We start from the raw sequence: 72089 nt of genomic DNA on the forward strand, positions 1-72089 counted from the left end.
GAAAAGGGACTAGAGGCATGATTCAGTGGTATAGTGACTGCCTGGAATGTACGAAGTCCTGCTCAAACAAAACAAACCAACAACCATGTCAGTAGAAATATGTATCCTTCTAAATTACAGTCAGAATCTTGATCTATTGGGAAAACAGATGCCATATACATCATCATGCATTAATAATGATCAGATAATAAAACTGAAAATGAGGAATAACAAGTATTTTCTGTTTTCCATATGTTCAGTGATCACCATGTATTAAATGACTCATTGGAGGAAAGAAAATGCATCATTGAAAAAAGAAGACGACCACCAGCCACCAGCAGCTTGTGTTTATACTCAGCACTAAAATGTCAGAGATGAGAGACTGAAGTTTGAGGCCTTTCCAGGCACAAAGTTCACAAAACCCCCTCTTTTTTAAAAAAACAAGTTTTTTTTATTGTGAAAATATCGTACAGAGGGGTTATAATTACATGAGCAAGGTAATGAGTACATTTCTTATCAAGCATTGTTGCCTCCTCCTTTGCTTTTCCCTTACCATCCCTGCCCTCCCATCTCCACAACTACACTCCCCCGCTTCCCCACAAAAGTTGTAAAGTTCATTTTTCAACATAGCATCTTGTACAGCTCATTGTTGCAATGGGTCAACCTGTATCCCTATTTAAACAATTTGTTTTGTCCTGTCCCCTCCCCAAATTATACCAAACAGGGGTTATACTATAGGGGAGGGATATAAAAAGCAACAAAAAAAATCACCTTATAAATATGTTAGAAACAATAGCAAGAAAAAAAAACCACTTGTGTCTAAGTGAAGTAAGCCAGGCCCAAAGAAACATAGGTCCTATGGTTTCCCTTATTTGCAATAACTAGTATATGTCTGAGACAAGCAGAAAAGGTCAGATAAGATGATGTTAGGTGAAAGGAACCCCAAGACAAAACTCCCTGTTGACCATGAACCAGGCATGGTGGTGCACGCCTGTCATCCTGGTTGAAACGGGAAGCCCTAGATTGGAAGGATCACAAACCTAGGCCAGCCAGTGAACAAATTTCATGAGAGTCCATCTCTACAAAGATGACTGGGCATGAGAGTGTGCTTTTTCATCTCAGCTACAGAAAGAAGCAAGAAGCAAGGTCCAAGGGTGAACAAGGGTCCAAGGGTGTCTAGTGGTCCTCAATAGACACTTATATGGAAAGCGAACTGTATGTCTTTTTGGTGAAGGCTGGTGGGAAAAACTGGAGAGAGTAAAGGAAGCGAAGACATGGTTCAAAAATATTTATATCATTACCTGACTCAGGTAACTGTAACCCCTCCGTGTATCACCTCTACAGTAATAATTTATTTTTAAAAAAAAAGAATCGAGGTCCAGGCTGACTTGGCAAAAATCAAGACCTTAATTCAGAAATAACTGGAAGATATGACTCAAGTATAGCACCTGCCTAACAAGCATGAAATTCTTAGTTCAAATCCAAGTACCACTAAAAATAAAATAAACAAATATAAATTGAAACATGAATACCTAGAAATAAATAATTGCTGATACTGAAAATATTAGCTCTGCAGAGCTATGGAGTTTGATGGTATCCCAGAATAAGAAAGTTGGATGAGTCTCAGTCATTATCCTTAAGGCTGCCCATTAGCTGGGTTGATATTCTAATCATCTCAATCACCAATTCCAAGTTTGTGCAAAGCCTTTTCTGTCCTATTTTACAGAGTATAGAGGAGAATAGGGTAGTCCAAGAAGCTAGGATTTCAGGGTATATTTACAGGGTCAGCAAACCTAGAAATCTTCCAAAAACAGATGAAATGAGAATTACCTACTTTCATATTATAGAACTGAAGAGAAGGTATATTAGATCTAAGAAGTTGGATAGGGAGACGCAGAGGTCTTCCAATTACTGTTGTTCCTTCTAACTGATCTGAGCCAACATCTCAAAAGGAAACAAGCTGGGAATCCTTCCAGAAGCAGAGATAAGTAGAATGCCTTAGTCTGTATTAGTCTGTATGTTTTCCTGCAAACAAACGCAACCCATGATCCCTCTGAGGCATTGGTTTGAGAGAAGATTCTTTCATAGAATCGCTATGTGACTCTGAACAAGTCATTTCACCTTCTAGACATTTTAAAATGAAGCCATTATCCAGATCTATCCATCTACATGACCCCTGCCAAACATATGCTAAGGGCCAGTTCTTTGATCACCCAAAGTTTCTCCCACATTAAGAAAAGTATTTGGCCGGGCGCTGGTGGCTCACGCCTGTAATCCTAGCTACTCAGGAGGCTGAGATCTGAGGATCGTGGTTCAAAGCCAGCCCGGGCAGGAGAGACCGTGAGACTCCTATCTCCAATAAACCACCAGAAAACCGGAAGTGGCGCTGTAGCTCAAGTGGTAGAGCGCTCGCCTTGAGCTGAAGAGCTGAGGGACAGCGCCCAGGCCCAGAGTTCAAGCCCCACGACCGACAAAAAAACAAAACAAAACAAAACAAAAAAAAAAAAAAAAAAGAAAGTATTTGCTCTACCTGATAAATGCTCTGTGTAACCTCTCTTATCCCAGCTGTGCAAATCCTTTCTGGCTTTACTTTAAGGATGTAAGCACCATCCCCTTAAACTACAGATGTCTGAGCATCTACATACTTTCATGATACTGAATGTGTGTGTGTGTGTGTGTGTGTGTGTGTGTGTGTGTGTGTGTGTGTGTGTGTGTGTGTGTGTGTGTGTGTGTGTGTGTGTAGGTATGTATGTATGTATCCTTCCTGAACATCATCCACAACTCCAGGTTGTACTAAAGATCCGGGGACAGAGGCAGAATACTTTAGGCAGAAGGTGGCTGGTTTCTGCGAGGCAAAAGAGAGTATCTGAGAATCTGGTGGGTGGAAGGACCAAATGCTCCTGGGACAAAGGTTTACAGCTTTTCTCAGAGGCTGGCAGGGTGAAAGGAAACCTCTAGCATTTCATAGGCTAAGAGGGGATCATAATTATGGTGACTAAAATAGCACAGGGGCTGAGCTGATGATTTGGAAGATGGTGCCCAATGGAGTGAAAGCAAAGTAAAAGACACTAACTGGAAAGGGTTTGAAGGCAGTTCCCTTGAAAGACCTGAAAATGAGCAGCAGGGAAGATAAAAGGATAGGGGCTGTACACAATAGCATATTCTTCTCTAAACCACCTAATTCTCCTGCTCAGTATTCATCACTGTCAGGCTCTGTAGAGCCCTCAATGAGGGCTTTATGTTGAGCCTCATTATCCCCTCTAAGATAGGGGGCACGCCATGCAAATGAAGCCAGGACTACAGATAGGCTGTTAAAATACTGCAATTTGTCAGCATTTAGATAAACAAATGAAGGGCATACTGTGTGTGGGAGGTGGACCCCTGGGAGCTCTCAGGGTATTTTGACACTTGTTGTGAGAAATATCTTAAAGGTCCCCACGCTGGCTCCCTCCTTATCATTTAAAGAGAGGATAAACAGTTGCTAATTTACGTATGACTGAGATAGCTAGAAGACTGGAAGAATCTGCTTTCATCCATTGGTACTTGATCTGTTGATGAATGTCCATCTCGTGAGGCTCAGACTTCCTCATCCTGAACTGATTTCACAGTCTCCAGAGGTAGGAACTTTTAGATCATTGAAAGTGGTTTCTATGAAAAAGTACATACACACACACACACACACACACACACACACACACACACACACACACACACACACACACACACACACACACACTCACAAAACAGCTAATAACCTTAGTAAAGCAAATCTCAAGGCGAATCAGAAGAATGTGAATTCGTTCTCCTCAGGCGGAGGGTTGTGAAATAAAGATTTTAAAAAGCCCCTGTCTTCAAAAGAGCACGGCTTTGATTCTTGCAGAACCTTGTGTTGTTGATTAAAGAAAAATGAAAGTATCCATGTGAATTGTCCCCCGCTTACAGGCTTCGCCCCTTCTGTCGCTAGAAGGAAAATCATGTTAAGCAAAGGCCAAAAAGAGGCCCACAAAGCCGCCTTTGGTGATCTAGTCTATTCTCAGTTTCTTAAAGGACTTTTAATGATACTCTGGTGACAGCACCTTAGAAATCAGATCGAATCAATTGTTGCACAATTTCAAAAGCAAGATTATGTGACAATGGAGTCCCCCTGTCCTTTTCCCTGAGCGCGCCTGGCTTGGCCACAAGGCTGCCTGCCTAAGCCTATCCACAGCTGTTGCCCAGCCTAAAGCTGTCAGGGTGCAGCTCCACCCCACCCCACCCGGCAGGCAACCCCTGGTGGCATGAGCTCCCCATCAATCTCCACTTCTCTCACAGAACAAGAGTCCCTAAAATCTCATTTGTGCCTCTTTGCCACTCCGGCCTCCACACAAACTTTTTCTGTTCTTTGGAGGAAAATGATGTGGACTTAATTAAGTGTGGTAACTTATATGTAAGGCTGTATTGATGGAGGAAATGTGGTGCAGATGTGGTGTGAAATGGGGGGCGAATTACCCTTGTGAAGAACACAAATAAGGGTGAGTGCCCATTATCTGGGGCCAAAAGAAGTTCCTGGGCACTCAATTATCGCCTTCTTTGTTACCACAGCACACCAGATGGTTACAACACTGAAGAGTTTTCTATTGTCATAACATTTTCTTAGAGTGTCTTTTCTTCTTCTCCAATTCACCATAAGATGATTACCTTTTTATGGGGAGTTGATTGTTGGGAAGGGTGCTGGGGGAAAAGGGGGTCATACACACATTTAGTGGGGAATGACCAGAAAAAGGGTACAACAGACTGCATCTTGAACAGTTGATGGACTCTGTTGTGATCCAGGCCACCCTCTTAATAGTATCTATGAAATGGTTGCTTGGTCTCCTCCTCCCTCTGGAACTGCCACTCTCTTCTGCCCTCAAATCCAGAAGACACAGTGTTCAAAAGTGACCGGCTGCTCTACCTTCTGTCAAAGCATTTCTAGCCAAGTGAGCAGTTCTGTGTTTTTTCTTTTAAAGGGACTGAAAGGTCCTCAATAAAAATCAGTTCCCACTCACTAGCAGAATTGAGGCATCAGGTGAGGACAGAAGCAAACGAGCTTGTGAATATAGAAGTAGTCATTAACTCAGGGCATCCAACTCTATCATCTACCCATCCCTCCTTGGCTCCAGAGAAGGGGGATAAAACAATAACTTCAGGGTAAATAAATAAATAGAACTCCTCACCGTGGAAATCTGTGGAGCAGCAAGCTCACATTCCAGGCTTAAGAAACTTAAGGTGACTGGAATGATCAAGGGTCCCCGCCCCAAAAGTAACCTCCTGATAAAAGAAATACAACAGACAACATGATATTATATGGGAACCACATGTTCCTTTGTTCATTCCTCGATCCCTTTTTGAGTTTCCAAGGAAAACATGGATTCCAGATTGGCTAGGATGAGAGAATATTTTCCTCCACTTTAGCATTTGCTCTGGGCTCTCATGTCTCTCCTAACCCTTTAAAAATACCCCTTCTCTGGGTATAGTTACACTATAGAGTGATATCAGACTACACATAGACTGCCAAAGACCCTTCGACCTCTCTCTGCAGTGCGATGTTGTTATGGTTGCCTCTGTTTGCTAAACATAATGATGGTGCTATGAGGAATAATGTCTTTATGACTTTCCTGCCTAAGACAAAGCCTGGCCCACGTGGTGTCTGCTGGAAACTTGATCATGTGGTTTCCAAGGCTGGCACCCACATCCTACTTTGGGGTTAGCCAAATAAAAATATATTTTGGTTTAGAACTACTAGCACTGAGGAAATGATGGGTATGATCTCTGGTTCCCAGTTTATGTTTACTTAAACTGCGGCCACCACGAGACACACGTCCATTTTCCGTGACTGAACAAAAGCTTCCCCTTCCTTACCACTCTCTGATGGCTTCCAAAGGGAATGTTCACCCCTCTTATTCTTGTGTTTCCTTATTTAAAGCTGCAGACTCCATCATGTCATTGGTTTGTCTGAAGAAAAACCTCTCTGATGCCAGTTTATAACCTAGAAAGTCAATACTGAATACTAAAGACTGTTTATCATCCACAAGCCTATAAAGCCACGAGCATGGTTTGGAGAGATCCAATTTCAACCTTGACTTTCCTTTAATAAGTGAAACAAGCTGTACTAGCAAATGAATAATCAAATGGTGGTAATGCCTGTTTCTTGAACCATGTAGCCAAAAGATCCATTTATTTCTAATAACAACCATGAAAAAAGCTCACCAGAAATCCCCCAAACCTGATTTTGGCTTCAACTAAGAAGTCTCCATGTCTAGAACCTTAGGCATGGTTACCATATTTCCACAATCGAATGCTGCTTTCACTTAATTCCAAAGACAAGTCTACATACATTTTGATTATCTTTTGCATGACCATCATAAAATCTATATAATCTATCAAAGAATGAGGGAAGCTAGCCTGATAGGACAAACTAAAGAGTAACTAAGGATTTTATTGTTTATTGTTGCAAGATAAATTTTTGAATTTGCATTGAAGCCTGGGACCATAACATTAGCTTACGTTATTTACCTACCATTTTTAAATGCATTAAGACAAAAAATTCTCAAAATGCTCAGAGATGCTCTGTGATCTCTTCCACTTGACAAGTCTAATATTTCCCCTAGCCAACAACTTCTTATTATCTTGAAGATTGTCCCTCATCTTTACTTTTTAAATTCACTAATGTTTGGGATAGGAGAAAAATTTGCTACTCATACTCATTAAGAACAGAATCCCAGGGTTGGAGACAGTAATATAGACCTGTGGGAGTAAGAAATAATGGAGAACATCAACCAGTGTTACGTGCAAAAACAGTCACCCAACTGTGGGGAAGACAACAAGGATTTTGTAAATATTGTCTTAATACTCTAAATTTTTAGGATGTTTATCATTTGAGGGGAAAATGTCATAAATATTCCCATATGTTCTGCTATCAGTTTGTCAACATCAATGGATCAATGAAGGAAATGTGGCATGGTAGGCATAGATGAAGTCTGAGTACACATACCTAGTAGGAGGCACAACCCAAGCCTAGACAGTTCATCTTATCAGGACAATTGTTAAAAGGATGCTGGGGTAGAGCCCTGGTGTCTCGTGTCCATAATCCTAGCTACTCAGGAAGTTGGGATCTCAGGATCATGATTCAAAGCCAATCTGGTTAGTCAGTCCCTGAGACTCTTATCTCCAATGAACCATCAACCCCTCCCCCCCTACCTGCCACACACAAAACAACCAGATAAACAGCAAAACTAGCCTGAAATGGAGTTTTAGCTCAAGTGGTAGAGTGCTAGCTTTGAGCACAAAAGCTCAGGGACAGCACCCAGGCTGTGCACACACACACACACACACACACACACACACACACAGCTGAGAACCTGGACTTTATATAAAACTTTGCAGGGGGGAAGAAGGGAGGAGTTGGGGAGGTGAGGGAGGAAAGGGATGGTAGGAGAAAAATAGAGGGGGTAACAGTGCTTGATAGGAAATGGACTCATTACCTTACTCATGTAATTGTAACCCCTCTGTATTTTACAATAAAAATTTTTACATTAAAAAATATTTAAAAATTTTTAAATGCCTTAATTTAAAAATATAAGAACCTAATTATTTTTAGTAATGTTAAATGAGTTTAAATGATTTTGGAGTAAATTAGAGCTAACAGCTAATAATTTAGGATCTTAGGATTACATGATTACAATTGTTTCATTCATTGCCTCTGATTCCAAGACCTATTAGGTAAAGGCAAAAGGGCTATGTGAAGCAATATACACAGACATCAGTGCTAGTATTTCGATGAGTCTGTGTCCTGCAAGACCTCTGTGAAAAGCTTTCATGTGTGGCCCCTATGCAGAGAAAGCTTGTATCTTGAGTTCAGCTTTTTAGCACAGGGCTTCTTCACTGTATCTCAGGCCTTAAAAACAGATGTTATGTGCTGTCATTCTCCTACTTAATACATTTGGTTGCTTTCAACTTATTCTGAATAGCAACATTGAGGCTCTTATTGATCTGAAACCTTAAGAAAATACAGTTTCTAGACAATGACCTTGTATTTTGAGGTAAAAGTTAGTATACACTTCAACCAGAATTTCTTGTGTCGCTTTTGAATGTAACTCTGGGAGAACACATCTGGATACCAACCATGTGGGGATTCTGAGCCAGTTTTACAGCAACAGCAGAGAGAACATTTGGCATTCAGGATCATGGGGACCATATGTGTACGCACATTAGATAATGGTAAAATTAGATTGTCTTTGTGAAACTTAAAGTCTATATGGACATCATGTAGTAATATAAGATTCACATATCATAAAATACATAAAGATAATCATACAAGACATAAAAATGATGCTAACAGGCTTCGTATGAAAGGCAAGGACATTTAATTGGAGAATCAACCATTAATCTGAGATCTGATAGACAAGTAAGAAGACTTAGCTAAGTAAAGAGAAGAAAACTTTGAGAAGGAGAAAACCATATCATTGGAAAAACTGTGATGAGAAGTAACATTAGGAAACATATAAAAGGATCTGTATGGTACACAAAGAAAGAGAAGATTCCCAATTCACCAAAGTGTGACTAGAAACCAAACAAGGAAGAATTCAGTGGATCATAAATTTGTACTGCTTACCCAGAATGCAAGGGGAGGCCACATGTGTATTTGAAGCTAATGGTAAAGGGCATACTCTGAATTACCCAAAAGATGTAGATTGGGCAGACTACTCAGATAAGGTTGTGGTTAGTCCCATTTGTAGGAATGTGAAATTTTCCATAGAAAATAAGTTGGTAGCTTATTTTAGGTTGATAGTTATGGATTTGGAGACAAATGAACAACAGTAAGATTTATTAGAAAGTAACATCAAGGTTGATTTGGGTAGAGGATATGAGACAGAAAGGGATCAATGTTAATTTGCATAGTAGGATAAATATCTATGCTATGCTTTGGGATTTAAATACCAAAGGAAGATGATATTGTAAGCTTAGATTTATAGCTGTTGGATTTAAAGAATCTTTGAAATATTTAGTGGATGTTAGCACAATAGATAGATTCTAAAAGCTTAAGAATATGCTCTGGAGATTTGACTCTAGCTCAGAAAAATAGAGAATTACAGAAAAATATGCTGCCAAGACACCCTAAAAAGATTATAGTGTAAAAGAGGTAGGCCTGGGCCTTGGGCTGTCACCTAGACAGTGGGTTAAATAGCTGCCAATACCAATGACAGAAAAAGGGTGTTACAAAGTCTGGAAGGAAAAGAGAACATTGAGTCATGGATGCCACAAGGAAACAGGGTGCTAAAAAGGGAAGATGGGAAACCAACAGAAAATGTTGTTGAGACAAAAAGAAAGATGATGATTGGGAAATGTTCTTGAATTTAGTAAGAAGGTTTTAGGTCACAATTAATAAGAGGTATTTTAGTAGAATACTAGGGCCAAACACTTACTGTAATAAATGGATATTTATCTCTGTATGTTTTCTAGTATTGCCTTCTCATAGAAACACAAGAGAGATAATCATTTGAAGAAAATGTACCTAGCGTGGCTGTTTAGTAATTGGAAATTGGAACCAAAGATGAATATCATTTCACAGTAGGTAGCCACAAGTCAGTATTCAAATGTTGCTTCAATTCTACTCTTCGATTGATTTCTCTCTTTCTACCATTATTTCTCTTCAGTATAGTATTTTTTTCTGTGAAAAATAAAAGATTGCCTTCTTCACCTACAAGAACTTTTGTACTTGGAACTCTAGCTTTAAACAATGCCTATAGAAATGTATTTCTTCTTTATTTATTAGCATGTACTAAAGGCGTACCAATTATTAAAGAGAAATATAAGTAACTAATTTGTGTTAAGACTGTTCAGTGAATAGATACAATGAACAATATAAAATTTTTGTTGGGTGCTGGTGGCTTATGCCTATGATATTAGCTATTCAGGAGGTGAAGATCTGAGGACCAAGGCTTGACAGTATCCTGGGTAGAAAAATCCAAGAGATTCTTACCTCCAATTAACTCACAAAGAGCCAGAGCTGGAGGTATGATTCAGGTGGTAGAGTGCCAGCCATGTCTGGGAAGCATGTGACCCTGAGTTTAAGTCCTTGTTAGCAGCACACAAACACCAAAAAGAAGGAAACTGGTCACTCATACAAATAAATAGATAATCCAAAGTCCAAAGCAATTATTTTTCAAGTAATAACTAAGGCTACAAATTTCTCCCTTGTGTCTTAAAGATCCTCTTATCTCTGAAAGAAATATTATCCAATCCATACCCACTTAAGCTACCAAAATAAAGACTTTTTCATGACCCAACTATATTGTAATTTAGATAAAAATACTTTAAGTTTTTATTTCATATACTAGAAGCATCATTTAGCCAAAGAAGCTGAACCAAAATAACAAAATTTAAGATATATAAAAAGATATGTATATGTATATATATATACAGATATATACATATATATATATAAATATATGAATACAGATTTGGGAGAAATTACATGTTTACCCTGATGTTTAATATGGTACCCAGACAAAGATACTTGAGGAGTCTCAGCCAAAATCTGTTTAGATCAACATATATTAGTTCATGTATAGATAGATAGATAGATAGATAGATAGATAGATAGATAGATAGATAGATAGATAGATTTACATACATATAGAGAGAGAGATAGAAAGATTCTGAAATCTCTATCTATCTATCTAAGCAATTCGTTCAATGGGCAATTACTCTGAGTATCTACATCATTCCCCTTATTGTCCTAGGAAATAAACAATGTAGTGAATCTATAAAAAAATCCTGAGTTTACTTTCTATGGAGAAGATATACACTGAAAAGTCTAAGATCAACAGAAGGTAGTGAAAAGTTTTATGATGAGAACTCAAGCTAGGAAGGAGAAAAAAAGAGTGAGAATGGGTTCTATCACAGGTGTTAGTATCCTTCATCAATAGGAAACTCTATGAGGAAACTGAGCCAGAATCTGACAGTATTTCTAACTGTGACAATAAAAAGAACACATTAGGCATAATGCCTCATGGCAAATGCAACGTACAAGGGCTCTGGAGCATGCATTGTGTGTGCCTGCCAAAGCAAAGTCCTGCCAGCTCCACAGTCCTCAAACCTTGAGGACACAGAAAATGGGTCCCTAAAGATGCTCTCATCCATGACATCCAAAGAAGAAAAATCTGCTTTCTATTAGCATCTCATCTTCGTGAGTTTAGCTGGTAAATTTTCTGTGGTTTTATTAAATTGAACCAGAAGGAGTCTCTGAATAGAGCTCTTGCTTTGGGAAACTGAGTTAGAAGCCAACTTGAATTTAGGTTCCTCCGGTATACCAACTTCCCCACTTCACCTCTGGTGAGCTGTATTCTTTCTGTTCCATTCCTATTAGGACCTAGGCACTTACCATTTCCAGAGGCAATGCATTTCAGTGGTTCAACCCAAGGTAGACAAGAAGCCCATCTAAGTAGAGCAAGGTACATAAATTAATTCATCAAATCCAAAGGTTTCATGAAAACCATAACATGAAGACCCAGGGCAAGAAAGAATGTTCACATTGTGACATCCGCGTGTCCAGGTTTCGCTTCTTCCTGAAAACATTCACGTGGGCTGGTAGCACTACAGCGGGCTTGTTCCAGGTTTTAAACTTTGGAGAAGGGACCTTCTGGTTTGCATTTTCCTAAAGTAGCCTGCATTCCCATGACAAGAAAAGACATGGGGGCATTCTTTCAGTTCCACAATATGTCCCTTGTTCTAGAGACCCACTGGCTGTCCAAAGCCACATCCTATTCAATGGCATGTTTTATGTGGTCCAAACTGTTGAAAAGAAAGAAAGAAAAAAGAAGTCCTGAAGATTAAAACCTTGAGGGAGTTTACATCAAATATGGATTTCTATGTGTCCTTGAAAAATCTGAAAACTGTGGCAGTAATAGGACCACAACCCCTGTGGCAATAATTGACTAGATTCCCTTAAGTGGAAGTGTCTTCTATCACACCCTATGACTACCATTACCTATATATTTCATCTTAAATCACTTAGTTTCATTTCCTGCTTGGCTTTGTCAGCACTAATTGTAATGTCTCCTCCTTTAAACCATTACCATATTCTCATTACCCAACTGCTTTTCCCCCAATTGTTGAGAAGAGCAAAAAGGAATAATATCACTGTGGTGGATACATCCAGTGGCTACTACAATCTAATACTTTAAATGAACAGAGAGGCCAAGGATTCCCTATGTCTTCATTCCAACATCATGGAAATTTGATAGAATAATGATAGACATAAAAGTAAATAACTAAGCATGGGAGGAAATGTAAGATTACGTATGTCGTAAGAGGAGAGACAAATTAGTTGAGAGAACAGATGGTACTAGTTCAATATTTGAAAGTCTGACCAAAAGGACCTAGCTTTCATGTCTACTCCGTGATGATGAAGTTTTAATCTATTTTGGAAAAGAAAAGTTTTAGGCAAAGGATTCAACCACCTGTTTTTATTTTTCTCCTGCTAGACTATAAGCTCTTTATGACAACAGCCAAATGAAGTTTTTACTCACCAGTATTTGCCTAGTGTAAGTCTATGTGCCATCAGAAACTTTCAGAAGCCAAATTTCTGGAAGCCAGAAAGTCAAATTGCAACTGTACTTTTCTTCTGCCATATGTTTCCAGGCTGGTCTGCCTACCAGACTCCCAGACAACTGAGTTAGTACCACACATTATGTTTTCTTGAGTGTCTACAAAATTTTTAGATTAAAGATACCCAAAGTGGTTGTGGTACCTAGAGAGAAATAAAGCTGTTATGGTGGAAGTCAACTGTTTGTGAAGCAAAACGCCCTCCTTCTCTTGTTCAGCCTTGAACCATCTTCATTTAATTAGTTATTCCTGCATTTGTTTTCTGAGGATGATGAACAGCTGGCTTATACTTGAAGCTAGACAAAGAGCTGGGTTTGGGACTACATTTTAGTATCTGCTAAATACATCTAATAGCTTTGGGGCATGTTTCCAACATCTTGTTCTGAGCCTGTGTATATTATTACCATCTGTGACCTCTTTAGTAGCTGCCCATTCTGATTGGCACTCATCTGCTTCATTCTCAGCAGCAATATGGGACAAGTAAGCACAATCTAGATCTAATAGACACTTGAAGAATACCAGAAGCTTCTTTTAAAAGGTACACAATGGTGGGGAGGGGGGAATAATTTGGAATAAAACTTCTGGTAATTTTTCCCTCTAGTTTCTCCTTTCCATATTATATAAAGGTATCTTAGCCATATAGTAAGTAGCATGCCTCTGAAATTTTTGGTAGGCGTCAAGTAGAATCTATAGAGAAGTAATAATTCTTCCTGCCTTTGAGTTTAGACTCTTGGAATGAGAACAAGTGATTCAAGTCTTTGAAGGGAAGAAAAGAAATGGCATTTATTTTTCCTTCAAAAGGAGAGTATCACTGGAACACACTTAAGATAGTCAACTTAATAAGAGAAAACGTTTATTGTTGTACATCAATTCAGAGGTGTCAGACTCAATCACATGGCCTGTCTTGTTTGAGTCTATGGTGAACAGTACAGCATATCATGTGTCAAGAGGGCATAGGTCAGGGAGGCCTATTTGTCTTCAAGGAATCTGGGAAAGGAGAGAGAGAGAGAGAGAGAGAGAGAGAGAGAGAGAGAGAGAGAGAGAGAGAGAGAGAGAGAGAGAGAGAGAGAGAGAGAGAGAGAGAGAGAGAGAGAGAGAGAGAGAGAGAGAGAGAGAGAGAGAGAGAGAGAAACTGGAGTTCCAATATTTCTGTTGGGATATAACCCAAGGACCAAACATCTTCCCATTATTCTCTGCTCTAATGTTCCACTACTTCTTAGGAGTGGCAATCTGAGGACCAAGCTTTTAATGTGGCACGTTCCAAACTATAGTAGAGGAGCAGGTGACTACAGTTGCATAAGAAATAAAGACATTTGCCTTGTGCTTCCTAGCAATATCCTGATGAAGGCTCAAACCTCTGAAAGACAGAGCTGCTGGTGCCTGAGAAAGGCAGAATATAGCTAAGCAATTTGCTTCCCTTTTCTGGTTCCAAAGCAAAGCAGAAGTCTATGTAGGAACACAGAGCCCAGGAACCTTCCCTCTACTTCCTAGAGATAATTGAATTCCCAAAGGTGGGTAATCAAACTCCAAAAACAACTCTAGATGAATTTCAACAGCTCAGCAGAATAGGAACACAGGCCTTGAGATTATTTTTAATTAAATTATAAAGAAATTTATTGCTAAGGGTTTTTTCTCTTTTTTTCCTTTTTGTTTTGTTTTGTTGTTGGTCATGGGGCTTGAACACAGGGCCTGGGAGCTATCACCAAGCTCTTTTGCTCAAGGTTAGTGCTCTACCACTTTGGGCCACAGCATCACTTCTTGTTTTCTGGTGGTTAATTAAAGGTAAGGGTCTCCTGGACTTTCCTGCCCGGGCTGGCTTCAAACAACAATTCTCAGATCTCAGCTTCCTGAGTAGCTAGGATTAGAGACATGAGCCACTGGTGCCTAGCTATTGCTGAGTTTTAAATGTAATTTTTCTATAAGTTCATAGTTCCTTATGCTCAAGAATAAATTGTTTAAATAGGGATACAGGTGGACCCATTGCAACAATGTGATGTACAAGACGTTATGTCAAAAAACGAACTTTATAACTTTGGGGCAGAGGTGGGGGAGTAGGTGGCAGGGGGAGGGATGGGAAGGGAAAACAAAGGAGGAGGCAACAATGCTTGATAAGAAATGTACTCATTACCTTGTTCATGTAATTGTAACCCCTCTGTACGGTATTTTCACAATTTAAAAAAAAGAATAGAGGTTGGGAACATAAGGAACGTGCTGGTAGTAAATACCATAAAAACAGTATTTCTGGAAACAAAAGTATTCAGATTTGTAGTTGTCAATTTTCCATTGGCTCACAAACAAAAAAAATGTTATCAGGAAAATGATGCAGATGATGTAAAATCCTATACAAATGCAGGATTAAAGAATGTTCTAGTCTTCTGGGTATTTATGATTAATTTGGAGGTAGAGTTCTTTTTGTAGTAACGTTTAGAGGAAATCACAAAAGCAAACAGCATTTGTGGTGAATCTGATGCAAGATTTGTGGCCTCTTAAAAATTTTCAGAGATTAAGTATAACAGACTGGATGCAAATATAGCCCCAGTCAGGTAAACTGTCACTCCATTTGCAATGTGACTTTGTAACTGCTGGTATCAAGAGGAAGGGTCCGGAAGATTGCTTGCTGAATCAGTTGGTCTTATGACTCATTACCTTAAATCAAATGTTGTGGGAATGATGGTGTGCCTGATCTGAAGCTAGCATAAAGACCTTGTACTCCCAAAATGACATATTCAATGATAACCCCTTTGAACAACTTCTTAAAGATAATAAAAACATAATTTAAAATGAGTCATGCGTTTTCTTCTGCTCATTTTGGAGCAATACCTTGAGAATGAGCCCTGGCTAGATTACCAAGGTCTGAGAAACAATGTAAAAAATAACCGAATCCTATACAGGCTGTGCTGGGCCAGCAGCACCGGGCCACCCACTTGCTGGCCTTACTCATGTTGTGAGTCCTACTGCCAGTCTCAAATAAGCAGAACTTCCAAGGCCACTCAGAGACTTAGGAAAATCATACATGGTATTTGTTTTAAATGACTACATTTTGTTGTCTGTTTGATTTTGTTTGTTTGTGTTCTTTAGAGATGGACACTTTATCCACAGATAATGGATAAACTGACATAGTGAGAAGTGGTTTCAGAAGACTGGGGAAGGCAGGATTTGATTTTCCTAATCTGGTTTCAGCTATTTCAGAGTCCAGGTTGCTTTGGCTTTAGTTCTCTTTGAGTGTCCCTGTTTTGCTTTGTTCAACCTTCCTGTGTTCGGAGGAAATCAGAGAAGCTGTAAGTGTGAAGCATCTCATTTTCTCTCTGCTCCAGGTATGGTAGGTCAACTTTGGAAGCTTTTGTTTCCTTTATCTAAACTTAGGGGATCCCTTTGGAAGATTGATATCAGGCTTACTGGGCCCAAGAATTGCCTTCAGTACCCAATTTTTTTTAAAGGCATTTTTGTTGTGATGGTACTCCCAGAATGCAGTGTTTCATTACAGAATAAACTTCAGAAATAAAGATTCCATCACTCTGGGTTTCCAACCCCGCTTTGCCTCTGAGCTACCCAGGCCTCTGGGTTCTCAGGCTCCTGGGCTCTAATTCCTCAGGATTTCCAACTTCCTGCCTCTTTCCAAAGCTGATGCCACTTTCCCAGGGACAGAGAGTCAAGTTTGAAAGGGTCAGTCCCTGGAATTCCTTGTGGTAACAGTGGAGAGACACCCACCCCTGTCTGTTAATTGGCACAGGAAATGAGCAAAGTTGAATGTGTGGTTCTCCTGTGATTAGAAACCTTTTTAAAACAACAAGCTTGGCTGAATCTTTCCTTTTAAAAAAAAATGGGGGCAGGGGAATGGGTGTAGAAATTTGAGCGCTATCTAGGTCATTTAATGAAAATCTTAGATGGGAGTGTTTTTATTTTGTAGAATAAAAACGTAAAAACAACTGGTAGAAAATCATTCCTAAACTTTATTATTCTCGAGTTTCCTTCAGGATTTTTTAAAATATATAAATACTCCAGTATTGCTAAAATAAATCTTATAAAATCTACATGGAAAAGTACTTTATTTCCCATCTTTTTTTGTTCTTTCCCTTTATGCTTCCCTAACCATCTTTTGAAGGGTCTGGTCCGAGAATCTTTTAAAGTTGTATATCCTCTCTTTTGTCCTTTGACATATGTTGATTTTTAATCCAGCATGGGTTTCAAAAATTATTAGGGTGTTCATTCTTAAAACTAAAATGAAGTGAAACTAACTTGTGTTTAAAGAGGACATAGGGAGACTTTGAAAAAGTCTTCAATATGAATAAGAAAACAAAAGGTAACCCCTGACTTTTCACTCCTCTCAGTCCAATCTACTATAACTTTTTGCTTTACATTTCCTTTTTCATCTCTCAAAGTGCTCAACTCAGTCCTGGGCACAAAGTAAGCTCTTAAAATGTATTTGCTGATACGATTTGAAGGCCTGGGGTATTTCCTACAGATTAAACAATTTGACACCATAATCCCTAAATAATTCCCAGGAAGTGCTTTGAACAATGGTTTCTATTGCAATCACATTGGGCTTTGGGTTCCTGTCTTTTGTTGTTGTTGTTTTTTCTGGTTCATATAACAAGCCACTTGGTTTGGCCCTTTCCAGACAGAGAGAGGAATATGGGTGATAACTGCAATATTTCTCCAGGTCTAAGAAACACAACTCTAAAGCAGAGAAACCATGTTTGTAATTTTCCTGAAAAATGAGACAAGTATGACTTGTAAATATTCGGAGAGGGCAAGAGAATGGGGTGAAGAGAGATGAAGGTGTTTTCAATAGAAATGAAGCAATTCCAATTCTGAGGCCTGCTCTGAGCATGGGGAAATGTGAGTGAAATATTATAGCAACAACAGGACTGGTTATTGAACTGTGAAAAGCATTTGCTACATAAAGAGGGCCTTAATTCCTTTGATGTTATCAGGGAGGCATGTATTAGGTTCTGCAAAGCAAGTGGCAATGATCAGCAAATGCATTTAAAAAATGTTCTTCCCTTTTAATATCAGATGACTATAACTTAATCTCCAGTGTGTTGGTCATTCCTCTTATTACCCCAACAGAGGGTGTGGTTGGGGCAGCTAAAAAGACCTGTGAAGAGAATCATTTAAATTCTGGAATTAGTCACTTCCATACTTCTACTTTTCTGTTACTTTTGGGTCTGCCAAAGCCATATATTAGTACATGAGTTTTCTGAGGTAATGAAAATGTGTAAGTTGCAGCTCTTCGTAACTGGAATAGAGGACTAAGATAAGCTCATAAACACTAGTAATCACATTGATATTTGCATTAATTTGCATTACTTTCTGAAGTAATAGTTCTATAACACTTCTGAGCTGGCAAACATTTTTAAGCAAATAAGATAAAACATATTCAGCTGTTGCACTTTAACTGGGGCTTATGGATTAGTAAAAAAAAAATGACCATCATATTTCTCCAAATGATTTCAGTTGATAAAATGCAAAATGGTTTGCAACAAAGCAGGCAAAATAGAAATTGAGTTAACGGATTAAAAATATGACTTGTATTGAGACTTTGCCACAAGGGCAATCTAGAAAGATCCTCAGCAACATTAAAGTGGCTGTATATTTGTTTCTGACTGTAGATTTATTCTGGAGAAGAGAAGGATTTACACCTGGCGTTAGAGGGATGCCAGGAATGTGCTTTTGCTGGAATGCTAAGATACGTGCCTTAACCAGGGGATTTAAAGAAGAAAGCCATTTCTATTTCTGTTCCTTTCTTTTGAAACTGTTTACAAATAACATGGAGCTGTGATGTCTGTGTGCTTACTGACATGGCTACAGAACAGAGAATCCATTCAGGAATTCCCTTCCCAGGAACCATAATATTGATACCAGGCCTGATTGTTGTCTACTCCTTTATTGCTGATCACTGGAATTTACATCAAGAATATCCCAAACCTAGACATTTGTCCAGAGTCTCTTTAATAACCTAAATTATATCTGCTTCCAGCTTCACGTCCCCAGTCAAGCTCCCCTGGACGTGACAGCACTCTCTGATTCTAGCTTCCCTTCATAATATACATCTGTCTTCTCCAAAGCCTGGGAGAAGGAGGAAAGGAACTGATAAAATCCCATTACCATTCAGAAGAAAGGAAAAAAGGAAAAGAAAAGAGCTGGAGTCACCTCATACCACGTTGAGTAGTTGTTGGGTCTAAAATTTCACGTTGGCCTCTTTCTTATTAGACAGCCTAAGCTGGCATCAAGGGGCTATCGACTGTCAAAACAGCAGCCAGACAATTGACAAAGCCATCCCTTGGGAATGTGGAGCAAATCGGTGAAAGAGCCATCCAAAGAGTTAATGTGTCAAAGGAATTAATGTGAGAGCTGGCACCCAACGCCAAGCCCAGCGTGAGAACCACTTACATGGTAACTGTCCCTGTTGGGCTCTGTCAAATACTGCCCCCGGCTTGCCTTTCAGCACAGGAACTGATCTCTTTTTGACAAACTGAAATGCACACCCATCCTAAAACCTCACCATCAGAGGGTGGGGAATTCTGTGTGGGGAATTCAGGTGGGAAAGCAGGCAATTCTCTAGCAACTGCCTGGCAGGCTCAGTTTTCCCAGTCTCCATACCAGAGGGTCGGACCGCCAGGATGACTTGAGAACACAGAGTAGTGTTTATGTTCAGCCCCAACTCCAGAGCAGATAAAGCCAGACAAGGTTTTAGTATCACAAACCCTTTATGCCTAATCCGGGAAGGACTCCTGGGTCCCAGAGTCTCCCACCCTCCTTTGTGGCATTTACAGTGCAAGGCCACAAAATAAGATAGAGGGGCTGTAGGATCATTATCACAGTAGTTAGCACCTGCAGCACCAGTCAGACTCTAATGAGCTGGTGGCCAGGCTGGCTGAGACCTGATGAGAATCACATTCACAGAGTCAAGGTAGTGTCTCAGAATGGAACCGGCAGGAAACCTGCAATTTGAAATAATAGGCCTGAACAGGGGGGGAAAAATCGAAGAGAGATGTTTTTATTTATCCGTAAACACAGGGAAATCCTTAGAACATTTAAATTGAGGTCTAGACAGCAGAATTTCTTAATACTTTGGAAATCATCCTAGTTCCCCATTCTTCTAGGTCTGCCACCTGCAAGTAATTTTATCAAATAACATTATGAAAGAACATTTAAATTTTTTTTCAATGTTTAAAACATAAATAAATATTGATAATAGATAAATCGTATAAATATATATGCTATATATGCATATTGTATGTAGGCTATGTAGCAAGTGTGTTATATAAATTTTATATTAGTTATATATTATGTAGAGAATAGACTGTATGGAAAAGCATATAGGAAAGTAACAAAACAAGCTCTAATTTTAAAAAGCTGAAAATACAAGGAACAAAGCAGAATTTTTAAACAATGATAATATTACATACAATTCAAAAATTATAGTACTGTGGAAGATATAAACTTATATTGCCACAAACTCATCTGGAAAGCAGATATCCAAAATCAAAAATACTTAAAATATTTATATATTTGGACACAGCAGTTCTACTAAAAAGATGAGCTTCCTCTTAGGTCTCCTAGACCCATCCTGTTGGCCAGTGTGCAATAAAATCCATAGGGATGACCCATTCACCACCTTGGCCCTTCATTTTCTAGTTCTAGCACTATGGTATAAAACAATGTAGTCTTTTGCATGCCTTTAGAGAAATCTAGACTGTGTGGGCCTGTGTGAAGAAAAACACATACTCATGTCTATTTCCTTCTTAGATTTTGCTTAAATATTAGACTGTTGTTCTATTTTTTCTATCTGTATACTCATTTCAAGCTATAAAAAATTCTTGACCTTGTTGGCAATGGAGATTCTAGATGTGTGTGTGTGTGTGTGTGTGTGTGTGTGTGTGTGTGTGTGTGTGTGTGTGTATCTGTGTCTGTGTCTGTGTAGTGACTCTGTATCAGTTAAATGTTAAATGTATTTATTCTGTCAAAAATATTTTCACAATTTTGTTCTTTGTTTGGATTTTCAAAACTTTTAACACACAACATCACTTTTGCAATTCATTTTTGCAATTTCAAAAGTGCAATTGAAACTACTTTGATTCAGGGGAAAAGTTAATTGTAGTATACAGTAATAGTAATATTTGTATATAGTTTAAAAGCCCCAAAGAACATTTGAAAAGATGCCAATTTAAGCATGGTAATATTTGTCAATTCCCCAGATAAAGTTATTTCAAATATTTAATAAAAACATGTTGTTAGAGTTTAAGTTTGAAATACCTTTGGGGTTCACATTACTGTCTTTTTATTTGTGTGAGGATTTTAAGGAAAGTCTTTATCCATTTTTTAAATTACCTCATAGATCAGAAAAATGTTGACCTGATTTTCAACAGATTGCCTTTTATAAAGCATAATACCATGCATTGATCCATACACAAATATTTTCACCTTCAGTAAAGATATGGGTATGAAATCTCCTCACAGCCTTTGGGTACTTTTGCTAGAAATAAAACTATAACAGAATGGTTTTAGTTTGCTTTTTTTTTTAAATCTTTTTTGTTTTTTGGTCAGTTGTGGGGGCTGAACTTTGGGTTTGGGCGCTGTCCCACAGCTCTTCAGCTCAAGGCTAGTGCCCTACCACTTGAGCCACAGCACCACTTCCAGCTTTTTTTTCTGCTTATGTGGTGCTGAGGAATTGAACCCAGGGCCTCATACATGTAAAGAAAGCACTCTACCACTGAGCCACCTTCCCATCACCTTAGTTTGCTTTAGTACACTACCAAAACAATAATTTCTGACATGTGTTAAGGGGATACCAACTCCTCCTCTTTTACCTGGGACTTTCCAAGTTTAAGCATTGGAAGTCCTACACTCTGGGAATCCCCTCCATTGCTCAGTTACCCTGTGTCCCAAGGGCCTGCCTGTATGAAATTATTATCCTTATCTATGGCTTTAGCAACAACTCCCCCAAACCTGAGTGATTCTAAACAATAGTCATCTTACTGTATCTGATGACTCTCTAGTCAGGAATTCAAGTAAAATTTTTCTGATAGATTTGTCCATTTGATTTGATAATTCTCCGGGGTCACTGTACTAAAAGGCAGTTAAAATGGTGAGGAAGGTCTAAGATGGTTCCAACCCCATGCCTGGTACATGAGTGGAAAGGTACATGAGTATGAAAGGCACATCTCATCTTGTGTCCTCTCCTCTGCGTAGATTTTGGAGCTCTCCTGGTATTCTCTTCAGTAGTGTAATTGGACTCAGGTAGCTGCAGGCACCAACAAATAGGGAATCAGAGCAAGCAGACAGGAAGTAGAAGCCAACACACAGGAAGTAGAAGACATTGATCTCTTTACCTCTTACCTCTGGGCCTAAAAACTAGGATAGCCTCATTTCTACCTTATTCCTCTGGTGAAATTAGTCATAAAAGCAAAGTGAAATCAAGGGAACAGGACAAATACTACATTTGTCATTAGGAAGAGGGGCAAAATAGTTGAGACTGACTTTAAATTGCCACACAGATATAATGCTTTGATATTGTGCTTTAGCAATCCCACACTGCATGTTAATTTGTTTAAGTGATGATGATGATGATGATGATGATGATGATGATTGCTTTTGGAAAAACTGACATTCTAAGTTTAAACAAACTTATCAAGCTCATACAGTTAACAATGCAGGTAAAAGATTGGTATAACTGACAACTTTGCTGTTTTGGAGAGTCACATTAGCTATAAAGAAATACTTCATGGCATGTTTACAAGGAAAGCAAGATGTACTGAATGTGTGGACAGATTATACATAGACAAAGAGAATAATGAGTTGAAACTCTCCTATACTAGTAACAAAATGGTGGCAGAATTTCCTGGCAAAGTTTTAATTATCTATCTTCCAAGGCAAGTCCTAGAGAAAGTAGTATTAACCACTGGGCTATCAATATCTTGTGGCTTTCCATCTATGTTATTTATCACTCTTAGCTAACTAGTTCTTGGAGTCCTAGCTGCCTGGGTTTTCTTCACTTACGGAACTGAGTTGAAATGCTGTATCAGTGGAAACCAGTTTGTCTAAATAGGCTCACTCGTATGGCTCCTAATTTGTAGGCCATTTGCCATTGGCTGGCCTATCGTTGGCTGCTAAGCCTTGCTTCTCCATACTCCACATGATGTTTTATCTTCCAGCAAGAAAAATCAGATTTATTCACATAGAAGCTGCATCATTCCAAGAGAAACAGTATACAAGGCTTTCTGGTGAGTTCAAGGCTCAAAACTCACACAAAAATGTTTTCATTTCATTCCATTGGCCAGAGTAAGTTACAGGCCAGCCAAGATTCAGGAGATGGAAAATGGACTTTGCTTTTCTTGATGGGATGTATTACAGAAACACACTGAAAGAATCTGGGTACAAAGAGGGATAATTATAGCCATTTTTGCATTCTAACATAATACCAATTGCCTGTTATTTTCAATACCATTTAGAACACAGCTAGATGTAGTTTCTCATAATTCCGACAAACAGACATAAATGAAAATGTGAACTTCATGAGTGCAACAAGAAATCCTACTGAGATGGTTAATCCATATTGAAACCAACTAAATCCAAAGGACATTGTGAAATACTTCCCAACACCATCCAAAAACAGCCTGTTAAGTGATTGTAGTCTATTATAATGCCTGTCTATGTCAAAGTTTTCCTTTACAGGCTATTTAAACTGACCCCTCTCAGAAATTAAGTAAACCATTTAAACAACTTTGCTTCCACCAATAATTAAGTTCCTTCAATTTTTACAATATTCTGCAATGAATCCAATAAAAGCGAAACCTCCGAAATCAGACTTAAATAGCAAGAATGCAATGACAATTTCAACAACTTAGGTTATCCAAGTCAGAAAATGTTCCCTGCATTTTAACTGTTACTGCATTCATATCAGCACTTAAGCAAAAGTCAATGGATTGTATTTTAGGCGTCGAGAACTTTTCTTAGTATTTGATACTTCGCATGCCATTTAAATCTATGATTTAGAAAAAAATCAGCATCTCTGTTCATGTTTACATAGTGAAACTTTCAACATCTGGTGGATTGAAAAATTCCCTGTCTGCCTCAAATGATAGGGTCTATTTCATCTGCCCTTAATTCCTGAATCACCTGTGTAATTCACTCTAATCCATGTGATTCAGAAAAAGGACTGGAACCTGTTTGTGCATTGGGGCTTGGTCTCTTACATATTTGAGATCTTATTACAACCACCTGAATTTGCCCAAGCTATCTTGCTGGGGAAAAAATAGCAGAGATCAAAGGTTGGCCAGCTGAGAATCAGTCATCTCTTGGCAGGTGACCTGTTAACTGGTGATTGAGATCATCCTATATCCTATATCCTGCATCCTACCCTCCAGTTGTCCCAATCTGGTAGAAACAGAGCTATGAGTCAAGCCTAGACTGTTATATTCCAAAGCCTGTTTCCTCAAAAGGAATACTATATTAATTTCTTTAATATGTGTACAATTCCTCAGCCTATTCATGAAGCTAACAGCTATTAAAGTATTTACAATGATATTCTGGCACAAAGGGAAATTGAAGCAGAAAATTTCCTTCTTATGAACTCCAAGTCCTTTCATATACCAACGACCTATGAGGTAAACCTCAGGGCAGCAGTGATGCATGAAAATCTTTAGAAAGTATGTTGTGATCACCTTAGTAAGAATACTGTAAGCTGCAAGGACATAGATTGAGCAAAGGGAAGCAATAGAGCCAGGTAAACTTGAAGAAGCCATCTATGAGATCTTTGGTCAGGACAGTAACTGTGTTATTGATCCCATTGAGGAGCTGCTTGGGAGACGTAGAAGATCTATAGGACATGTTTGTGGAATTCCATGCTAACACTTTAAGTACTCCTCATTTCAACTTCCATAGACATCCTAAGTTGTACAGATGTTGAGATAGAACTGATTGGAAAGTGGGAAGAAAAAGAGACATCAATAGAAAAGAGAGAGAGACAGACATGTAGAAACAATGTCATGTGACAATTTTTGGCCTAGAAGTCAGAAAACTTAGGGTTTTAATCTCTCCCTTACATTATTTAGTTTGGAGCGTGAAGAGTCACTTTGCTATAACTCCCTGGCCTCAATTTCCATTTCTGCCCTGAAGGAATCCTCTAAACGATAGTTAAAAGTGTGATTAAGTGCATTGTATTATTGATCTATAAAATGTTTTTTCCTATTTGTGCTTCCCATGCCATGGCATTTGAAGGATGGAGGACATGAAATGGAATTTACCAGAATCCTTTTCATTAGTTTTCCATGTAGTGCTGACCCTTAGATTAATTGGAGACCTAGATTTCTTCTAGTGTCTTTTGGGAATTTAATCTGAAGTTTTAACAACCCTTCCTTAGGGGAACTGACATTCAAGAGAAATTTCTCTGTCCTGAAAATATATTTACTAAGACTGCTAGACATGAATGATCTCCATATTATCTTGTATCACTGAATAAAGCCACAAATTCCTGGTTTGAGATGACAAGCCTATCTCTTAGTAGCTGAATGTTCTTAGTCAACTTATTTAATCAGTCTGTGATTTAGTTTCTCTATTTATACAATAGGGATATAATATACATTTTATAGGATTGTTGTGAGAATTCAGTTAGGTCCCACATTACATGGTTGGAGGAAATATAAAATAGTGCAACCACTTAGAAGGCAGTTTTGAGATTCCTCAAGAAACAAATCCTAGAATTTTCCTATAATCCAGTGATACCACTCCTAGGTATCTATCCAGAATATTACAAGTCAAGATACAGTAAAGACACGTGTACATTCATATTCATTATTGCACTATTCACCATAGCCAAGTTATAGAAACAACTCACATGTCCTGTAGTGCATGAACAGATCAAGAAACTATGATACACACATAGTAATTTTACTCATCTGATGAAAAGAATAATATCATAGAATGATATTATATCATTTACTGAGAAATGGATGGTCCTAGATAATATTATGCTAAAGGAAGTAAGTCAGGCACAGACAGACTGTTTTCTCTCATGTAGAAGCTATAAGCTGTAAATATATACACTATATAACATAAGATATAACATATATAAACTATAAACATATAAACTAAACTATAAGCATGAAAACAAAAAATAGTCCCTATGTGTAACATGCTTAGAATATTGATTGATGCACCAGAAATGCTGTGTAAAAAGGATACCTGTTAACTGTTATTGATTGGTAAGGTGACCTAGAACCTCTTATTTCCTCCACAAACTTACAAATTCAAGGCCAACCTTTTTTTTATTAATTTACTTTATTGTTATTAAAGACATCATGACAGAAGGATTGCAATTATGTGAGTCAGGTAATGAGTGCATTTACTTTTGTACAGTGTCTCCTGTTCCCTCACTCTCAGTCCCTCCTTCTTATTTCTACCCTCAAGTTCTACATCAATGTCTAGTAAGCTCCACTGCTGCTGTTCTTTTTCACCCTTTCCCCACAAGTTTTTTTTGTTTTTTATTGTAAAAATACTGTACAGAGGGGTTACAGTTACATGAGCAAGGTAATGAGTACATTTCCTATCAAGCATTGTTGCCTCTCCCACAAGTTCTGTACCCTTCCCCCAACACTTCCGAAGACTTATGTATACATACATACATAGGATAAAGAAAACAGAATCATCAAAAACTAAAAATTTGGGGAAAAAAAGAAAGCCAAAAGGAGAAGCCTCTTGTTTCCATATCTTGGAGTTCGTTTCAATATGTGTATTATTTTTATATAAATATGAAGAGAAATTGCACCTTTGTATTTCTCTTCTAAAAGCATCTTCTTTTGGTCTCACTGTGTGTGGGTATATAAAATTCTGTATGAATTATCATATCCCAGTGTATTTGATATGTAATTTCCATATATCAGAGAGAACACGCATCATTTGTCTCCCTGAGGTTAAGGTGAATTCTTCCTAGTTCTTTCCATTTCTCTGTAAATAACACTGTTTTATTCTTTCTAATGGCTGTATAAAATTCCGTTGTGTATAGGTACCATATTTTTTGGATGCACTCATCTATTGGGATAACTGGACTGTTTCCACATCTTGGTTACAGTATTGTGAATAATGTGGCAATGAACATGCATGAGCAGGTGTCTTTATCAAATCCTGGCTCATGATGTTCAGGGTAGATGCCCAGGAGTGGTATGGATGGGACATAGGGAAAGTCTATTTTTAGTTTTTTGAGGAACCTTCGGACTGTTTTCCAGAGTGGTTGTACTAGTTTACATTCCCACCAACAGTGCAGTAGCATTCCTCCCCCCTGCCAACAACATTCATTGTTCAAATTTACAATCTTAACAGTCTTACTGGGGTGAGATGGAATCTCAGAGTTGTTTTGATTTGCCATTCCTTTATGGCCAGGGATGATGAGCATTTCCTCATGTGTTTCTTTGCCATTCCTTTTTGAAATTTAAATTTTATTGTAAAGGTGAGGCTTAGAAGGGTTCGTTAGGTAATGAACACATTTCTTTTTGAACAGTGTCACCGCCCCTCCCCCGCCCCACTCCCCACCAGTTTTCCCCTCCCAACTTTTCTCCCCTCAATCTTTGCCATTCTCACCTCTTCTTCTGAGAAGTCTTCCCTTAGATTCCTTGCCGATTTAATGATTGGTTTATTAGGTTTGGGAGGGGTTGGTTTCTTGAGCTCCTTGTATATATTGGATATTAGTCCTTTCTCAATAAATTGCTGGTGAAGATCTTTTCCCAGTTTGTTGGCTTTCTAGTTTAGTAACTATGTCCTTAACCTTGCAAAAACTTCTTTATGTTGATGTACTCCCAATTGTCAAGTCTTGCTCCTATCTGTTGTACTCCTGGGCCTCTTTTGAAGAAGTTTCTACCTAAAGCTGGACATTATAATGTTTCTCCTACTCTCTCTTGCAATAGTTTCAAAGTTTCAGTTCTGATGTTGAGGTCTTTGATCCACTTTGAATTAGTAGTAGAGCATGATGACAAACAGGAATCCACTTTTAGTTTTCTGCATATGGATGTCCAGTTTTCCCAGTACCAACTTTTAAAGAAGGCTGAGCTTTTGTTATTGATCTGTTCTTTGTCTTTCTGTCTTTTTTGTCCTGCATTGCTAAGGCATTATCACAGCAATAACCTATCAAGGCATGTAGTTAAATCAAGATTATTATCACAATGAGCTCTCCAATGGAACAGAAACCATCTTGACCAAGGACAACTTCTGTCGAAACAGTAAAACTACTTGGACTACTTAAGGATTCATCAAAGTTGATTCAGAATTTTGGTTTTCAAGTGACTTGTCATTTTATTTCTTTTAAACAGCAAAATTTTTTGTCCAACACAACCTATGTTCTACACTAAAAAACTTCTAAACTTAATTGGTTACATCAGTGCACCTTTATTTATAGATTAGGCAAAGTACATATAGATTAAGTCACTCTGATGGTCACACAGTTGCTTTGTCGCAAAACCATAAAGGCACTCAGGTACTAAGTAGTCAAAAGCCATATTTGAAGGTGCAGAATTCCAAAGGAAATGTTTACTCCACAATAGTACTCATCTGGAAGATGGACTGAGATGCATTCAAGAGGGAAAAGCAGAGACTGTTAAAGATAATCTGTTAAGAGTTTTTAAGCAATAAATCCTCAGCTCATCCCTCATTGAGTACCAACCTATCTGACTGCTCTACCCTTTCCCTGTAGTTGTTTCATCCTCAGCCTAACTCTTGACCTGGGCTCTCCATTGTTTGCTCAGATTCACTCATTTGTGGTTTCTACTACAGTGGTGACCAAACAAGTATGAAGTGTGCCTCAATTCTGCTTCCTCTCTCTCTCTTGGTCATGAATGTACTCTCTCCACAATGTCTGATGTTTTCTCCTGAAGTTACTAACTTCCTTTATTTTACCCAGTTTACTGAGTATGATACCTTTGCTTGTAGACCTAACACAGTAAATTTCTACCCTAAATTTCCCTCTGGTCACTATTTATCACTTAGTACTTCCTATATGCACATAAACCCCTTTCACATAAACCCTTCTTATCTGTTTTGAATGTCCTATTACTTCAAAGTATTGCTCCTTACAAAAATACAAATTTCTGAAAGATTAAGCTATAGGTACTTTTCATAGAATGAGTTGTACAAGTTCTTTCCAAGCAATTGGTGAATGCAGATTTTATTTGGAATACTATAAGTGTATCTGAATTGTGGAAGCAATGGCTATAGGAAGAAGAACTAATAAGTCTGTAATTGGAAGCTGGCCTTACATCATTGCCCAGAAGAAGAAAGCTCTGAACTCAGTACAAAAATAAATCCACTCAATTTTCAAAGCAGTATGGGAGGAGAATAGAGGACTATTAGCAAACATGGGCTCCCTAAACTAAGTCCTTGAATGAAAACTCCCATCTGAATCAGATCTATGCTTGGGTTCAAAGTCTGTCCTTGCAATGCTGAAGTTAGCCCTGTCTCCCCTACCTATTACTGACTTTGTATAACTGCCCAGGTCCTTTCCTTACCACAGAAAAAAATAAGTCATTATTACTAGACAATAATATAGATGTGAATAAAACTAGCCAATAATATACAAGTGAATATATATATGTATATGTATATATATATATTCATACACACACACACACACACACACACACACACACACACAAACACACACACACAGACACACACACGTAGGGAAGAAAGCCAGGGTAAGTTTCCTCAAAGGTTAAATAAATTCTCTCTCCCAGTAGTAAAGAAGCTATTACAAATTGAGGGTCTAGGATTTGACCACATTTTAGACTAACTTGATTCTAAGAAAGATGGAGGCTTTGGATCCAGCTATCTCCAAATGCAGGTACTCTCAAGAGGTACAGCCTCTTTAGATGTTACCATCTATTTCTGAGAACACTGTGTTGTACAGATATAAATTAAGATCAATGTGCATCAATATTTAATCTGACTCAGAGAGATGGAAATCTAGGGCACTGAATTGATTATTCATTTGGTTTTAAAAGACAGCATCTTTCACAAAGCTGAGATTTGATGAGAGCCTATGTAAAATGTTACCTGATACAGCAGGCTGAGGTGAATTATAAACAGCAAAATCAACAATAGCTAGGAAATGTGGCCTGCTAAAAAGCCTTCTCCATTTTCCTAGGCTGAAGTCTGTTTGTACATTCTGTACCCAGAAATGGCCTTTATGACCAGTGTTTCACAGAACACAGAATGCTGGGTTAAGGCATAAGACACTTAATGATACCAAGTGGCATGGAAATATTCATATTATAGAAACGAATGATCATCCATGTTCAGGTGTTTGAATTCCAGTTCTTCCTCCTATGAATTTCTATTCAAGTCTAAATTTGATGTGGCTTGCCTTGATTTCCCCCAGCCAGTTTCAAATACTCTGGGTTAACTATTCACTCTACTTTGTCAAAGCTTTTCTTCCTGTGGTCTAACTAGTTTCCTTAAACTCTATAGAGTAATGATCCAGAGATAGTGACCACAGAATCCAATGTTCACCTATCTCAAAGTGTTTGACATTCTTATTACTTATCTGTGTGTCCTATCTCTTACTCATTTGATGATGAACTCTTTTAAGAGAAGTTCTTACCATAGAGGGTTTGGTATGTAGCAATTATATTATAAATCTTTTTCAGAAAATATTAGAGATGGGTAACAGTTCAGAAGGTCCTTCTGAGCTGGCTCACTGACTCATGTCTATAAATACTGGCTACTTGGGGGTTGATATAAGGAGAATATGGCAGTTTGAGAGAGTTCAGAAGCCTCTAGATCAACCAATAGGAATGGCAACACATGTTTATTCTTCAAGTTCTATCTGGGAAATGTAAAAAGGAGACTTACAGTTCAGGATAGCCTGGGCAAAAAGAGGGATTCTGGGCAAAAAAGGGAGTGGGGTATGACTCAAATGGTAGAACACCTATCTAGAAAGTATAAGGTCCTGAACTGAAACTCCAGTTCTGGAAAGGAAGGAGGAAGGAGAGGAAAGAAAGGAAGAAGAGGAGGAAAAGGATCAAAGAGGGAGAAAGAGGAAAAGATAAGGTTTTTCTGAATTCACTTTTTAAAATTAGCAGTTCGTTTATAACTTGGGGGGAGGGAGGAGTTGGGGAGGTTGGGAGGGAAGGGATGGTAAGGGAAAAACAAAGGAGGAAGTAAGAATGCTCGGTAGGAAATGTACTCATTACTTTACTCATGTAACTATAACCCCTCTGTACAGTATCTTTACAATAATATATATATATATACTAAAAAATGAACAGAAAAATATCAGATAGTCCCATAATAAGATCCAACTTGAACCAAAACCATTCAGAATATTTTCTTTGTAAGGAATATTTGATGGTTATAAGTTAATGGTCATTTAATATTTTTAATTCAAGAATACATATTACATTTCCTTTATTTTAATGAAACAAAAATTTCTTTTCCATCAGTGTGGCTTGCACTATCTACTCCAGCCAGTTTCTCAACATTAACTGTATTTCCAAGTCTGTGATTATCTGTATCTCATCTGCAAAGAACAATTTTTAACTGGGATTCTCCACTTAAATATTCACCTTTCATCATCCCAACATACAATCCAGTTCAGTTTGGTTCTGAGGAAAAGTAAGAGAGATTTCTCTATGTCAAGAAGAAAATGATCTTGTGTACTGTTGTTTTTTAAAACCCACAGGAGTAGGGTAAGAGCAAAAGGAGAAATGATAAGCAGGTCACAGTGAGAGAATCCTCAGCCTTATTCCATTCTGCAGGCTGGAAAGCTGAAGTCAAAATGGAATAAATAATGAACCCTAAGATGTATTCAAATGTTTTTTTTCTTTCGTGTGATTGTTTCTAACACATTTATAAGATGATTTCTTTGTTGCTATGTATGTCCCTCCTCCACAGTATAACCCCTGCTTTCACTGTATTTGATGTCGGTATAATTTGTGGAGGGGAAGGGGAAAAACAAATTGTTTAAATAAGGATACAGGTGGACCCAGTGCAACAATGAGATGTACAAGTCTTTATGTCGAAAACAAACTTTACAACTTTGGTAGGGGGGTGGGGGGAGGCTGGGAAGTGATGGGAAGGGGAAACAAAGGAGGAGGCTACAGTGCTTGATAAGAAATGTACTCATTATCTTGCCCATGTAATTGTAACCCCTCTGTACAGTATTTTCACAATAAAAAAATAAAGGGGAAAAAATGGAATAAATAATTTACCAAAGTTTTACAGATAGTATGGAGGTGGGAATCTAAATCCTGGAAGATCTAACGAAAGCCAAGAATGAGAGGAGTGAGCCTTGGACAGCCTACTCCTCCGCTTCCTCTCCTCCTTCTTCTTTATTGTCTTCCTTCTTTTCTCTTTCCCTTCTTGTCTCCCTCCCTCTTCACCACCACCCCCCTTTCTCTCTGGAAAGATTTTACTTTGTAGCTCAGGCAGCCTCAAACTTGGTTTTTTGTTTTTTTTTCTTGTCCTCCCAAGTACCAGATTTGCAGGCATACAGCACTGGCTATGCATCCACTTCAAAGGGCTATTTTTTATTCTCCCTGCTGCCATACCACCTTCATTTTCAGAAGCCACCCACTTCTATTGCTTTATGCAATATCACTCTATCTGGACCAATCAATCCAGAAAAAAAACACACCTCAGAAGGTAAACAAAACTACCTTTTAAGAGAAGACATAACAATGTTGGCAGGAACCCTGCTCAGTAGTTAGAAGTCCTCAAAGGATGACCCATTGCAACAATGATACTCACAAGGTACTATGTTGGAAATTAACTTTACAACTTTGGGGTGAGGGGGAGGAGTAGGGGTGGTGGAGAAGGGAAGGGATAGTAGGAGAAAAACAAAGGAGGGGGTAACAATGTTGGACAAGAAATGTACTCATTACCTTACCTTTGTCATGTATCTGTAACACCTCTGGACAGCATCTTTATAATAAAATTAAATTTTAAAAAAGAAGTCACAAATCCTAATGCTTGTTCCCATGGTCACTAAGTTTTCTGTTAAAATCTTCAATTAGAATTTGAATAAAATTTATTTTACTACTAGGATGTTATTTTTCTAATAATAATAAAAGTAAAAATATTAACACCTGAGATTAGCCCCATACTTTCCAATGTATGGAAGAGATGTGATATTAAAGAAACTAAAGACCCTTAGTGAAGTCTACTCTCTATCTCATTCTTGGCCAGTCTCCCTGATGATGTCATAGGGAAAGCCTAAGTGTGATATTAGAGTATCTCCAACAGCTATGTAACACTTGCTAATCTTCATTTTTAAGAACAAGAGAGCAGGCTCAAATTTGAGAGCCTTTGACCATCATATTTGTTAGAATTTTTTGGTGACTGTTAGAAGAGACTCTGACAAACCTGAATTGAAGAGACCCTGATAATCTTAAAGTCTGAACATACCAAGTGAATTGTCTATTTGGGAAAGGACCTTCTTCTTGGTTTCAGAAATCAAACATTCTTAGCTATGTGAATATTTTGGGCAGGCAGGTGACAATAAAAGACTCTAGAACAAGTAGACAAAGCTAGAAGGGAATAAAGGATTTGTTTTGGCAAATGAGGACCTCTGACAAACCTAATAGGATCCTCATGCTGACCAAATAGCTTCAATAGGGCCGAGGAAAGTGTACCCTTCCTTGAAGGAGATTCTCTGTGTCTTCTCTCTACAAATCTGTGTTTGTACTGCATACTGTTTACATTACCATCATTAGAGAAACCTTTATTCCTTTCCTGTATCTTTCTGTATGTTGTCCCTGTTGTTGTAACCACAGGGTATTTTCTTTTGTTGGCGAACCAGTACCTAGGGGCAGAAACAGACAGTGTTGATTCTCATCCAATAAAAATAGAAGAGGCTCTTGTGTGGCAGATAAGATAACCCCTAGTGACTGACTATCTGATTCCCCTGTGAAGCATTAGCCATATTTTTTAATCTATGCAAGACATCCTAGTCTAACAGCTTTATCAAATGTCCATAACCCTCTGATTCTCTCTTTCTATTTGGAACTGATAACCAGTGTTCTATGGTCCAGATTCTCCAGTTTTAGAGTTGAAGAAATCTTTGATACTTTGCTCATTGTATACATGTGAGGAAAACCTTGTTGTATAATTTTGAAAGTGTCTTTTTGCAACACTCAAGTGAAATCCAACAAGTTTGGCCATGTCTAATATTCCAAGTATACAAAAAAAAACAGCTTAAAATTGTGATTAGGCTGGGAGCTGATGACCCATGACTGTAATCCTAGCTATTCAGGAGGCTGAGATCTGAGAATTGTGGTTCAAAGCTAGCCCAGGCAGAAAAGTCCATGAGACTCTTATATATTTCCAATTAATCACCAGAAAACCAGAAGTGGTGTTGTAGTTCAAAGTAGTAGAGAAATAGCCTCAAGCAGAAAAGTTTAGGGACAGTGCCAAGGCCCTGAGTTCAAGCCCCTGGATCCACAAAAACAAAAACAAACAAAAATACACTTGTGATTAGTGCTTTGAAGGAAAATGTGGGATGAGCTCACTTTTTTATTTCTGTGTGAAGAAAATAAAATAGTTACAAGTGTGTCAGTGATTATACATGTGGTTAATAGCTACAGTAAAATTGTGAAGGCAAGTGGAGATTGTTTGTGATTCTAGGGCTTACACACATGTCTCATTACAGATGGATTCCTACAGACTGAGCACCTCCCTACCCTTAAGCATAAAGCCTAGATCTTGGACACTCTTAATCTGATCTACCCATTACACACAGAATTCCTCTTCTCTGAAACAAAACTGGGGTTTCTATCATGTCCCTGGGACTCTCTGCCTTTCCCTCAGCCATATGGCAGTATGTGCTTGGAAAGAGCAAGGGATGAGTAGACTAGAAAGAAGGAGAAGTTGTCCATGAAGAAGCAGACTGTATCACTAAACACAACTACTATGAGGATCTGCTGTTCACTCTCAGAGTTCCTGAGATGGGGAGTACTTAGCTAGCCCCTAAAAGCAACCATTGGTACAGATCTCAATGAATAAACTTGCAAGTGGTTCTCAATCACGTTCCTGATTGCATGCTCAGAAAATTCCATCCAGAATAGCTGTCTAATAACAGAGAAATTCTGGTGTGAAGAAGTCAAGTAATTGGGAACAGCTACCAAACCTGATTTCTTGTTGCTCAGCCTCAGCCCCCTCTGGAAATCTCAGGCAGATATTTAGCTGTCTGAGTGTCTAAAGGATATTCCTGCTCAACATCTTGGGAGTATGTTGACCTCTGTCTTTCACACCTTTCTACCTTCACTGTTGGGAGCCTGAGGGGTGTCTTCGCAACACTATCTTGACACCCTTCCCTTTTGGAAATCAGTGTCTTCACAAGAAAAACACATCTCAGTTGGTTATCACACTTGATTAAATACCTCACCCTGAAGTGTAAATATCCCATGCTCCTCCATTTACAGAGATATTTTCACCCCTTAGCTCTATGAGAGCCCTTGCAAGGGGTGGAATTTCAGCTATCAGGGAAAGTCTGATAAGGTAGATATTTTGGGAAGTAGGACTTCCCCAAAATCTGTTTCTCAAACCACATTGCTTTGCCATTTGTACTAGAGATTTGTTGAAGTTAAAAAAAAAAGACAACAAAAACAACAGCAACACCAAAAAGAAAAAGAACAAGACTCTGTTACTTTGCTGTTGCCATATAAAATATCTATGATGGCTTAGCTTTGCTAATTTCCAGATGTATCTGAATTGCATTGACAGAACTCCATGGAAGAATGTTTATCTTTTTCCACCTTCTCTTGCTATATTGCTTATACAAAATGTCTGTGCTTTGGGAAGAAATTTTAAAAAATACTTCATAGCTGCTTTGGTAACAGCTATATAAATGTGAAAAATTAATAGAAAAATAAAAGCATGCACGAAGGCAAACTAAGACTAAAATTACTAAGCCATTGACTAACAGTAGACAAAATAAAATATACATAAATATTTGAATTCAAATACATGTGACTTAATCAAAAATCTAACCTGTGTTTGAAAAAATAGCTAAGCAAAACAATGTGTGACACTTGAAACATAAATCATTCACATACATGCATGTGCATAACATATACATTCACGATTTTCTGAACTCATAAGTAATGTTCTCTAAATGTAAAAAGGAAGAAAGGACTCCAGTGTACAAGGTTGATGATTTGCCAGCCTTATACATATCACATATCATTTATTCATAGCAACACCAATTAGTCATCTTGTCCCAATCTGTGCAACATGATTATCTACTTTATCGCCATGAGTCATGTGTAGATAGCACACCAGAATTTCCCCAATGGCTGGCTGAATCCATTTATTTTCTATTCATTCCTGCGACAGGAGAGTTATAAGTCTGTGTATAGGAAATGCAGCATTTGTCCTGCACACACGTCTTTATCTTTATTTGTCCTGTTGTTGGCTATACTTTTAGCTTACTGGCAGCTAAGGGTCACATTTCCATGAAGATAAATTTCATATTGGATCCACTGTGAGCTGATGTCAGCGCAATTGGTGCCAGGACAGATTCAAAATGATGGTAAAGAGGAAGTTTCCATATTTTATTTCTGTATTATATTGTCCTGTCTTCCTGCTAATAGAGCCAGGGATGACTTGGAACTGGAACCTATTTTGCTGCTTTGCTCATCTCCTGACAATGGATGAACAACCTCAGCCATCCCTGTAGGCCAGACTTTAGTCAGATTGTCTGTGAGATGTCCTCAGATGTTCAGACTCTAGGGTCCAGCATCCCAACCTCAAGGCCCAGTTTTGTTCATGCCGAGGTGACATGGGGTTAGAGCAATTATATTACAGACAGGGTTGTGAGGCTGGTAAAGGTCAAGCTCACTGTCTACAGTGGTGCTTCCTGTCCATTGTCAGCCCGTTAGACATTGGATGTGTGTCCACTTGCGTGTGTCCACTGGGAGTCAAGTGACAATACTCAGAGATAACATTTTGTCCTCCTTCCTCCCATTTCAAAATGAATTCAACTTTTCCGTATGGGTCTGCTGTGTTTGGAGTCTGTGGGGAATTCCAAAGCCAAGAATGTTCTGTTTAGGAAGCAATCCTAGTAATGTGTGGAATTTTCATCATGATTATTTTTCCCCCTTGCAAAGCTTAAAAATGTTAAAGGAAAATGCAGGAAACTGGTAATTAGAGTTAATCTCCTTCCTAACAGCAGGGAGAAAATATGGCCTTCAACCGATGTAATAATTGTCAACAATGAAAAAAAAAGATCTAGGAAGACTCATGAAAACTCAGCTTGACCTAGTGGACACTCAATGCATAGTTCTGTCGCAGAAAGAGGTCATGTTTAAGGGACTGGTTCACATGATGTCTAGAATTCAAAAGCTGAGTGCTAATTAAATGTCTGTTTCAAACAAAGCATCTGGGTTGAGTTCTACCATTCCTAACATTAAAAAAAAATCTTCTAAATGAAGAAGTTATGAGATTATCATATGATGGAATAGGATGAACAGCTGTAGTAGAAAGCTATACTCAGGCAGCCTGATTAGTCGTCTGGAGTGACAGAGCCCACCGCAACAAAGTTGTTAGCAAAGAAGCAACTTTATTGAGAAGGTTCCTACACTGACTGGTCAGGGCCGCAGCAGGGAGCTGATACTGCAACCCTGAATGTCCCACAAGCTAGGATTTGGTTTTTTTTTGTTTTTTGTGTCCTGTCGTGGGGCCTGAACTCTGGGCCTGGGCTCTGTCCCTCAGCTCTTCAGCTCAAGGTTAGCGCTCTACCACTTGAGCCACAGTGCCACTTCTGTTTTTTTTTTCCTTTTTGTTTATGTAGTGCTGGGGAATCAAACCCAGGGCCTCATGCATGCAAGGCAAGCACTCTACCACTGAGCCACCTTCCCAGCCCCACAAACTAGGGTTTTTAAAGGCCAAATCCATTCGGTCAAGTCTGGTCACATGCAGGTGGCCAATGAGGTTACAGTTTGTCTCATAATGGCTGTTTAAACCAACCTATCACTTTGGTTTAAAATGGCAAATTTTAGCAGGCAAAAGGTGGGGTTTACATTTTGGCAGGCAAAAGGCTGGGGTTTCTCCTGTAAGCAGGTGGTGGAGCAAGTTGAGCAAGATTATTTGCTTTACTGGTAAGCCTTTAACAGAAACAATAAGGGTGTTGGTTAGGTTGTTAGGGGGATGGGGATCAAGTGTTTCCTGCATTTTGGGAATCTGGCTCACCCCGACTGGGGGTTGTGGGGTATTCAGCATTGTCCAAGGGTTACCATCACCCAGTGATTCAAGATGGAATTCAGAAGCCCACAGGCTGAATCAAAAGTTACACTGAGGTTATGCTAGTTTAAGTCTCAATTTTCTTGAGCTCTGTTTCCCTTTGCAATAGCCATTTATAAACAGTGTTAGTTACATGGTCACCTGCCTTCTGAATATGACAATTGATTCTTACCTCTCTCCGTTCAACTATGCAATGAAGCCAGCCAGTGTTTCATGAGTACTTGCTATGTCCACACTATGCTAAATACTAAACACTATTGCAGGTGTAGTGAGCAAAATGTTTACAAACAAGACCACACTAAAGCTACCAGCACAACTATGTTTATTGCAGCATTATTTACCATAGCTAAGATATGGAACCAACCCAGATGCCCCTCAGTAGATGAATGGATTAAGAAAATGTGGTATATATACACAATGGAATTCTATGCCTCCATCAGAAAGAATGACATTGCCCCATTTGTTAGGAAATGGAAAAACTTGGAAAAAATTATATTAAGTGAAGTAAGCCAGGCCCAAAGAAACATAGGTCCCATGGTTTCCCTTATTTGCAATATCTAGTATATGCATGAGTCAAGCGGAAAAGGTCAGATAATGTGATGTCAGGAAAATGAACCCTTAGATATGTATTTTAATGTTTTTTTTCTTTCATGCATGTGTTTCTAACGCAGTTATAAGATTATCTCTTTGTTGCTTTGTATGTCCCTCCCCCACAGTATAACCCCTGCTTTCACTATATTTGATGTCAGTATAACTTGAGGAGGAGATGGGGAAAAAGCAGTTGCTTAAGGATACAGGTGGACCTGTTGCAACAATGAGAAGTACAAGTTGTCATGTCCAAAACGAGCTTTACAACGTCAGTGTGGGGGGGGGGATGGGGGGGAAGGAGAAGGATTGGGATTGGGGGGGAGGGGGGAGGCTGGGAAGGGACGTGAAGGGTAAACAAAAGGAGGAGGCTGCAATGCTTGGTAAGAAATGTACGCATTATCCTGCCCATGTAATTGTAACCCCTCTGTACAGTATGTTCACAAATAAAAAAAAAAAACCAAAAGGCATGAAACAGAAAAAAAAACTGACATGTTTACTGTAGCATGAAGATAGAGACAGAGAAAGAGAAAATAGGAAGAAAAAAAAACCAAGTGCAATTTATAATGCAAAGGAGAAAATGTAAACCAAGGAAGGAATTGGAGAATGTCAAGAATGGTGGCTATTGTGTTAGTTTTAGTCAGGTCCTGAAGCACATAGAAAGTAAGCTACTCAGAGGGAATGAGATCACAGGCATAGGCCACAGCAAGTACAAAGGTCTTGAGAAATGCCAGCTTTTCATAAAAGTAAATAAGCAAATACTGTTGGATCCTGTTTCCAAGGAAGGACATGAAAACTGTCTAGTAAGTGGGGCATAGGCCAAAAAGTACCCCAAGATATAGAATCATTTAATTAAGCTGTGCCCATTCTGCTGAACTCCTCTAGTGATAATCAGTAGGGCAGAAAGTGGGTTACAATTATTCCTCCCTTGGGTCCTCAAGTTTATGTACAAAATAGGATCCAGGAATGATCGCAATGTATAATCCTTTAGTTAATAGGTAAGCATGTGTTTTTCTTCATGCATTTGATGGTGTCTTTTGTGGTACAGAAGCTTGACAAGAACTTCTTATTGGGAAATTGTATCCTACGTAGTGAAGACAAGGATATAAATTTAAATGATTTGTCATAAAGCTAGCGCCCATGGAACCATGCCTGGGCCAAGAAAGCACAACTGTTGTCCACAACAGGTCAATTATGTTCCATGTAACCCTCTCCTTACCCTCCTCCCCCCTTACCTCTGTCCAGCTGAAGTTACTTAAGAGATTTATTTATTGTTTGCTGAGGAATAATCTATATAAAGTAAAATGCATGGATCTAAAATACTCAGTTGCATGAGTTTTCACAATTGTTTATACACGGATGACTTGATATAAACTTTGGACATGATGAGTTTGTTTAAAATCATGCACGCTTTCCTTAATAACTGGCAATTTCTAAGCACAGTGTATGCCTCCAGCACCAAAGACCAACCTGAAGCAGGCAGCTAGCTAGCAGACTGATCCGATGAGGTCTATGGAACATGCTTATATTGATATTCCTAAAGCCTTTCTAAATGTAGACTGTTATCGACTTTCCACCGCTTTCCACTTCCCCTCCCTCCTTTTCCTTCTGTCCACAAAATAGTTTGTTATGGATTGATGATAAGCATCAGTGTCTGCTGAAAGACACGTCAAGACCACCACCATGGGAGCCCTTCAAAGCATACCAGGCACAATATGCCACAGTGTGAAGGGACCGCCTGTCAGAGCATGCACAGTCCAGGCCACCAACTCACTCCTCCTATTTTTTGTGAACAGCGGGGTTGGCTCCCAGTCTAACCAGAAGACACCTACTTTTCAGTGGCTGTAAACATGTAGACTTTCCAATAGGTAGGTGTGGGAAGGGACAGGGAATAGGGATGGGAGCTGAACTCTTCCTCTAATCACTCCCTGTGGCAATGCATTCAGTGACAGTGAGCAGAAGCTGGCTCTCCAGTAGCCTTCCTCCTTTCGTCTTCCCATTTACCCACTGTTCTGTGCTCAATGATAGATAATGGTGTGCCGTGAACATATTTGATAGTGACAAGGAGCTAATAGATTACAAAAATATAGTTAAGTATTTAATATTTCTCAGAGGCTCTTCACTTAAATTTGCATTTGCATATGTCAATGCTCAACACCTATTTGGGTGAGTATGTATGCTGATTCTAGGGTTTGATCAGGGCCGGGTTGGTGTCCCTGAGCTGCCTTTGCTCAATGCTAGCACTCAATCATTTGAACTACAGTTCTACTTCTGGCTTTTCTGGTGATTAATTGTAGATAAGAGTCTCATGGACTTTCCTGAATGGGCTGTCTTCGAACCACAATCCTCAGATCTCAGCTTCCTGGAATAGTTAGGATTACAGGTATGAGCCACCAACACCTGGCTCAACACCTATTTGTATAAAAAAAAAAAGATGTTTACCAATGAGTCCAAAACTCATGATATCATGATATAATTAAGCCTCATGCTAGCATTACACTTGGACATTAAGTGCATATTTTGTTTATACATCAATATTTTATTAGTCTATACTTTTGCTTCAAAAAAACAAAACTAAGAACAACAAAACTAATTGTAAACAAAATAAAAAGTTATCTTGGCATTTTCAAGGTACTCCTGAATTTAAATTTCCTGTAGGTTTTCTTTATTGATTTATTTATGTCATTTCATTATTTATTTGACATGTTTGAGGTAAACTAAACAGTATCTAGTTTACCTAGAGACCTATATAAAACCAATGTAAAGTACAGTTTTCAAAGCTGGTCTGGGTTGCTCACAGTTAGTGGGATAGTATCCTCAGTAGACAGTGAGATGGGAAAACTACAAGTGCTATTCCATGTTTCTGCAAGTTCTCAGTGGATTCAAATATAATACAGGATTTGTGACAAATAAGGCACCATCCTCAAACTCTCAGAGTCTAAATTTTTCACTTGAAAGAGTCTTTATACCGAGAAAACAATCAAGAAAATAAAGCAAGACAATAAAAAGAAGAAAAATTAAAAAGGAAACCACATAATCTTCAGGCTTTGGAGAGTAATCTCAAATTTAGAAGGTGCAAGCTTTCCACTTGAGTGAAGGCATTCAAATTTCAGGGTAGACACAAACCCCTGGGGATCCTCTGTTGATGTGAACTATGACTCAGTAGGTCAGTGTGGTGCCCACTATTCTGTGTTTCTGACAAGAGCTCAGCTAAGGCTCAAAGCTGGTGGCACATGGGCCACACTTGAAGTAAGTAAAGAGTTAAAGTTGTCTCCAACTGCTCAAATTTTTCAGGTCGAAGACCAGAGTGGGAGGGAGAAAGTCAGAAAGGATTGGGAGAGTTGGTTGGAGTAAAGGTAAATTGCTTTTTGTTTCCTCAGTTCTTCCACAGCCTTTCATGGGAAAGTGAGCTCAAGGTATGGGATTCCTGTCTTTTAAGCACCGTCTCTTCTGACATAACGTGTCCCAAGTGAATTTTCACAGACTTACCCAGGGTTTTGCTCTCTTGACTCTCATGGAAATTAACTATGGTCATGCCAGCCTATGCTTTGGGGAAAAAAAATCACCTCTCTCTTTTTTTGTGTGTGGGAACCTGCATCCTGTAATAACAGTGGCTCTCAGTGGGAGCAACATGAAAGCAAATTAACCCTTTAAATTACAGGGAACAGACAGCAGTAAACTCACCCTGGGCTGAAACAGCATCCATTTCTCCTTTTCATGAGGTACAGAACTCTTTTAAGGTAATGAACTGTCTATGGGGTGGTGAAGGCCAACAAGCCTTACTACTCAGAGACTTCAATCCCTCTTTATGGCTCCTATTGGCCAAAATAAGAACGAATCAAAGGATACAGAAAAGATTCCTGTCAATCAGTCTACTCACATGAAAGGAAAAGGAACTTGTTCCACACTTTGCTTGTCCAAGATTTTCTATATATAGAATGTCACTTACATGTCACTCTGCCCTTGTTCAGTGGGACTGTTCTTTCTCACTTGCTCAGTGAGAAAATTGAGATCTAAAGAAGTGAGAACAATGGCTTATGGCTCTGTATTAAATAACAGAGTTTGAGAATGTGAACTCAGCTCTTTCTGATCCCAGAAATATTGGCACTCTTTCCCAGACTCCAAGGCTGAGAGCTCACTGATAATTTCTGGGCAGAGATGTATGCTGTCTGGCACTCAGGACCTCAGTCATGGATTGTGGCACAAATGAATGAATATGTTCATACCACCTAAATCCATATATCCAAGCAAGACGCCAAATTGTTTTTAATAACTGTGCACCACACCATATTATACAGGGACATAAATTGCAAATCTCAAGTTCATGGGAATTTATGATGAAAGTTGATAATAATGCGTGTGGATTAAACTTTCCTGCCCTTGTTAAAAACTCACTCAGTAGTCTGTCTCTTTCAAAAGTTCAGAGGGCATGTCTCCTCCCCCACATAAGGGCTGACAAAAGAACTTCAGTTCCCAGTAACACCAGTTTTCAGGTAACACCATTTTCAAAAGCTTTAATAAGTTTTCTTGCAGAAAAAAAAGAGTAGAGACTATGGTTGGAAAGTGGTTTACCAAAGAAAATTTTCTGGGCATAGACAAAGGAGGGTCCTTCCATGGCCTGTACCCAACAAGGGAAAACATTTAAACAAGCAAACCAAAAAAAAAAAAAGTCATGGTTCTATGACCCAGAAGCATTAGAAAATGCAGTATGGAATGTGTCTTCTGCAATAAAATTAGATTCTCATCCCTGCTTTGTTGACTCTGGTATGGGGTTTTTAATCTTGGAATCCCTCTTAACAGTCTATATCCCTGCTCCAGGAAATAAAACTACTAGACAAATAAGAGAGATAACATGCATGCTTGCACACATAACACATACACACATGCATGTATATACATCTATGCACATACATATGCATGCATGTGCATGCATACCCAGGCATGTGCATACTCATATGCATGCATACACCCGTACACAAACACACAGGCACACAGAAGCAACAGAAAGTGCCACCATTCCACAGAGTGATGAATCATAATCTTCAGGCAGTATTCTTCAAAAATATTCCATGTCCCCTGTTTACATTTCCCATATCTACTAAAGAAAATGACCTAAAACCTTTGTACAAAAGCAACATTGTTAAATATATTGCTATTGGCCAGGTATGGTAGTATAGCCCTATAATTCCAGCTACTAAGAAGGAGGAGGTAAGAGCATGACAGCTAGAAGCTGGCTCAGAAAATCACTCTAGACCATATGTGAAAAATAAATTAAAAAATTTAATAAAGACTGGGGATGGGCTCAATTGGTATAGAATTTATATAGACTGTGAAAGAACTTGGATCCAATCTCCTCTGCTGGACGAAAAAATATTGAAAGCATTCAAGAGTTATCTATTGCTCTAGTGATGACATATCAAATAAAAAAGCCACAGTTCCTCAGTGTATTAACACAAATACTTCTTGGAAATTCATTTGTTATTTTTGTTTGTTTGTTTTTTTAGTGAAGAATCACCAGGTTTCTTCTTTCTGTTCTTTCTTCTTTCAGCCACCATTGTAACTTGTAGTTGGCATTTTTTTATTAATATAGGACTAGAAATGACTCTCCAGAAGCAGAAGCATCTGTGAACAGATGGTGTCTATGATCAAGAAGGGAAGTCCTGGTGTTAGGATGCCTATACATAAGAACTGAAGATCAAAATGACCTCGTTAGTGTGGCAATAGGATAAATGAAATGCTAGCTAAAGTCACAGAAAAGCAACAGGTGGTCCTTTTGGGGTTGGGATGTGGATGCCTTCAGTCCCTTTTCCATCTCCTTTCCCCCCAGTTCTCTTCTAGAGTGCTCACTGAATTTCTTTCATGTCAGTAGAGCATGCTGATCTCCTTATATTGACAAGTCTGTCACTAGGGCAATAAAAGAGATAAGAGCTCTGAGATTTTTTTTTTTCTTTCTCACGAAGCCACCGGCTCTTCCCTCATAGACTCTAGTGTTTGGGTTTTGAAAGCAAGCCGTTCTTGGATTTTCTTTTGAAATCCCACACAATAATCTCCCACAGGAAAAAGATTTCTGAAAAGAAGTATAAGAATAAGGAGTGGAAAGGTTTTTGTTTTTGCTTTTATAACTTTGACTTAAATGTCATGAGCTTTTCCCCTAAGTCTCCCCTAATCTCTTCAAGTCACCCTGACTAAAACCAACCTAGAAGTTGCTTATGATGCAACTGTAGCTTCAGTTCCCTGGAAACAAGAACATGTTTACCTGTGTTGAGACAACTACCTGACACTGGTTTTAGAGAAACAACTCTAAGAGAGGAATGCTGCCTTTACTCCTCAAAGGATAACAAGTTTAGATGCAAGTGTATGGGCTAGAATTGAAAGCAGGGGAGCAAATAGTGAAGGCTGAAATGAACCAGAGAACAAGGAGCAGAGAGCTTAAGCTAGCCTGCAAAAATAAGCAAACTCCATAGGACTTAGGGATTGCAGTCTGGATATGGATATCTCGAAAATACATAGTCCTCTACTGTACTTACCTATTATCTAACTGTCTAAACTCACCTATTATCCAACTGTCCAGGAAGATAAACAATTGAACAAGAATTTTTTAAATTATTTACTGCCTTTACATGAAAGTCTAAAATAGAAGGGAGAAACCCACCTAATGTACATCTCTTTATATTGGAGGCATTGAAATATAATTTTAAATATTAAATATAGAAATAACACGTTTTCCTTTTATTCTTTCTTTCTTTCTTTCTTTCTTTCTTTCTTTCTTTCTTTCTTTCTTTCTTTCTTTCTTTCTTTCTTTCTTTCTTTTTTTTGTTGACATGGGGCTTGAACTCTAGGCCTGGGTACTGTCCCTGAGCTCTTTAGCTCAAGTCTAGTGCTCGACCACTTGAGCCACAGTGCCACTTCCAGCTTTTTCTGCTTATGTGGTGCTGAGGAATCGAACCCAGGGCCTCATGCATGCAAGGCAAGCACTCTACCACTGAGTCACCTTCCCAGCCTCATAAGTTTTCCTAAAATGGGTTTTGCATATTAATTTTCAAGCAATTACAAGTTAATTACTTTGGGCTGGAGTTGTAGTTCAGAGATAATGCATTTGCTTAGCATGACCAAAGCCTGGATTTGATTTTCAGTACTGAAAAAAATGAAGTTTCCATAAAAGATGGATGAACCCAATTTCCTGCTACCATTTTAAAACAACAATACACTAAAGCTTTCTGAAACACTCCTTTTGAGAAATGACATTTCTTTTCATCAATGTCCCCAAATCATTTTTCACACAGTGAATACTAAGACTTCCTACATAAAACTCTTCCAAAACTTGTTTGAAAGCTGAAAACATGTAGGAGATTTCAGAGCCTATGACATATATGTTCCGATCCTAGAAACTTTGATTTATTAGTCTGGGTATCAATTGTACTTTGGAATTTTAAAAAATATCTCTTGGGAATTCTACTATGCAGACTAGCTTAGGAATAATTCACCTTGACTCTTTGAATCTTGTTTTCCTCACCTATAAACTGCATGTGTGGGTGGGGTTGAAAGGTCTTGAAGCTGTGGGCTACTAATCAACGTTGTGAAGTAAGTCCTGGAGAATTCTGGACTTCTCTGATCTTTGTGAGGAACCAAGTGGTGTACACTGCTTGAATCACTTTGGGAACGGATGTGTAAACTGCACTGGGTAAGTGAATAATGGTTGTCTTAATGAATGAATGAGTCAACCTATCAACCCAGAATCGAGAATGTTGGTTCAGGGCCCCCCTTCAAACCCACCCACTGAACATGAATCACTGGCTCTTAGTTTCCTCATTTGTAAATAGTTGATTGATCCCCATTTCCAATGAGATGCTTTACACTTTTCACATTCCACAACCCTATGCAGAAAACCCCTGAGATCCCTTTTATTTCCAAATTCCAAGAGTCAAAGGGAGCCAATGATCTTATCTAATTCACTTAAGACTCCAGTGGTGTTGGTGGTGGGGGGTGCTTAATTGGTCTAATTTCACAATGAATCATCATTAGGCCTGTAGGCAATATAGCTGCAGACTATGATTCTTCTCTCTAGTGGTTAAGACTCATTTTACTCCTAAAAGCTTTGTAAAATATTATCTTCCTTATTGTAGTGATTAAAGACAGTAGAGCCTCAGACAGGCTGATTCATAGCTTCTGTTTCTCAGGCTTCTAACTACAGTCGACACAAGCCTTCCTCATCTTCAGCTTTCTTTTTGCCAGCCAACTGTCTGGGCCTTGCCTGGGCTGTCTCTGGGCATTAATGAATGCTGCATTCACTCCAGGGGATATCAGAAGTGACTAACAGATTGAATATTTGAGCTGCCTGCAGCTACATCCAATGTCCTCTTAGGCCATCTCCCCATTTTCCTCACGTTAGCCTGAAGTGGCAAGAACTTCGAAAATACAGCTAGGCCAAAAAAGCATTCAGTGACAAGGAAGAAAAAAAAAAAACCATGAAAGTCTCAGTACTGAATACCATCCGTGCATTGAGAGCTGACCACTGAAACCGTTTAGAGGAGCTGTACTTTCTCAAAACTAATCTACTGATGTGGCCTTGCACAGCACTAAGGAACTCATCCATTAGCCAGTTATTCTGAGAAGAAACCATTGTCTTAGCTGTTTTAGATAAGCTAGCAATAATAGGTCCTGGGATAAAGTCCTACTTCCATTTTTGTTAATAGTTTTATTAAAATGCATCAATACTCATCTACTAAAGCAGTTTGCCCTCTACAACAGCAACACAGAGTATAGTGGGAACTATGAATTGTAGTGCTGACTGTATTTATAGTCCAGTATTTTGATACAGAAAATTGTTTTAAAGATTTGCTTTCCTTCCTTCATTTCCCGCCCCCTCTTTCCCTCATTTTCCTCTCCTGTCCTTCCTTCTGTTTTCTTTTTCCTTCCTTCCTTTACTTTTTCCCTCCTTTCAACTAATTCATAGATATTTAATTATCAGAGGAATCAAATAAATAAAATAGGGAATACAAAGAAACAATAAAATAACTTGTCTTTTCAAAACATATCTGAATATCCATAATTATCCCAATCATTTATCTACAAAATGCTTTAAGATCTTGATCATGCGTGCACTTGCACATCTGACTTTCAGGAAGAAAACAGAAGCATTCTTGTGACCTTCTCATATCATTGACCTTATTAAATCAATTAGATAACATATGTTGTAGAATTTATAAATGTCATACAATGTCAAATTAATGAAGACCATTGTTCCTACTCCATTCTCTCTAGTAGTGTCACAAAACTGGCACTGGTGATAAATTAAATTTTATATACACGAATGTTGCCTCTTCTGCTCTCATCTCACATGCATATATGTAAATATACATATAAACAAGCCATACACATAAATAGTTATGGTACATTTGTGTCTCAATATGTGATTATTTCACAATTTTTCTCTTTTAAAAACATTGACAGAATATGTTTTATTATTTCAAATACTTGGTGTGAGAAATATACAAATAAATATGCGGTTTGTCTGGGATTTTTTTCACTTAAGTAGAAGAAGCAGATTCTAATAATAATTTATTGCTAGGGCTTGAACTCAGAGCATGAGCACTATCCCCAAGTATTTCTGCCCAAGACTATTGCTCTATTACTTGTGCCACAGCTCCACATTCAGCTTTTTGGCAGTTAATTAGAAATAAGAATCTCTTGGACTTCCCTTCCAGGCTGGCTTCAACAGTGATCCTCAAATCTTAGCCTCTAATCTAGGACTGCAGGCATGAACCATCAGCTCCCAGTAGTAATTTCATTTTAAAGAAGCTTTTAATCATAATCTTACTCAATGAATCAACTTGTTGGCACAACTATCCTGAAGCAATGATGTACACTGAAGTCAGGATGTTATTGATTTTGATCTGAACTATTATTTCCTCCTAGCACAGCAGCAGCTCTAACACCTCTTTGTTTGAAAATAAAACAGAAGCCAGGATAAATTAGATTTGACTCTGAGTTACCATTAGCCATAGACTCCTTTAAGAGTTGTTATTTCCACAAGCCATTCTCAAGGAGCATGCTCATGGCGCATTGCAATTTCACTAACAGTCAACACAATAAGTGATTTCTTATTCTCAGTAGTAATAGCTATATTATTATTATTATTATTATAAATCTGGGGCATAGGTTTGCTACTATTGGGATAAAAAAATGTGATGCCTGTGTTTTGTTATTCACTTTCTGAGAAACAATCCTTCCACATTTCTAAATTATTCCATATTAGTATTTCATGAACTAGTAGATCAGATTGCCACTGATTATAGAAAGCTGCTACAAAGTACAAAGTCAAGTGCTGGAATGTTAATGCCATATTTTAGTGGAGTGAATTCAGGGTAGGGGAAGATTAATTAGCTTTAAGATAGGAGAGTCCAACTTAATTTCGTCCCATTACTCAACATGCTTGGAAATTATACTTAGTGTGTGGGATTCCTCCCTGAGGGGACATGGCAACAGAGCCTCTTCCCACAGCAAGGAACATGAGGAAGAGAAGAGCAGTCTCCTTGGGCTTACTCTGCTCTGTGCAGTGGCCTATTTGTGCCCAAACAGCTCAGTGAGCCAGTGGAGGCGGGGGGCGGAGGTGGGGCGGGCAGGGGTTCTTCACTGGCATGAGATCTGCAAGATGAGGAATAATCCTCTATGTGTGAGATACATTGGTATGATTCTCCTGCTTCAGTTGAAAATTTGACAGGCTTAAACTCCAGTTCTGTGTCAGCAAAGAAAAGCAGTGAGAAGAATATGTCACATTTCAACCATTCACACACATTTCTTAACACTGAAAATTAATCCTATATTAACCAAAAAGAAAAAAAAAAGACTTCCATGGCTGAATCTGGAAACATTCTCAAAAGGAGGCAAAATGTCAAAGGAACATCTGTCCTTCCCCTTGGGAATTTGTGATCATGGGCCTCTGAAACATTTTCTTTTTACCTACTGAAATAAGTTAAGCCCCAAGGCTCACACATTAATCCTTGCATAGTCCTCTTCCATCTCTGTCCTTCTGAGAATATGTCATCTGTACCACAGAATTTGGCACTGAACTTAACCCATCCTTCTGCCTTTTAACCTATGCTTGGAAAGAAACAAGCAAAGCTGTAGGAAGTCAGACTCATCCACTGTGCATAATACCAACAGAGGGCGTAAACAGTTGGAAAAGTGGTCATATGATCCAACTTCTATACTCCCTTGATGAGGTTCTGAGGTATGTTACTGTGCATCTCCCTCTTACCACAAAGCAAAGCTTTTGAGAGCTAGAAGCTGTCTTCTTCCATATCTTGAGTGTGTTAAGATCTGTTCATTTAAGTTCTGGTCTTTTCCTTCCAGTGATTCCCAAGTCCTCAGAATTTATTTCAATAGTCTCCTAGCTTACTTCCTGAGCCAGTCTGCAGAATCCTGAAAACCCAATGTTTCCCTGAATCTAAGACATCATAAATCTTAAGATGAACTATCAATTCAGTACTAATAAAAAAGGACAGTACAAGCAGTGCACCTTCTGATTATAAAATGAACTGTCATTTCAGAAACATTATGGTTTCAAAAATGGTCAGGGCAGAGCCAGTAAATAATGCACACATGAACAGTATCAGCACAAATCCAGGGGAACTTGGAACTCAGTCCTATTGATTATAGATGGACTTGTGCTCTTGAGTTTCCACAATAGCAATAATTCTGCTGGCTAAAATACTAAGCTCCATAGTAAGCAGTATAAAGGTCAACTCTTGGTTTTAAGGTTGCAAACTTTGCTTCCAGGAAAGGCTTGGTTTTTCTCTTTGAACCCTTTCTGATTGAATCTAATTTATACTTGGTTAGCTCACTCTGATGATTTTTGTTGTTGGTAGTGTTGGTCATGGGGCTTGAACCCAGGATCTGAGCACTGTCCCTGAGCTCTTTTGCACAAGGTTAGCATTCTACCACTTTAAGTCACTTTTAGTTTTCCTTTGGTTAATTGGAAATAAGAGTCTCATGGACCTTCTTGCCTCGGCTGGCTTCAAACCAGGATCCTCAGACTTTGGTTTCCTGAGTAGCGGGTATTACAGGTGTGAGCCACCAGTGCCCAGACCCATGATTTCTTTTTTCATATTGATTCTGTATTTCTGTTTCATGCAATCAAGGACATATGGACAAGCCTCACAAATATATGTGTGTGTGTGTGTATATATATATATATATATATATATGTATACATATATATGTACATGCATATGTGTATATATACATATATATGTGTGTGAATATACATGCATATATATGTATATATGCAGACATCATAAGGCTCACCAATATGTGTGTATATACATAAATATACACACATACATACATGTAGATACACATTTACATGATCCTCCTGACTTCATTGTTATTTCATACTACATTACCATTATAAATCAAACTAATGCTTCTGTTGCTGAGTATTTATGCTATATACCCACATATGCTGAATAAAATGTGAAGAAATTGTTCATTTTCTAATGATATCATTGTGTTAGTAGTGACGTGGTACTCCCATCTTAATAAGCAAGATACATTTTGTGATACACACCTCTAGTCTTATTAGACAAGAAATATACATTAGAAATGTCACAGTTAAGGCTAGCAATGGCCTAAAAAGACAAAATCTTCTCTGAAAAATCCCTAAATTAAAAAAATGTTTAAGGCAAAAAAAGAAAAAAATCTACCACCGCAACCCCTGAGATTCAATGGAATAGACAAGTGAAACTATTTTCAAGTTCAAATATTCAATTACATTTATGCCATTTAATATTGTGTTTTTAATTTTTTAAAATTTTTGTTGTAAAAGTATACACAGAGGAGTCACAGTGACATAGGTTAGGTAATGAGTACATTTCTTTTCGAAGTGTGTCATCCCTTCCCTGATTTTCTCTCAGTTTTTTCCTCCTGACCTCCCCTCCCCTACAAGTTGTATAGTTCATTTTCAACATAGTGTCTAGTGAGTATCACTGCTGAATTAGTTCATCCTTTGTCTTGCCATTTCTGTGCTTCTCCTTCCCCTCCTCTAAACAGATAAATTTACATTCAAGACAAAATAATTCAAAAATCAAAAACAGTGACAAAAGGGAGGAAAAAAGACAACAAAAAGAAACTCAAAAACTCACAAAAAGTAAAATTAAAAAACTCTTATTTCCATTTCTTGGAGTCCATTTCTATCATCATCATTTTATATGATTATATGCACATAGCTATTGAGCTTTTGTGATCATCTCCTAAGGATATCCTCCTTTGTGCTCACTGTGTGAATGTTTGGAGTGCTGTTTAATTTATCATCTCCAAGTATAATTTTTTGTTTTTGTATCACTCATTGTGTTGTAGATTTATAGGCACATTCTAATTACTATACATCAGGGAACAATTTTTTTATCTATTCATCCACTGAGGGGCATCTGGGTTGATTCCCTATCTTGGCTATGATAATCAGTTCTGCAATGAACATGGTTGTGCTGGTAGCTTTAGTGTACTCTAATTTAAAAAAAAAAGATGATAAGTGAGGTGGGCTTCAAACCTAGTACAATGAGGTCATAAGTTGGGTCTGTTTGGCATTATCACCAATATGATACAAAAGACTAATATAAGGGGAGTCAAAGAAATGGAGGGACAAAAGGTAAACTAATGCAGCAATGGTGCTTACTAGACACTATGTTGAAAATAAACTATTCAACTTCTGGGTGGGATAGGTTGGAAAAACTGGAAGAGAGTAAGGGAAAGGATGACCTTAGCCAAAAGGAAATGCAATCTTTGCCTGACTGATGTAACTGTAACCCCTCTGTTTCTAGCATTTCCATTTTTTAAAGGCTAATACACATATGGATGAGGGACATTCCTTCTCCTCCCCTGAATTGCTAAAACTTCTGGGATCTTACAAGATTTATTTTCCTGATTTATGCCACCTCAAGCCGGGATAACTAAAACCAACTTCTTTATTCACTATAGAGATTAAGCCTATACTGTTTAGGAATCAAACTTGGGGAAGAAGACTCAACAATTCCCCATCTCTCCTGAGTGAATGGTATCAGGATATTCATGGTGACCCCCAACTATATCTCTCACTACCTTCCATGTAGGACAAAGCCCAATATAACCCATCATCCAGAAACCAGCATCCCTTGGTGACCCTCAGCTTGATGAAAGGCTGTTCATTTTTAAAAGATGAAAATTCTTCCTGTGAACACCTTTGGCTCATTTCTGTATGCTAATCATTTTAGGTGCAACCACACACACACACACACACACACACACACACACACGGAAAACCAAAGGTTTGCTCATCTCCTATGACTCTTACAGGGGAATTCCAATCACACAGAGAACAGCCTGTCCCTTCCTCCTACCTTTTCCACCCCACAGATGAGGAGGAACTAGCCCTGGGGAGGGAATCATTTTCCTGTTCCACTGTCTGTAAGCACATTTCCAAGATCAAGTTCTGACTTTTTTGATTTCAGAAAGCTTCTACACCCAAATGAGGCCCAGGGTTGGACCAACCTCACCACGTACTTCCTCCTTCTCCTAGGTAAAATGTTTATCTGCCTGAAGGAAAATGGCAAATGCATGAGGTGACAGAGAGAACATGCACATTGTTGGCTGATAAACAGAGCTTCATGCTTTGTGGCAGCTTGGGACAGGGGGAGTGGTTATTTTCCACTGGCTGTTATCAACAGGAAATCTAACTGCTGCTAATGCAGCGGGAAATTTTGGCTAGGCTCTGGAAACAAACTTTTGAAAGCCCTTAAGATAACTGTCGCTCACCTTCCAGACTCATTAATCATTGGCAAGCTGAAGCCATTCAGTAAGGAGGAAATGAAGAGGGGGACATGAAATACATGTCAAACAAATCACGCTCTTAAACTGGCACTAAACTCAGGAAACTCCAGAGAGAGATACAAAATGTACCCTAATGTGCCCAGTTAAATCTTTGCATTCTGATTTTGTGTGTTTGTGTGTGACAGAGAGAGGGAGAGACAGACAAACAGAAAGAGAGAGAAAGGTTGAGAGAGACTGAGATACCATTAAAAAGCCAAGGCTGAATTCTAAAGCATCAACATGGCTCCTTATCAAACACTTGATGCAATTCTAGCTCCCAGTTCTCTTCCTTTTATTCCCATATCCAGTTAGAATTTATTATCTTGTCTCTGTAGAAAAAAAACATGAAAAGAAGTATAGCAAGTCTCATGTTCCTAACTTCCATTAACAACAAGGTAGATAGATCCTGGAGGACTTCATTTTTCTCCATTAATTTTTTATGAAGTCTGACCTGGTCGTAATGTTGGTTAAATGCCATCTAGTTTCTAGCCAGGATTTTCCAAGTGCATCTAATTGCCCACTTTATCACAACCACTATCAAGCAAATGGTGTTCCACCTCTGCTGGGTCTGTTGAAGGTTGACACTCAGGAGTTGTCAGGCAATGGATCACAGAGCCAGCAAATGAGGGCCTTTGCCCTGCATTCCTGAAAGAGGGTGACAGTAAATTATGACATCTGCCAGGAAGATCAGAACATGGCTATGCTACCGGATGCACCTAAGCTACACACCAGGAAGGCTTTTAGGATATGAGGGGAGATGTGGCTGAGAGCTCTTAAAGGGACAAAGAGCCTTTCCCCAACCACAGCAGAGAGAGATGATTGCTAGAACCTATCTTATTCTTTGAGGATGTTTAATTACCTGTTTTTATGGTTGTGTGAACAATGTCGCCTGGTGATTGTAAAGTGTTCCACTGGTTAGATTGGACTTAATGTCTATCCTTTCAGAGGAGCAGCTGGCATTGTGTCCACTAGGTTTTTCATCAGAAAGAAGTTGCAGAAAGTATCAGGGCTGGATTTCAATTCTCTCTAACATGTTCTTTACTTTATCAAGGTCTTTGTGAGCTTCCTATACAAAAAGGGTTTTGCTGTTTGAAGGTTAGAATATATGATTTTATTTTTTGAATATGTATGGCTTTTAGCTTAAATATTTACAGGACTTATTCTGAAACAATCTCAAAACAAATAAACAAAAAACAACAATCATGTACATTAAAAAAACAAAGAAGGGCTGGGCACAAATAGTTCACACCTGTAATCCTAGCTCCTCAGGAGGCAAAGATCTGAGGTTCTTCCCTTCCAAGCCAATCAACCCTGGCAGACAAACCCAAGACTACTTATCTTCAATTACCCTGCAACCACCAGAAGTGGAGCTCTGGCTGAAGTGGTAGAGTGCTATCTTTGTGCACAAAAGCTCAGGGACAGCACTCAGGTCTTGAATTAAAGCCTCAGGACCCACACACACGAATACACACACACACACACACACACACACACACACACAGATACACACACACACATACTCCAAATATGACAAAATAAAAAGAAAGTAAAGAGGAGAAAAATTCTCCTATCAGGGATCCTTGATGAGGGATATCTTCAATCTTCACACTGGTAAAGAAACAATAAGATTGGGACTGGAGGTGTGGTTCGGTGGTAGAGTCTCTGCTAGCAATGCCCAGGAAACCCTGAGTTCAAACCTCAGTGCTGCTAAAATAAGGGAGACAGTTTCATAGATATAGATACCATGTACGCTTACGTAACATAATTGAATGACCTTATTTGATGACAACACACATTATCCATTGAAGTCTAAACGGTTACCATTCAAGAATGTATCCTTGATGCCTGTCCCTGTGAGAAATGCCATTGGACTTACTCATCCTACACAGAAAGCAAATGATGCAAAAAGAGGAAGAGTGACAATGTATTTGTTGATCCTCCTAATCAAGGTATTTAACTTCTCTGGGCATAGTTTTCTCATCTACATGGTAGATTTTTAAAAAAAGAATTTATAGGACTACAGTGAAGATTAAACTTCAACAACAACAACAGGTGCCAGGTATGGTGGCTCATACTTGTAATCTCAACACTGGGGAGACAGAGGAAGAAGTTTACAAGTTCACATACAATCTGAGTTACTTCGTGAGTTCAAGGCCAGCCTGGGATATAAAATGAGACCCTATCTCAGAAAACAATTCTAAAATGAAAAGCTACATATTAAAATATTGCATAAACTGTAAATGCTATTTTTCCACCTGAAACAACCTAGTATTTATTGCAATTCCTACCATACATTTAGGGATTACAAATAGTGGCATTCATTTTACCAGTGAATGAATGAGTGGCTAAGGAAAATGTGGTATATATACATATATATATATATATATATTATCATTTGAGTCAAGATAGTTGGAACTTGAGGGCATTGTGCTAAGTGAAAAAAGCAAGCAGAGAAAGAAAAATGCTGCTTTCTCTTCTTCATGTGTGGAAGCTAAAAAGTTAATCTTATAGACATCGAGAATAAAATAGTAGTCAGTAGAGGTTATGAAGGATAAACAGGAGAGGGACAGAAGGAGATAGTGTAACAGCTACTAAAATACAGTTACCTGGGAGGAAATAGTTTTAATATTTTACAAAATAGTAAGTCAAATACAATTCACAATAATTTAGTATTACTTTATACAAAAATAAGATAAATATTGATTTTTCTAACACAAAGAAATAAAAAAAAATCTAGGAGATAGAATTGATCATTACCAGAAGTTGAACATTACCTGATATAAATATGTTAAGCCCATAGGTTTATTGGACCCCATAAATGTGCATAATTAATCTATGTCAATAGATATTTCTTGAATAAAAAAGAAAATAGAAAACCATTGGAAGTAGAGGCAGACATAGTCATGAACTGTAGAACCCTAAACTGATCCTTTTATGCATAAATGTATTGAAATTCTTTCCAGATACATTGATAATATTGAATATCTACTGGCCTTAAGAAATGTACAAATTATGGCCAATGTGGTTCTAGTGTACCTATATTATTAGAAACACATATAACCCAAATTATTTGACATTATCATACATATTTTAATGTTTTTATTGTAAAAATAATGTACAGAGGAGTTACAGTTACATGAGTAAGATAATGAGTACATTTCCTGTGGAGCATTGTTACTACTCCTTTGTTTATCCCCTACCATCCCTTCCCCCCACACCTCCCCAACTCTTCCCTTCCCTCTTCCCTTCCCTTCCCCCCTTCCCCCCCACAAGTTGTAAAGTTCATTTTTAACATAGTGTCTTGTACATCTCATTGTTACAATGAGATGTACAATGTATCCGTATTTCAGCATTTTGTTATTTCCCTTCCCCTCCTCAAATTAGAAAATGGTAAATATAAGATGCAGGGCACCGCCATCAGATACAGTGGCGGAAGCACATACGAAAGAAGCAAAAAAAAATCACATAGTACATTTTAAATATGTTAAAAACAATATCAAGAAAGAAAAAAAGTTGTGTCCCTATCTTGGGGTTCATTTCACTTATCATCATCTTATATGGTCATATGTACATAGCTTTGACCTCTTCTGCTTGTCTTAGACATATACTAAGACATTATCATACATATTATCATACAAATGATAAAATTTCCTGGAAAGAAAATTCTAGAAGCATTAGTACATGCATCTAATTATATACCTGGAACTATTTACCCATAAATGCCAACTATTTAATAATAGTTCAATATAGAATAGATTGGAAATATTTTTCCTTACTGTAGTTTTTGGCAATATTGGAAATAAGTAAATAAGTGGCTACACTTAGATGACCAGGGAATAAAAAGGCTGACAAGTCACTATAAGCATGAGTGACAAGTGAAATGAGGTTGGTTCACCACAATGAAAAGCTGTAAAAATTCTAAAATATATATATGAATGAATGTGGCATCTTCTAGCCTTCATTGTACCATACTTGGTGGTTTAAAATACCAATACTATGCCATCAGTGCTCAAATGCATGATGGAAAATAATCAAGATTTCACCATAGAGATTTAGTGTTTTCCTTGGTTTACCATTAGCTCTTAAATTCCAATACCAAAGTAAATAACTGAGAAACTTAATGTTTTCTCTCCTCTTAGTTACACTACTCCAAAAGGATGTTGCTATTATTGATTGTGAGATACACAGACAGTACAGAGCCAGTGCTAAGGGTTTGTGTAGATCAAGTGGGTATATAGAGTCAATCAAAACACAGTATCTTCTATTTTAAACATCCACTAGTTTGATCTACTAAACAATTAGTTGTCTAGGTTCTTAGTCAAGATACCTCAAGGGCACTATTTTAATCCTAAATCTTAGCTCTCGTTAATAGATTCCATGAGTTCTGTCATTTACCAGCCTGAGATTCCATTGAAAACATTCCACGTAGTCCACAACTGGCAGAGACCTTCATTACAGTTGTTAACACATCAGGAAAAATACAAGAACATGACCAGAATGGACTCTTCAGTTCTTGAAGTGGTTTGAAAAAATCATTGTCCTTTGATTCTTTTATGTGGCTTTCATAATTCCTTGGGGTTTCCATCTACTTTTTGATCACTGGTGGTGCCAACCACTTTTCCCAGGCAAAAACTGGGATACTTGATAGTGGTTGTGGTAAATTAATAAAGGGAAAAAATAAACAGAAATCCTCTCTCTCTCTCTCTCTCTCTCTCTCTCTCTCTCTCTCTCTCTCTCTCTCTCTCTCTCTCTCTCTCTCTCTCTCTCTCCCTCTCTCTCTCGATCTCTCCCCCCCCGTGTTGTGTGTGTGTGTGTGTGTGTGTGTGTGTAAGTTTCACTTTGTAGTCTGTTCACTGTACAGTTAATTTGGAAATTGCAATGCAAAGACCCTGTCTGGCTTTTCTAATTCATCATTCCCTTCTGATGTCATTCATTCCCTAAAGAGTCTACAAGTGGGACTCAAAGCAGGCCAGGGAATGGATGGCCTCTCCCCAGGTTCCCACATTCTTCTATGACATCTAGACAGCTGGATGCAGGCAAAGCAAAACTTTCTAACAAGTCTACCATCTAGTCACATAGGTTTAATAACATTGAAATTAATGGAAGGCAAACATTTTCTATAAATAGCCACATAGTAAATACTTTTGGCTTTGCAGGCCATGTGGTGTCTATCACAATTGCTTAGCTTTGCCTGTGCTGTATAAAAGTAGCCATATATAACACAGAAATGAATGAGGATGGCTGGGTTCCAATAAAGCTTTATTTATGAGTTTTGAGTTTTATAAAATTTTCATGTATCATGATATATTCTTTTTGTTTTTATATTTTTACCCAACCATTTAAATATATACACACAAAGCATTCATAGCTTTTAAGGACATCAAAAAATTAAAATAAAATAGAAAGTGACTGCATTTGGTCTACATGCCATGGTTTACTAACCTCTAGTCTAAATATCCAGTACTTCAAATTTATGTCTCAAACCAATATCTACTTTCTGGAATGCAAAATTGGCTGTGGGTATTTCCAATAATTTACCATTCAAAAACCTTCAGAGTCTAACATGGAAGTAGCGATTCTCTTCTCCCATTGATTTGTGATTTTGTTAGCTTTTTGTGTTTGTTGTTGTTTATCTATGGTCTTCCCTATCTGAGAAAACATGTTTTAACCCTTCTATATTGTAATTACAGTTAGAAAATTGTTTTTGAGTGATCTTTTCCTATAACCCATAACTAATTCTATAGATCATTGAATTCTATCATGCTATACAAAAACCATATTTCAAACCTGTTGAATGGTTTGAATGTTTATCCAACTTCATAAGTTAGAAGCCTTGTTGCCCAGTTCACAATGTTGGGAGGTAGGGCCTAGTTATAGGTAATTGGGTAATTTAAGATCATGAGAGTGGGGCTCCCACGATAGGATTAGTGGCTTTATAAGGAGAGAAGGAAGATGTGAGTTCACACTGCTTCTATTTTTTGTGCCATTTGTTATGATGTTATGACATAGCAAAAAAGGCCTTCATCAGATCCTAACATTTTGAGGTTGATTTCCCAGTGTCCAGACGTATGAGCTGAACAAATACTGTTTATATATCATCCAACTTTTAGGATTCTATTAATCTAACATAAAATAAACTGTGGTATTACACTATTACTTATTCCTAGAATGAGTTCCTAGTTGAAACTCCCTTTTGTCTATATTATCTGTGAGCTAAGTCTGAAAACTTAGTCATCATTGCTTTTTTTTTTTTTTTGGTTGGTCGTGGGGCTTGAACAACGGGCCTAGGTGCTGTCCCTCAGCTCTTCAGCTCAAGGCAAGCTCTCTACCACTTGAGCCACAGTGCCACTTGCGGTTTTCTGGTGGTTTATTGGAGATTAGAGTCTCTCGGTCTTTTCTGCCTGGGCTGCCTTTGAACTGCAATCCTCAGATCTCAGCCTCCTGAGTAGCTAGCATTATGGGCATGAGCCACAGCTCTCCCGCTAGTTATCATTGTTTTCAAGATGTGTTGCAAAGACCAGGTGATCAGTAGACTATGGTTCTATGTAAAAATGTTTTACTTTGATCTTTTTTGCTGTGTATTTTGCTGTATTGTATATTAAAGGGACTTGCTAAATAATTAATTTTGTCACTATGATGATGTCGCTTTGTTCTGAAAAGTGATACCCACTCCTAATTAAGTTCTGCATAGTTGTACCACAGACTAGCTCCACTTTCAACTTCATGACCATACACAGCCTCCCTCCTGGCCCTGCAAAAGAAACCTGTTCCTGGCTCAGTGACTTTCTCCCACCCTCTTCTCTGACTGGGTGGTCTTAGTCCATTTCTTTGCATGGCTGGTTCATACTTATTTTTCAGTTTTAACTTAATTGTTACCTCCTTCACTGGTCACTCTGTTCAAAGTAAGCACTTTCATTTTCTTTACCCTGATGGAGAAAACCTTCTATAGGCTGCATCCCATTGTCTAAGTTTTTATTGCTTTTTAAAAATAACCAGTGCACTATCTGTCTTCCATATAGAATGTATATAATGTTGAGGGTAGATAATTGTCTGTTGCATTGAGTACATCTTAATCCCCCAATCAGGGAATCTGTTAGTTCAAAAAGTTAGACCAGTGCTGTGACATAAAATTTTACATTCATGCAGATTTTTAACTGCATCATAAATTATACCAAGAGAAATGCATCTATTATGCATGCATGGCATCCTTTCAATTTTACTTTTAATGCTTTCAACTCATCTATAAGGCAAAGAATTGAAATTACTTTTGTGACAAGAAGAAACAGGAATGAAAATATTCATCAAAGGAAATCTTAGCCTGCTAAAATTTTTGTCTGGTTTTCCAAATTGTGTCCTTAAAATCTGCTTAATTATATTGGAACATGGAAATGCTTCAAAGCCTAAGGTAAACAGAGGAAAGGTAATATAGTACCAAGATTCTGGCTCTGAAAAAAAAGCTGTTTCAGATTCATTACCCCTCAAATGGAGCTCTGTGAAGCCTGGGGTCTGTGGCTGAGTAACTGTCTTCTCTGTTGAATCTCTATTCTGTTCTTTCTACATTTCTGAAAACATCATTTAATTGGAAGGACAATTGAGCAACAGAGATATTTTTTAAAAATTTGTATGAATGGGTGCTGTGGCAGGAACTGTACTTTTGAGTGTGCCTAAAACCCTGGCTTGTGTAATGCACCGCTGAACATCATTGTAAAATAGAATTCCAAAGTAATTTTTCATTAAGATGAATATATTCACAAGATATTTGTAAGCATGTGATACAAACAAGATAGTTTTAAAGTATCATTAAGTGTCATAAGTACTATTGCTACTCTGTGTGTGTGTGGGGGGGTGTTGATACTGAAACTTGAACTCAGGTCTTTTCTCTCCCACTTAGCTTTTTTGGCTCAAGGCTGGTGCTCTACCACTGAGCTGTACCTCCACTAGTTTTCTGATTAGTTGGAGGTAAGATTCTCTTGGATTTGTCTACCCAGGTTGTCTTTGAACTATGATTCTCAGATCTCAATCTGAGATATGAGCCACTGGCATTCAGCGGTATTACTATCATTTCTGATGGAGCATATTCTACAATCTGAAAATGTCTTATATAGTTGAAGAAGAGAAAAACAAAAAAGAACAGAAGAAAAATTAAATGTTACCTGAGAAAAGTCTTGAAGAGCCTAAGATTTTTAGATTTTTTTTTTTTTGGTCAGTTGTGGGGCTTGAACTCTGGGCCTGGGTGCTGCCCCTCAGCATTTCAGCTCAAGACTAGTGCTTTACCACTTGAGCCACAGCCACTTCCAGTTTTCTGGTGGTTTACTGGAGATAAGAATCTCAAGATCTTTCCTGCCTATGCTAGCTTTGAACCGTGATCCTCAGATTTCTGATTAGCTACGATTACAGGCATGAGCCACTAGCAACTGACCGAGATGAATTATTTCTTTCTTCAGAAGACTCCTTGCAAACTGTTCAGACCAATATTACATTCTGCTATCACAGCCAATGTATTCTAACACTCAGAAAGTTAATAGCTGCAAAGGTTTACAAAGTCTTATTTTTTTATTTATCTCATGTTTAGGCTATAGCAGCTACATATAGACTTTTTAATATATATTTTTCACCATCGAAATCAAGATGAAGGCCTTCCTAGGGACATATCCTCATCTTTGTGAATAAAAAGGGGGATGGTAGAATCTTGAATGACTAAAACATCAGATGATGCATTTCTTTGCCAACATCCGGCTAGTGAAACCAAGTCACAAGGCCAGAACATTGCCATTAAGCTTAAGTCACTCTTTCAAGAAAAAAATCACTGCAATCCACATGGCAACAACTAGAGATTTATAATTCCATCGCAAGAGAGGACTGAATAATTGTATATAATAAAACAACAGATGATGATATCCTGATTAATTTTCCCAAACTTAAAGGGGAAAAAAGTTACAAGGAAAAAGAATATCCTCTAGAATTATTATTACTAAATACTTGACCTGAAATCAATCATTTGAACACAAACATGGATTTGTACAAATTATGGGTTCACCTGTTCAGTGTAATGGAAATAGCAATTTTTTAAAAAATAGAAAATTAGGGGCTGAGAAGATGGCTCAGGGGTAGAGCACTTGCCTTGCACTCATGAGGCCCTGGGTTCGATTCCTCAGCACTGTATAAGCAAAAAGAAAAAAGCCAGAAGTGGCTCTGTGGCTCAAGTGGTAGAGCGCTAGCCTTGAGCTGAAGAGCTGAGGGACAGCGCCCAGGCCCAGAGTACAGGCCCCACTACCGGACCCCCCACCCAAAAAAAATAGAAAATCAAATAGCAAGCCTGGAATACAGTTCCCAGTGGTTTCAGTAGAGCTAGTCAAAAAGGTATATTTAGTGTTGGTCTAATGTTTCTGAGAAATGGTGAGTATCATTCTCCATAGACAGCTGGGACCACCCACAACCATGGTCTACATTATTACATTGAGCCCCAGACGAAAGGATTTTTTAGTCTCCTTTAGTCAAATCATAATATATTGATTAGATATTTGCCCCAAGTATATTAGATTTGGTTGATGCCAAGTTGTCTGTCTTAATAGGCTTCAGGTTTAATCTATGTTTTTACGTACTCAGTTATCAGCCAACCACGGGAAATCCCACTTCCTTTTCATAATTACTTATTTTACTACAATAAAAACATAAATAACATATTTTAGCTCTACCTGTCTCATTGTTCAATATTAGAGTCCAATTATCCAACTGAGAAAGAAATAATGCATGATGAAGTTGTACAAAATTTCAATTAGACAGGAGAGCAAACTCTAGAGATCTCCTTACAACATGTTAACAATGGTTAATAATAATGTATTTTATACTTTGAAATTATGGAGACAGTAGATCTTAAATGCAAAAAGAAATCCTGAGCAATTCAGTGGGTAGGCTAATTAGCTTGCTTTAACCACTTCATAATGTATATGTCTATCAAAGTATGCCAGTGGATTAAAGAATGTTGAGGAACATAGATGGGGAGCAGGGAGAAGTTGGTATGGACCATCCTCATGGGCTCATTGATTTAAGAAATCCTTTCAGCAAAACTGAAGTCCTTGAAGTTTTACTGTTGAAATCCAGAGACAGCATTGAATGTTTCTGTCAAAGGTCTGGCCTGATGATGCTCTGCCTTCACTCCTGACGCCAAGCAAAGAGAAGCTTGAGGTGTGGCTTAAGTCATTATAAACAATGTGTTTTGTAGATTCGTTTGAATTCTAGATTATTATCTGATAATTGCACACTTCCTAGAATTCATAAGCAGGCCAATTGACCAGAATGAGACCACATTGAATCTCAGAGGAAGATCACTTGAGAGAAATATGGAGTCCTTTTCCATGGATGTGAAGGAGTTGCATTACTGCTGTGTGGGAACAAACTCAGAGATATAATATGGAAGGAGAGGTCTTAGAAAAGCAAGACCTATGGAACATTTGAAAGTCTTGTGGGGCTGGGAAGGTGGCTCAGTGGTAGAGCACTTGCCTTGCATGCTCGAGGCCCTGAGTTCGACTCCTCAGCACCACATAAGAAAAAAGCCGAAGTGGCGCTGTGGCTCAAGTGGTAGAGCGCTAGCCTTGAGCTGAAGAGCTGAGGACAGTGCCCAGGCCCAGAGTTCAGGCCCCATGACCGGACCCCCCCCCCAAAAAAAAAAAAAAAAAGTCTTGTGAAAACAGGGGTAACTTACCACTTCCCTAGAACATCTGAAAAGCAATGGTAGATGAACTGTCACATGACACATAATGGAGTGTATTTCTGTCACTACCAGGGTGCTCAATTCAAGTGGTCAGGACAATTTGACTTGATCCCTAACCTAGGTGATTGCATCAACAGTCCATTTAAGTGATAATTTTTTTAAAAAGATGCCCAGAATATCTGAGCATCTAGGCATTGATTTCTTGGTACTATAATTTAGGGTTTATGCTCAGTAGCTAAGCAATTCAGAAGGAATTAGATTAAAAATTAAATTAGATTAAAAACATTCATGCAGTTTGAGGTAAGCCCAAGCGAAAAGTCAATGTGACAAGTCAATGCGACCTAACTCGAAGAACAAGCTACTCAAGGGTGATTGCTTATCATCCCACTACATGGAGAAAGAAATAGAAGTATTTCAGTCAAAGGTCAGCACTGGGGGCAAAAAGCATAAAACTCTATCTGAGAAATAACTAAAGCAGAAACGGCTGGAGACATTGCTCATGTTTAGAGCACTTGCTTAGAAAATGAAAGGCTCCAAATTCAAACCCTAGTACTGGCACAAGAATAAGGGAAGAAAAACCACTCAGAAGCTTTAAATTACAATTCGATTTTGACTTGTTGATATCTTGCATAATATACATCTAAATAAAACAAAATAAATCAGAAGCCACAAATTACTATTAGACTTTGACTTGTTGCTACCTGTCATAATATAACCCTAAATAAAACAAATAAATGTAAACATAAGTTTTCTGAAGTCTCCCATGATATTATATGTAAAATTATTCTTAGAGATTGCAAATATGAGATTCTTCTTGTACAATTATTTTATATTATCTCTCCTTTGTTGATGCAATAAGCCGGGCACTGGTCCACCCTCATGATCATACAGTAGTGAGACAACTAATTAATCTTGGCCACTAGTGACATTTTCTGTGAACTTTTTTTCCTCCACAAATCACTGAGCCTGTGCTTCCTAAACTGTAAAATGAAGTCTTACCAATGATTTCACGAGCTTCAGAGAAAGACTGCAAAGAGGAACATGTGCTGTATAGTCAAATATGACTCTGTAACAACCTAAATGAATATCTAAACTCAGAGAAGAACAGTAAGGTAATGGACTACCTGACAGAGAGTGACAGAGACAGAGACAGAGACAGAGTCAGGGCAAGGCTGAATCACAATGACTTAGAGACAGAATGAGCTCAGTACAATCTCATAATACCCGCTATTGTGTTCAGGCTTAGTTAGAAGCTAAAATCAGGAAGCACATTCCATTGGACTAAATAAAGCTTCCATCATGTGTAAAATTTCCAACTTGAATAGGCAGCCATCCTATCACTCATCAAGCTAGATGCATTTAATGGGTGTAATTTCTTCCTCATATTTCTATGCTCTTATTGTTTCATTTTTATTATAGGAACTTGGGCATCTTATTAAGCTTATTATTTTCTGTTAAGCTTACATAAATATAGTTCTACAGGGTGTACATGCAAATATGTTTCCTTTAGATTGTCCAAAGAATGGGACAATCTGATTTAACTTCTCTGAGATTAGAAGAAAGGAAAAGTGAAAAAAAAATCTAAGAACCATCAATTCAATGTAACTTGTGAGTATTTAAAAATCATTTGGGAAGAACAGTTAAGATATGAATCTTGCTGTTCTAGAAGTCCCCATATGAAAGAATACAAATGAAAGTCAGGAAAAATGTATTTTGAGAAAATTTCATTATTATTATATATTTCTTAATCAAGGGAAGCAGTATCTTGGTTTTTGGAAAACTACACTGAACTTTTGGGAAAAGGACAAAAGATAAAAGAAGACTGCTTTTTCTGTCACATTAAGGCTTTACCTGAACAACTGAGTATCAGAAATCATCTCTGCAAAAGAATAATTTTAAAACTTAATTACATTTATCAGAGTTGCTAAACTGCAATTTTGCACAACTGTATGATTTGAAATCTCAGCTGACTGCTGACGAGGGCTTCAAGCCTAAGCAAGTATTCATTATGCATGATGGAAGGAGTATAACTCTATATCATGCAGCAGATTTATAGGGTAAGGAGATACCACAAACAAAAAGACAACAAAAACCCTATATATTAAACTCTAAAGTGGTAGCTTAGCCTTTGAATAATTGGGACTGGAGTGTGGCTTATATAATTCTTTGGGGGAAGGTAATGGTTGAACTATGTTTCTAGTCTAAAGTTTTTAGAAGTAGATTACAATTATTAGATGTGGACCTAGAAGTAGAACCCTAGATGAAGATTTGCGTTAATTATTTAGAAGGTGAGTTAGGAGACTGGAGGAGGAGGGTATCTAATGGAAGTCATAATGAGACTGGGAAGAGAAGACACCAAGCAAGGCACTGTGGATAACTGGTGCTCAGTACCATGAGGAATTCTGGAAAATAATGTAGACTGTGTGTTTTGCAATTACTTTCTCCAAGGGGAGAGGGAGCTGGGGTATTTACACACGGACCCTTTAAGTCTTTGGTTAAAAGTTTGTTCCAAGGAAAACATTAATGCCCAGGTACTTCCACCCTGTGTCATACATGAGCAAACCAGACTTCAGGGGCCAGAGCAAGTACTCAGGCAAAAATGCAGGTTCTGAAAGTTGGGATTTAGGTTTAAAAATGTACAAAAAATAAGGGGAAATGATATGAGGAACCTTTTATTGATTCCTTACTTGGGCTAACAAATTAAAAGCAAGAAAAATAATTGGCATCTCTGTTGTCTTTATGTATTTGTCCTTGGTGTGATCCATTGACCTCACAACCAGCCATCATGGAAGTACAGGACAGATAACATCTTTTTAAGGAGGGATAAAGAAATCTCCCAAGGGAAGGGGCAGCAGAGCGCCTCCAGATATATAGACAACCCACCAGGCAAAAAATAACTTGCTTATCCTACCACTCATAACTCCTCTAAATACCTCTCAAAACAAGGACTGAGATAATGGCCAACCAACCACTCCTCACCTGTGTTTGAGACTGTGCACATACTTCTCTGCCTCCTTTTTCTACTTGAACCTAAAGTTCATGTCTACATCCTGAAGATACTAGAAGATGGCTGCAGTACTTAATGTGCTTCTTCCTGTGGGCTCAAGACACAAAATATATCTCCTTTCACTTTTCACATTACTCTTTTGTATATTGGGGTGAGTGGCCAGGTATGACCACACTAAGAATTTGGGCTTGAAGCAAGAAATTAGGTTTCAGGGCACATCATGTATCCTCTAAATAGATTTGGAAAGATCTTTGACGTCAGCCACTCTGCCTGGATAAAAGCATGTAGCCAAGAAGTCCTGTGAAGCAAGAACCACACCTTGTTCTAGTTAAAATGTCTCTTCTGACGAAAGGGGTGAGATTGATCAAGATGCATTGTACACATAAACTCCTACATTGGATTGAAACCCCTTTGTATAACTATTTACAGAAAATAAAAGTAATTTTTTAAATAAAGGAAAATAAAATATCACTTCTATTTAAAAAAATCAAACCAGGTTAAAAGGCAAAGACTCCCCCTATTCCTAATCTATAAGAGATGCTTCCATTATCATAGTGATGAATTGAGTTTGGGGCTAGTTTATGTAGATTACACTTTCAGAGTTATTCCAGGACTATATAATGCAAAATTTTTCTTACCCTCTAAAGGTGAGAATATTCTCAGGAGAAATGTTGTAAGCACTATTTGCTTGCATGCAGGTTTTGCCCCAGTAAAGTATATTCATAAGATCATCTCAGGTAGTTGAGTGTCACCAGAAATGGATTTAAAGGGAGTAGAAATTCTAAAGCTAAATGACAATGTGGTAATATCCTGATAATTAATGACACCTGACATTGTTTATTGTCTAAATATAAGTAGTTTCATATGCTTCCAACGAAGTTGTTTAAGTTCTGAAAAATATATGCCAGAAATTATGAAGTTTTTTTAATTTAAAAAAGTGTTTCAACAAACTGTAAAGCTTCTCTTAGCCTTCACAAAGTAAAGATCAAATATGTAAGGAACATCATATTGAAGAAATGTCTGTTAGCCCAGCAAGAAAAAAAAAATCTTACATGCTCCCACAGAAACAATCAAATTCATTTCACAAAGTGAATAGAAACCTGATGTTATTTTAAATATAGTCAGTGCCTTCTCCCAAATTATAGAAGAAGTATCCACAGCTGCACAAACTATAGCTTTGGGAAGATTGAAACCATTCCTTTGTTCATGGAGGTCTAACAATTACAGTGCTCTGGATTTGATGCCCTAAAGCTGTATGAATGGAGTCACAGGCAGACTTTTTACTAGAGACTTGCAAAGTCATCACATAGAGACACTGTAGAAAGTAGCATGGATGATTCAGATTTTCTTTCACTTCTGATCTGTTCTGAAATTCAGACTTCTGTGTGCTTTGTATTACATGCCTGGAAGTTCAACCCACATGGGCATATGTACAAGGTAGGATTGCACGGAGATCTCATTGTGTCTTTAGGTTCAATTTATTTCTGCTACCATTTTTACCCTCCAGCAACAGTGACCAATTGTAGAACAATTTCTGAGTGGAATGTTTTCCAAAGTAACGTAGCTTAAAGCTACCAGCTTGGAAATGGGGCAATCAATATCAAAAGACATTTTAAATTGAGTATCAATTTCTCCAAATTTTCTAGGGCCAAGGTCTCTGTTACATGTAAAAGACTGCTGTCATTGAAAATTATTGTGAAAAAAATATTTTTAAAAGAAAAAGGATCTGACTACCCATATTGTAATTTGATTATAAGTATAATTTTTACAAATCAGACTTATTTTGCTGATTTCGGTACTTTCTGTATTGTTTTATGTTTACACCCAGAAAGCCAAGATTAGTACCCGAGAAATTCCCAAAATTACTAGTGACTACTGAGACCTTTATGTTTCTTAATGATACAATCAATTTAAATGAATGAGATTGTAAGCTAAAAGGAAACAGAATGAGTTGAGAAAGACACTGATTTAAAGACAAGAAAAAAGTATATTACATATACCATCCATATTTAAGTTGCACCCTTTTGGTATCTCAGGCTAAAAAAGTGGAGAGTGAGAAGGAAACCCAAGAAAAACAGAAGGTAAAATAAGAAGGTAAAACAGGAACATAAATAAATGTTTAAGGAGATAAAATGCTGTTACCTTACTTGTTCATTGTACCCATGAATATAAATTGTGTACACACATATACACACTTATTTATGAAACAATTCTCCATAAATGTGTCAAGAAAAGATAAAAAATAAAAAATAAAGCAGAAAGAAGGAAGATATGAAAGAAGGGAGGGTGAGAGGGAAAGAGACAAGCACTACTTCCTGGCATTAGAGGAAATGAAAGAGAAAATATACTTATGGTCCTAGTACGCACATCTATACAATATTGAAGAATATAATCACTAAGAACTCATGTAATTCTAAAATTCTTTAGTTTCATGCTTTTAAAGGGAAAAATAATATTTTAGTCCCCAGTCAATGAAATATTTCAGGATGATTCTATCTTTGGATTAAAATAGATTCCTGTAAAATGATCTGTGAGAATAAATGTTCTTACAAGGGTGTTGTTGTTATTGTTGTTATTGTTATTCTTGTGCATTTACTTCCCACACCAAGACCAACTTCTCAGAGCCATTCAAACTTTTGAAAGGATTCAAGGAAAATCACCAAGTGCATCAGGTTACCTGAGAACTCTTTGCAGGAGCTTCATGGGTCACAAAGACAAGTGCAGCCATAACCAAACCGCTCACAGAACTCAGAAGTGCAGATGTTGTCAGAAAGCCCTAACTGCATGTAGCAATCAAGCTCCATGTTGTGTTTGCTCAGAACTGAGAGTCTGAAGAATAATCTTGCCTTGCTATGCGGATGTTCAGTCCTATCAAAGCAACAAACGTCATTCTAGCATTGATGCTGGTGAAGGTCAGAGGCATGCCAGCCTTTGTTTCCACCTCTGATTCAGGATGAGATGTGGAGCTGTGGAGGCACAAGGCAGTGAGATACCTCTAGCCATTTCCATTTGGAAACAACAAGACACCATTTTAGAGTCACAGAAGATCTGGGTTATGGGACGTCTATCACACAAGCTTCAGAGGGATACAGCCCTGAGGAGAGAACGCCTCTACTTTTTATTTACAGAAGAAATTACACTTCTTCTGGCAACAACATGCTGAGTACTTTCTCATCATAGGAAACATGGGAGGATCAGCATAGCCTGAGAGCCAATGTTGGATCAGTTCACCAAAAATAATCAGATTCTTAAGATAATCTATGGCTCTGTCTTTAAAGTTTACATGCAATGATCACCATTCATCTGGGGGGGGGGGGGTTCTAACTACTATTGGTCCTGAAGAAAAGTAGACTAAGAATATAGAGTAGTCTTTGTGGCAGTAAGTTACTGAAACCCCAATCTAAAACTGAAAACAAAGGAAACTGATTATTCTTTTAGGTTCAAAACATTCCACCAAATCAGTTGATTAGTCATCGTTATTATTTGCCAAGGGGTCCAAGACAAGCCTTGTATCTTAATGCAAGATGGTAGAACACACCATAGACTATCTCAATAATAGAAATCCTGCATTGAGTATACACTTGTAACCTATGACCAGATCAAAACATAGATCATTATCATCGCCTTAAAAGCCACTCTCGTGGCTTCTAGTTAGCTCCATAGCCCACACTGCCAAGGGTAACTGCTCCCCTGACTGCTGATAACCCACGGATTCAGTTTGATGGCTTTTGAATTTTATGCAGTCGAGCCATGCACAGTATCATGATTGAGTATTTCTTTTTTCTTTCAATCTCCATGTACAGTATTATTCTATCTTTTTATTATGTTTTAGTAGGTGTTCAAAGGAGTTGTCAATTAACAATGCAGTTTAAAAATATAATGCATCTTGCTCAGTGTCACCACTTTCAATAATCTCACTCACCCCTCCCCTACCCATCCCTTCCCTCACTCTTCCTAGTTTTATAGAACATATCTTGAATTCTTATCTGTATTTCTCCCTCTTCTCTTCATTCTTCTATTCCCTTTTCCCTTGACCTCACTCCACCTCTTTCAAGCAACCACTTCCTGGTGTTTATTTTGTTGAACTTTGCCTTTGCCTTTCGAAGGAATTACACTGTTTGAGTTCTCCCTTGAATCTATCATATTTCAGTTGATACATTTGTATACATTTGGCATACCACCCAACGTATTTACTTATAAGTTTATAAGTTAAATCTAGCTTCTATATATAAGTGAAAATATGCACCATTTTTCTCTCTGGGCCAGACTTACTTCATTTAACATATTTTTTCTAGTTCTTTCCATTTCTTTACAAATGGTACAATATCATTCTTTCTAATGGATAATAGGGGATGTTTCTGCTTAGCCCAATATTTATGCAAATTGCCAATGCTGCTCTGTATACTTGTGGTGCATAAGTTCCACATAAATTCCTACTATGGGAAGATACCACAATTCTTTTTTCCATGAAATTCTCTTTTTTACTTCTTATTATTTTTTATTGTGAAAATACCATACAAAGGAGTTACAATTACATGGGCAAGGTAATGAGTGAATTTCTTATCAAGCATTGTTGCCTCTCCTTTGTTTCCCCTTACTATCCCTTCCCATATCCCCCCCCAACTCCCCTCCCCCCCGCCCCGTGCCAAGGTCGTAAAGTTCATTTTCTTTTTTTTTTATTGTGAAAATACTGTATAGAGGGGTTACAGTTACATGGACAAGATAATGAGTACATTTCTTATCAAGCGTTGTTGCTTTCTCCTTTGTTTCCCCTTTCCATCCCTTCCCTTCTCATTGCTGCAATGGGTCCACTTGTATCCCTATTTAAACAATTTGTTTTTTCCCTTCCCCTCCACAAATTATACCAACATCATATACAGGAAAACAAGGGTTACAACATGGGGGAGGGACATACAAAGCAATAAAGAATTATGTTATACATATGTTATACACAATAGCAAGAAAGAAAAAAACAAGTGTTTGTCCATTGGGAACAAAGTTCCTATGAAAAGTCTTATATTACATATATTTCCATGCATTCCTGAGGAGCTATTTAGTACTAGTGGGATTACTAATTAGAAAAGAATTTACAGGTAGTAAACATTCTTTGGTTTC

The sequence above is a fragment of the Dipodomys merriami genome, unplaced genomic scaffold, assembly GCF_024711535.1.
Source record: "Dipodomys merriami isolate MVZ:Mamm:240054 unplaced genomic scaffold, mDipMer1.0.p SCAF_7, whole genome shotgun sequence".
Lineage (NCBI taxonomy): Eukaryota > Metazoa > Chordata > Mammalia > Rodentia > Heteromyidae > Dipodomys > Dipodomys merriami.